Below are 72089 nucleotides of genomic sequence, written 5' to 3'. Positions count from 1 at the left end.
TGTAGGGATGTTGCAGTCAACAAAGATATGGTTATCAGGTAGATTTTCGATGAAGGATTTGGGTGAGGCATCCTACATTCTTGGGATACAGATCTATAGGGATAGATCTAAGAGAATGATAGGACTCACTCAATCAACCTACATCGATACCATATTGAAACGGTTTTCAATGGATGGGTCCAAGAGAGGACATCTACCCATGTGTCATGGAGTTTCTCTATCCAAGTCTATGTGTCCCAAGACTGATGCAGAGATAGAGAATATGACACATGTACCATATGCGTCAGCTATAGGTAGTATCATGTATGGGATGATATCTACCAGACCGGATGTAGCATTTGCTCTGAGTGTCACGAGCAGATATCAGTCTAATCCTGGTCAGATGCATTGGAAAGCCGTGAAGGACATTCTTAAGTACTTGCGAAGGACTAAGAATATGTTCATGGTTTATGGAGGACGAGAACTCAAACTGGAAGGCTATACCGACTCTAGCTTCCAAAGTGATGTGGATGACTCGAAGTCAACCTCTGGATTTGTGTTCATGCTCAATGGTGGTGCTGTCTCTTGGAAGAGTTCCAAGCAGGACACCACAGCGGATTCCACCACTGAGGCTGAATACATTGCAGCATCAGCTGCTGCTAAAGAGGCCGTTTGGATGAGGAATTTCGTCCAAGAGTTGGGCGTCATTCCTGAATTTGTTGGTCCAGTCCCGGTGTACTGCGACAACACGGGTGCCGTTGCTCAAGCAAAGGAACCAAGGTCTCATCAAAGATCCAAACACGTACTGAGGAAATACCACATAATCCGGGAGATTGTGGAAAGAGGAGACATCAGTGTCGAACGAGTGGCCTCTGCAGACAATATCGCTGATCCACTTACTAAGCCTTTGCCAGGACCATTGTTTGACAAACATCGCGAAGCAATGGGTCTACGTAGTATGACTAGTTGGCTATAGGGCAAGTGGGAGATTGTAAGAGTGGGTGCCCAGTGAGCCAACTGTGTGGCTATGGGTTTTGTTGACTCTTTGTATAAACAATCTTTTGTTTAATATTATTTACACTTTTATGGCAATGACTTTATATTACTTCATATTGTTATATTGTGATATACTATTGTTGTTTTGATAAAGACCTTGAATATACTATAGTGTATGTAAGATGTGGTAGAACATGGAGATGTCTATCATGAAATACATCTTATAGTCACTGTATATTCTAAAACCGTTCCTAGTCGATTGAGCCGTCCGATAATAAGGATAAGGATCGCTCGAGTTTGAGACTAGCATTTGCGATGCGGAGTACCACGTTTCATTGGTAGGGAACATGGAGATGTTCGAAGCATGCAAATGGATATTCATAGGATGAATAGTCGAACTACCCTATCCGGACTTTCCAAGTGGTTATCACTTATCGAGTGGAAAAAGTCCGCGGTTTTGGTTGTACACCATTAGTCCTTACGACTTGAAACATCATGGAGACTCTATATGCTAGTACTGTGCTTTGACTCGTTTACCGACTCTGAGGGGGTCATCAGGTGTTGAGATTGGGTACAGTTACGACACATATAGGAGTCAATGCATTGTTGTCAAGGATTCACCACATACTTGCGAGTGTGGATATCCTATGCGATCTGAGGAGATATTAGTGTGACAAATCTCTGGCCAGAGTACTTGATGTGATTTAAGAAATGGTTTCTTAGTAGCACATGCGATGTCACTAATTTGATCTTCAAGATGCATTGCATAGTTATCGAATCTTGAGCGACTCTCGATATACCAATGGTTGTTGATTCGATCGGGATATATGGATGAAGGGACCGTACTGTACGCTAACCAAAATCTACTGGTTCTTGTAGGCACTATCAGTGATACCTAGGGAATCATGGGGCGATGTTGCTAGGCGCTTTACCATGATTCGTTGGGCAAGTCGGAAAGTGTTGTTCCGAGTCACAAGGAGTTGTGAGCCCACGGCTAGCTGTATCCCTGAACCATTGAGGGTCACACAGTGTAATGGAGTTTTAATCCCCGTTGAGATAGTTAAATTTAAAGAGTTAAATTTAATGAACTAAGGAGTTGGACTTCTTAAATAAGAGTAAGGGAGTAGGATTTCCTAAAATGACATAGGGATGGACATTTTTGGAAACCACTGAATTCGGATTCAGGAAAATTTATTTTGACTTTAAAACGTGCAGAAATGGTTTCTGTGCACATTGGTGAAATCGTTTCATCAATCGGAGTCACGATGAATTTTATATTAATTTCTGAACGAGTGGGCTTTGCTTGTCGGGCCCCAGCTTATGACTAATGGGCCCTAAGGTGTTAGTGGCCTGCATTATAAATAAGTTATTTCAGTACAGAAATTACACACAACAGGTCATAATTTTTGAGACAGGATTTTCGAAACCCTACCCCTCTCAAAACGTTTTCGGCCGACCCCTCCCCTCTGCCCGAGAAAATTCCGGTCTGTGATTTTGAATCGCAGTAAGGAATAACGAATCAAATTCGTGTATTCTCTTCGCAGAAAACTTCTGATAGATTTTCTAGTGCAATCTATCAGAGGGATTAAACCTCTGTTCGTGGACCTGATTGAAGGCGTTCATCGGTTCCAGGGAGAGACAACAAGAGCAGAATTGTTCTGTTGGTGTCCATTAATCTCGTTGCGAGATTTGAGGTAAAATTTATTTAATTGTTATCTAAATTTTACACACACGTAATTCAATCGATGAACGGTTGATACCCATACCATGGAAACGTTCCATGAAAAATTTTTAAACTTCCGCTGCACCGGGTATCAATCGTAATTGGTCTGGGAACTCGCCAGTTTTCAAACAATTTGACGGTAAAATTAACGAGTTTGATGACTTTCTACTCATTGGGAATGATGTAAGAATGTTGCAATCAACTAAATTATGGTTAGCGAGTAAGTTCTCGATGAAAGACTTGGGTGAGCATATTTTGTATTAGGAATTCAGATCTATCGGGATAGATCGAAAATATTGCTTGGTCTCACCAGTCTACATACATTGATACCATCGTGAAGAGGTTCTTGATGAAAAAGTCCAAGAGAGGACATCTACCAATGTGTCATGGTGTGTCTCTATCCAAGTCCATGTCTCCCAAGAATGATGCAGAGATAGAGGCGATGACACGCATTCCATATGCATCTGCTATTGGTAGTATCATGTATGCGATGATATCTACACGTCCTGACGTGGCATTTACACTGAGTGTTGCAAGTAGATATCAATCGAACCCCGATCTTTCACACTGAAAATCTGTGAAAGACATTCTTAAGTACTTGAGAAGGACTAAGAATGTGTTCTTGCTCTATGGGGTTGAAGAATTGAAATTGGAAGGCTATACCTATTCTAGCTTCCAAAGCAATATCGATGATTCAAAGTCAACCTCTGGGTTTGTATTCATGCTCAATGGTGTTGCTGTCTGTTGGAAGAGTTCTAAGCAAGACAACAATACGGATTCCACCACTGAGGCTGAATACATTGTTGCATTAGATGCAGCAAAGGAGGATGTTTGGATGAGAAATTTCATCCAAGAGTTGGGAGTTATTCATAATGGAGTTGCTCCAAGTCTCATCAGATATCCAAACGTATACTGAGAAAAATACCACATGATCTGGGAATGTGGAAATAGGAGAGGTGTCATTTGGCAGAGTCGCCTTCACAGATAATGTTAATGATCCACCAGCTAAGCCTTTACTAGGACCATTATTCGAAATGCATCGCGAATCAATGAGTTTGAAGCATATGGATAGTTGGCTCTAGTGCAAGGGGGAGATTGTTAGAGTAGGTTCCCATCGAGCCAAGTGTTAGCCGATGGTCCTTGAGAGAACTCTTGTATGACAGTTTTTATTTTAATAATATTTAAATTATTTAATTTGGCACATATTTATCTGAATACCCATGCTAGCTGCATAGATAAAGAACTTGAATATACAAATAGTAGAAAGAATATGAGATGGTCATGTGATGACTATCATGAAACTCATATTTGGAATATTGTATATTCTAAACCGTTCCTAGTCGATTCAGCCGCCACAAAGAAGGATAAAGGTCGCTCGAGCTTGAGACTAATATTTGCAATGTGAGTACCACGTTTCATTGGTAGGAGACATGGTGATGTCCAGACATGCAAATAGGTGCTCCTTGTAGAGTGCACTGAACAACCCTCCCTAAAGTACTTTTCAAGTGGTTCTCGTTTATCGAGTGGAAAAGTCTTAGTTTATGGTTGTACACCATTAGTCCTTATGACCCGAGACAACATGGAGACTCTATATGCTAGCTCTTCACTTTGACTTGTTTACCGACTCAACTGGGGTCATCAGGTGGCAATGTTGGGTGTTGTGTCGAAACATATAGGAGTCAATGCATTGTAGTCGTAGATTCACCGCTTACCTTCGAGTACGGATATCCTATGTGATCTCATGCATATGTAGCTTGAAACTCTGATCAGAGTAGGTGGTAAGTCAGAAAGGAGTTTCTTGAATTACACCTTTGATGCAACTACGACATGACACATAGTTATCGATTCAATGATAGTTCTCGATAAACCAATGGTTGTTGAATCAATCGAAATATATGAGTTGAAGGGACCGTACAGTAAGCTAACCATAATTGAATGGTTCTTGTAGGAACTATCATTTGATACCTAGGGAGTCATGTAAGTGATGCGGCTAGACGTTTAACATGATTGGTTGTGTACTATCAGACTTGAGTTTTCTGACATTCTTATTATCAATGAGTTGATAAATAAGAATAGAGCTATATAAGGTATGCTCATATAAGGGACTTGTTGATCCCGAATCACATGGAGATGTGAACCCACTGCTAGTTGTATCAATGAACCATTGAGGATCACACAAGTACTAGCTTTCTAGATCCCGTTGATAAGTACATTTCGTATGCATGTTTTTGTGATATTTTAATATCTATTTGGTGTGCATTCGTATTATTTTATATGTGTTTGTGTCGTTTCGTGCATGTTGTCTTCACATAATTCCCCTTGGTTTTATTTACAGAAATAGACGGAAACTTGGTATTTTTGGAGATGAGAGCAGCGCTGTAAAATGAAGAGATGCGCGATAGAGCTTGTAGAGAGCGAAAGACATGCGCTGTTGAGGAGGAAAGAAGCGCAATCTTGCAAGGGATAAAAGAATCGCGCAAGGAAGAAGAAACATACGCGCGCGAGCAAGTTTCGTCCGGGCGCGAGCACATAAGGGAATTCCAGTAGATTCAAGGGAAGGTTGCACGCAAGCGAGTTTATTTCTCGCGTACGCGTGAGAGGAGTTCAAACACTGTGTTGAAGACTTGCGCGCTAGCGGGTTCGAAGTCAGGCGCGAGCGCGAGTTTCGGAGTCTGAAAATTTGGAAATCCCTTGTGGCGTAAGGAAACTAATTATTATGGGATCCAAACACTATAAATACAGGATTTTAATATTTTTGAAGGGTTCCATATTTTCCAGACGCAGAGGACGCGCAAGGCGGCTACTGCTTGGGAGAAGATTTCTTTCTTTTCTTTTATTTTTATTTTCAATTCATGATTAAAAACTTTGATTGTGAATTATGTTAAATTTTTAGTAGTTTTTATTTTTCGATCAAGGGCACGTGATTGGGCCAGACAAATTTTTGTAGAAAAATTGATTGTTTATTTGAGATTTTTAGATTTGATTTTATTTTATTGATTGTCAAATTTATATTTGTCTTGTGAATAATTTGGCCAGTTATTTGCTTGCTTTTTAATTGATTCCAAGTCGATAGAGGAGGTTTCAATTTTGATCACTTTGATAATCAACATATTGTAAAACCAACTAGAAATAGAATTTGGTTTCATTATGCGGTTTGGGTGTAAACTGAATTTTCACAATTCATCATGCATTCAAATTTAATTAGAATTACGAAAGATTAATCTGTCAATATTTGAATAGGTTTGATTGTGCTAGAAATAGTCATTTGAATAATTTAGGAGAATTTCCGTGAATTAAGATTAAGTCCGAGTCTTAAATAGACTGCTTGTTACATGAATTGTCTGGTACCTACGTGAGTCCTTGATCGAGCTTCTTTCCAATATTGAATTTAATCCAAAAACCTTTGCTGTGTTTTCATTGAGTTGAAGTTGAACTTTAATTGCACTTTAAGGTTTAAGTTTAAAACCTGAATTTTCATCACCCTTTTTTTATTATTCTAGATTAAGTATAAATAATCATATTCTGGTATTCATAATTATACAATCCATGTGGGTACGATATCTGATTTTATTCACTTTATTATTACTTGACCTGGTACGCTTGCCAGTAGAATTTATTCACACCGATTTAAGCTGTCAAGTTTTTGGCGCCATTGCAGGGGACTGTTTGTGATATCAAAATTTTTTTTTCTCTTGAGATTAGACTTTATTTTAATTTATCTTATTAAATTCTAAAATCTCTTCTTTTCTATGAAATTTTCAGGTACTCATCTGCTAGACGAAGAGATGTAGGACAACCGTACTGTTTGGGATCTGATTAGGCCTCCTGTTGAAGGATATGGATCTAGCATCGTTCGCCCCGCTGTTGAGGCGAACAATTTTGAGCTGAAACCCTCTACTATTCAGATGATCCAACTTCGAGCATGTTTTGGAGGAACTTTTATTGAGGATCCTTACACTCATCTAGAGCGATTCCTGTCGATCTGAGACACGTTCAAATTTAATGGGGTAACCTCTGATGTAGTGAGACTGCGGTTATTCCCATTCTCTCTACAAGATGAAGCGACTGAGTGGCTTGATGATCTACCTACAGGTTCTATCACCACCTGGACTGAGCTTGTTCAAATCTTCTTGAACAAGTACTTCCCTCCTACGAAGATTGCAAAATTGTTTTGGGATATTATATCTTTCAAGCAAAAGAAGTGTGAATATTTACATGCGGCATGGACCAGGTTTAAAAAGATGTTGAGGACGTGTCCTCGGCATAATCTCTCTCAAAGCCAGTAGACTTAGACGTTCTACAATGGAGCCGATCAGTCGGTTCGATCTATGCTGGATGTTGCTGCTAATGGATGCTTATTCAGGAAGGCGCCAGCAGACGCATGGGAAATCATTGGCAACATGGCAAAGAGTAATATAGGGTGGCTGGATGTGAAGAAAGAGAAGGTGGCTGGAGTTCTAGAGGTTGATGTTGTAATGTCCTTGAATGCAAAGATTGACGCTCTGACGCACCAAGTGGCACTTATGAAAGCAGCGCCAGTAAATCATGTACAAGGGAATCTGCAAGAAGAGCAGCAGTTGTTTGAAATTTAAACGGCTATTTTTGCAGGAAATCAAGGACGGCAGCCATACAACTCCTACAACAACAACTATAATCAGAACTGGCAGCCCAAGCAAGAGGAGAAGAAGTCGAGTTTTGAGGAGATCATGATGAAATATGTTGCTAGTACTGAGGCTCGCTTACAGAATCAGGAAGCTATGCTGCAGAAGTTGGAGATTCAAATGGGTCAGATCGCAACCCAATTGTCAACTCGCCCTACTGGAGCTTTACCGAGTAACACTGAACCAAATCCAAGAGGCGTGAATGCTATCATGGTCGTGACTCGAGCACAATCTGAAAAATCTGAGCAGAGGGACGAAGAAAAAAATCTGGATGGGACGAAAAATTCAGAAGTAAATAAGGATGCGCGTGCTGAAAATTCCTCCACGGCAGATAAGAAAGGTAAAACTTCAAAATTTGAAGTTAATAATGCTGAAAATTCCTCCACGGCAGGTAAGAAAGGTAAGACTTCAAAATTTGAAGTTAATAATGATGTTGATATTTCTACCTTACCTTTTCCCCAGCGAGCTAACCAATTACTATTTGATTCTAAATTTAAAAAGTTTCTTGAAATTTTCAAGAAACTACATATTAACATACCTTTTGCAAACGCTTTAGCTCAGATGCCGAACTATGCAAAATTTCTGAAGGACTTGCTGAAGAATAAAAAGAATCTGAATGATCTGGCGCAAGCAACAATGAATGAGGAGTGCTCGGCAGTGCTGCAGAATAGGCTCCCACCAAAATCTCAAAATCCAGGGAGTTTTTCTATACCTTGCCAAATTGAAAATTTATCGTTGAAGAATGTTTTGTTTGATTTAGGATCGAGCATAAATTTAATGTCTTATTCACTTGATCCAAAATTAGGTATAGAAAATATTGAACCTATCTCTATCTCTCTCAAATTTGCTGATGGATCTATTAAATATCCGAGAGGAATAGTGAAGAATGTCCTAGTCAAGATATATCACTTTATTTATCCAGTTGATTTTGTTATTCTTGATATGGATGAGGATTATGAGGTTCCACTGATTCTAGGGCGTCCGTTTCTTGCTCCTAGTAGGGCCTTAATTGATGTGGAAAAAGAAGAGTTGGTGTTGAGAGTGAATGATGAGCAAGTTGTGTTTAATATGTTTAAGTCGGCTAGAGATAGCCCAAATTTAAAATCTTGCTCTGATGTCAATTTTATTGATGTGATTCATGATGTTGGGGAATGCCAGCAGGTTCAGCTCTCTGAAGGCAAAGGTCCTTTGCAAAATTTCTATAGAGGTGAAGCATGCAGTTGTAGGACTGGGCTGAATTTTTCCAAGACGGTGCATAAGCCACCTTGAATGTCGCCACTCAAGAGTAGAATATAGTCGGGCTATAGACTATAAATTTAGCGCTCGCTGGGAGGCAACCTAGTGTTCTTTACTTTGCTTTTTAGTTTTTTTTTGCGTATTTTTATTTTTATCTTTATTTGATTTTTGTTTTTTTCCCATGCCAGTTTGTTATGCCTGCTAATATACCCAGTCTGCTGCTGTCGTCCCAACTGATACTGTTAAGAAGGAAGAGGATGAAGCATAAACCAGGACAGTGTTATTTTTGTTTTCATTGTGTTTTTGTTCGTCTTGCATTTGTGTGTTTGTTCATGCATTCTGTTAATTGTTTCTGAAGTATTGAGGGCAATGCTTTGGATAAGTATTGGGGGGTATACTAGTTTCTTTATTTGTTTTTTGTGTTTGTTTGCATCTAATCTGTCATTGTTGTTGTTTATTTTGTCTTGCATGAGTAGGATGAGTCATAATGGCCAATGATGATGAAGTTTATTTGAAAAAATTGGATTTTTGAAAAAATTTGCTCTTGAATTGACATGAGAAACTGTAGGTTGAACCGTAAATAATTTTAAGCACTTATGTTAGACCAGTGGACTGTAACGAAAGATTTGATGAAGTTTATGTCTATTTTACCATTGCACTGCAATAGGTGGTTTGTGGATCTTGATTGTGTTCTATGATTTTGATGAGGTTCTAGTTTACACTTATGATCTTGAGCGCACCTAGAAAAAGAAAAAAAAATTACAACTCCATCCGGGCCTTGAAAGGATTGAAGTCCTAAAAGATTAAATTCATGGCTAAGTATGCGGATTAAATGGGGTTGATGCTCCATCCGGGCTATAGACAAGGGGATTAGAAAAGAAAAAAAATTTAGTATCCTAGCCAGTTATAGCTAAGTCAGCGGGCAATTATTGGGGCTAAAGCAATACTGGGTGTAAAATCCGGAGGTGTGTAATTCATTATCTCATGGAAGGTGGGTTTTGTCTACAGGTCATTGGAAGGAATGAGCACTTGAAGAGTGAAACTTGCACTGATTTTTCATAGGTCGCTAAGCAGTTTTGAAAATAATTCTGTCTAAGTTGCATGAAACTGGAATGATATTTCACACACACACGTTCACGTTAAACCAAAGATGCATTATGAAAATTTGAGAGCGTCGGTGATTTTGTTTTGTGATTCAACTTTTTGGAGGCTGTGCACATTCATGATTCGTCCTTAATTATGTTTGTGTTTGCATGTTGTTTTTTCATGTCTTGCTCGAGGGCGAGCAAGGTTTAAGTATAGGGGTGTTGATAATTACATTTCGTATGCATGTTTTTGTGATATTTTTATATCTATTTGGTGTGCATTCGTATTATTTTATATGTGTTTGTGTCATTTCGTTCATGTTGTCTTCACATATTTTCCCTTGGTTTTATTTACAGAAATAGACGAAAACTTGGTAATTTTGGAGATGAGAGCAGCGCTGTAAAATGAAGAGATGCGCGATAGAGCTTGTAGAGAGCGCAAGACATGCTCTGTTGAGGAGAAAAGAAGCGCAATCGCGCAAGGGAGAAAAGAATCGCGCAAGGAAGAAGAAACATAAGCGCGCGAGCGAGTTTTGTCTGGGCGCGAGCGCATAAGGGAATTCCAGTAGATTCGAGGTAAGGTCGCGCGCAAGCGAGTTTATTTCTCGCGTACACGCGAGAGGAGTTCAGACACTTTTTGAAGACTTGCGCGCGAGCGGATTCTATGTCAGGCGCGAGCGCGAGTTTCAGAGTCTGAAAATTCAAAAATCCCTTGTGGCATAAGGAAACTAATTATTATGGGATCCAAACACTATAAATAGAGGATTTTAATATTTTTGAAGGGTTCCAGATTTTCCAGACACAGAGGACGCGCAAGGTGGCTACTGCTTGGGAGAAGATTTCTTTCTTTTCTTTTATTTTTATTTTCAATTCATGATTAAAAACTTTGATTGTGAATTATGTTAAATTTTGAGTAGTTTTTTCTTTTTCGATCAAGGGCACGTGATTGGGTCAGACAAATTTATGTAGAAAACTTGATTGTTTATTTGAGATTTTTAGAATTGATTTTATTTTATTGATTGTCAAATTTATATTTGTCTTGTGAATAATTTGGCCATTTATTTGTTTGCTTGTTAATTGATTCCAAGTCGACAGAGGAAGTTTCGATTTTGATCACTTTGATAATCAACATATTGTAAAACCAACTAAAATAGAATTTGGTTTCATTATGCGGTTTGGGTGTAAACTGAATTTTCACAATTCGTCATGCATTCAAATTTGATTAGAATTACGAAAGATTAATCCGTCAATATTTGAATAGGTTTGATTGTGGTAGAAATAGTCCTTTGAATAATTTAGGAGAATTTTTGTGAATTAAGATGAAGTCTGAGTCTTAAATCGACTGCTTGTTACATGAATTGTCTGGTACCTACGTGGGTAAGGATCGAGCTTCTTTCCAATATTGAATTTAATCCAAAAACCTTTGCTGCGTTTTCATTGAGTTGAAGTTGAACTTTAATTTTACTTTAAGTTTTAAGTTTAAAACCTGAATTTTCATCACCCTTTTTGATTAGTCTAGATTAAGTAGAAATAATCATATTCTGGTTTTCATAATTATACAGTCCCTATGGATACGATATCTAATTTTATTCACTTTACTATTACTTGACCTTGTACGCTTGCCAGTACACTTTATTCACACCGATTTAAGCGGTCACCCGTTGAGAATAAAATTAGTTCAATGTGTTGAACGATTTATAAAAGAGTTTATAAGTGAGATAAATTAGAAGTATGACTTCTGTAATGCCCCAAAAATTAGCCTAATCTATATTAAAGGAGATCAATATGATATTAAGAGATTATGAAATTTGAGGGTTGAATTGATATTTAATCAGGAAATGATTTGCAATTTTTCAAGAATTCAGGGACAAAAGTGCAATTCCTTTATTTTGACTTGATCTTAAATATATAAGGAGGGTGAGTAGGCGTGTGATGACTCATTTTCTCTTCTTCTTCTTCCTCCTTCACGCCATTCACCATTAAAGCGCCCCTCCAAGATTTTCTTCTCCCGGTTTTGCACTATCCGCCCGATAGAAATTCAATCCGAAGGTGTATTTGCGATCACGGCTGCGAGAGCTTCGTTGTACCGTAAGTTTTTCTTCGATCAACTATACTTCGATTTTTGGACGTCGTTGGAATTCGATTATTTTTGGATATGTTGTTTTTGAGCTAGCATAGATCGTATATTTGAAGTCGGATCGGAAAAAAAACGAAGTTCAGAATTGTTATGATTTTTGGAAGCATTATTCGAAATAGGGGTTTTTGAATTTTGTAGGTTTTGAGTTGAAATGGATGAATTGTTTTTGTTATGAGTTGTTGGGATCGATATATTTTTTTTTGTGATTTTTCGGTTGGCCGTTTTATAGCCGTTATGCAGCCGGTTTGAGTTTTGGAATACCGAATAGTTTGAATTGATTGAGTCGTGTTTTCGGTTGAGTTGTATGTTGATTTCGAGCCTATGTTACTTCATTACAGATTGGTTTGAAGGTCGTTGAGCTCGGAGTTGCAGAATTTGAATCGTTATAGAGTTGAAGCCGGTATAGTATTGATTTCTTTCTTGACGATTGATTTGGATTCGAATAAGTTTTGATATGAGATTATCATTGTTTATCCAGGTTGGAGCACCTTCGAATCGAGAAAAGGTAAAAGCTGACATTGATTGAAGAGGGATTGAACCTAAAATAGAAGATTTTTGAGTTTCTCTAAAACCAAATACTTATATGTTTAAGTGTTCTTGATTGAGAATGTGATCATATTTGTTCATATTGCATTCACAAATCTACATACCAAGATTGGATACAATTCTTGATGCCGAGTCGGATACGAACTACGAGGAGTTGGGATAATTGCACCAAGATCGGATACGAATCTTGATGGTGGGATCGGATACGAGTCTCGACAATAGAAGAAACTCATGAAACATTCATTGTATTTACAATATATCATGAATTCGATATATGATCTTTATTGCATGTTTATGTCTCTTTTATTGGGAATTATTCTCAACGGATTTATTCGGCTGTTGTCTTGTTTTCTATGTGTACTTGGCAACAGATGGGGCAGAACCGAGTCAGAGATCGCATGGCTAGATGGGAATGTGATGACAGAGTGAGGACTTGGTGTTAGAAGTCTAATTATGTTTTCAAACTTGATATTAGTTTGTATGGTAAAATTTAGAACCGATGCATGTTCTACCTATCCGAATGTTTGTTCAACTTTAGAACTATCATGTATTTGATCCTTGAAGTTGCTTAAAACTGACTTGATGTCTTTTGATCGTTCAAGACATGTTTAGTGTTTTTTTTCGGACTTGGGGACAGCAGAGGGGAGCGCCCGGGCAGCCAGATTTTGTGGCCCGAGCGCACCCGATATTGGAAATTTTTCCTTGGGCAGTAAGTAGGGGCAAGTTGGGGCGCCCGGGGGGTCAAATTTGTCGGCCCGAGCGCACCCTCCTTAGAAAAAAATTTATTTTTTTCTTCTCGGCTCTTGACTGATTATATATTGATGTATTTTAGATTAGACGATTAGAATCGAGGCCTCACATTAAGTGGTATCAGAGCGATAAGTTCTTGGTTTTGAACTAGAAGTGAGCGGGGTAGATTGAGTCCGCTTGAATTGACTTTTCGCATGTGATTGAGTTATTTAATTGATTATTTGAATTCCATGCAAGAATGCTTTATTATTTGAGAATTATTTGAATTACATGATTTTGTGATTTAAATTATAAATCATGATTCATTTGAGTTATAAACTGTATTGATTTCCGATTAGAATCTGAATTCCATCGAAATTGCATGAGTAAGCAGAACAGAGGTTGTTAGACACCAAATTGATAAGATTGAGATATTGTGTCCTAACCCTTTGAATATCAGATATGGCACCTCAACGAGTTTTGAACAGAGAACGACCGGTAGTAACTCCTAACGAATAGGCTAGCACCAAAACTGATCAGATGGATGTCACAGCGACGCCAATGGAAATCTTACTGAAGAGGTTTCAGTCTTTCAAACTGCCAATCTTGAAGGGAACCGAGAATGCAGTTGACTGTGAGATTTGGTTGGAGGACATTGATCAGTTGTTTGATTCTCTTGATTATTCAGATGACCGTCGAATCAAGTAAGTGATTCATCAGCTTCAGGGTGTTGCAAAGAGCTGGTGGATTTCGATGAAAAAGGCTCTAGAGAATCGAGGTACAGTTATCACTTGGAGTTTTTTTAAGACTGAATTCTATAAGCGTTTCTTCCCAGTGTCTTATAAAAAGGATAAAGGTGCTGAATTTGCCACTATGAAGCAAGAGAACGTGAATATTGAGGAGTATGTGGCTAAATTTGATAGTTTGCTAAAATTTGCACCGCATTTTGCCGATAATGAGGAAGCCAAAGCCGATCAGTTCATTAACGGCCTAAATCCTGATTTCTTTGTTCTGGTGAATACCGTTAGGCCTGATAATTTTGCTGACGCAATGTAGTGACCCTAACCGAGATCACCAACTAAACAGAACTTAGACATGCAATAAACTTAATCAAACAGTAAACCAGAATAAGCTGCGGATGCCCAAAAACAATAATACAATCCCAAGAAAAGGAATCTGTAAATATCCGAATAGTGTATACAACCAAATCGAAAGCTGTATCAACCTAATACAACAGAAATAAAAACCTAGACGAAGCTCCAGCTGGCTAACCACTGCCTAGCCCCTCTTGGATCCATCCGCCTCGTCCAATCGCAAACCTGCCCCAAGGAATAGGGTATCTAGAAACACAGAGTACGAGACGTGAGCATAAAATGCTCAGCACGAGAGTATGAGTATACATGCATGCAAGTGAACTCCCTAAAACTCGAGGTCAAGGATCAGATAACAAAGATAGACCGGGCCCTAGTATGTAGCACGTTGTGCCGTCGCTTCAGGAGGTGGCTCACATACCAAAAATACCAGTGGAAATACGGGACCCAAATCGATGGAAGTTCATCCACTAACAGGATAGGGTAAACCCTACTAACAGACATCTCAATAGAGATAGCTCAAGATGTAAATGTATGCAGCATATAAATCATGCAGTCACATAATACATGGATACTTAGTCAGGATATCTCGAACAGTACTTTCGTACCTCAAATACTAAGCGTGCTCTACTAGCTCTAGGTCTACGCCTATAATCCGCACTACACTACCAAATGATACTAATATCATTAAAGAGCTCTAAAAGCCTTAACTAGGCTATTGCATACTCCTAAATATTTTTAGGAAGCAAAAGCTATACCTTCGTCCGTCATTAGCCCTTTGCTGTCGATTGCCTCAAAACTAGGCCACAGCTCCGCTACGACGCCTGGATCGCTATGCCACTTCCGGATTCCCAATGGGACGCCTAGAATTCCATAGATCCGAGTTAGAAGGCTAAGGAATCGAGAGAGAAGAGGTGAATGGTGTGTTTGAAATGAATCTCGGCACCTCTATTTATAGACCACGAACGGAACGTCCGTTCCTCAACGTTGTGTCCATTCTGCCTGACGAACGTTGCATCCGTTCACCATCGTTGCTTCCGATGGTGCCAATGTCACATCAAGTTTGTAAGTAGTGACGCATTTCTGATGGCACAAACGTTGCATCCATTCCTAGAACGTTGCTTCCGTTCTGCCTGACCCTCCGGACCATTTCTAATCATTTTGGGTCTAATCCCGGGCTCCGTTAATCCATTAGAAGTCTTCTTAATCCAGTTTATCGGTTTAATTAGCAATTACTTACTAAAACTGGGTACGGGCTACTACATTCTCCCCTACTTAAGATATTTCGTCCTCGAAATAAGATCTTAAGTACTGAATATAAAACAAGGTGCAGAAACATGCTTTTATTCAAATTGCAAAATTTACAGAGTTTACAACTGAATACAATTCGAAAATGAAATCAATATAACTCAGGATGTTCTGTGCGCATCCTGCTTTCAAGTTCCCAAGTAGCTTCTTCAGTGCCTCGGCGCTGCCACTGAACTAAAACCAGAGGAATGACTTGTTGGAAAACGGTGTTCAGATCAATTAAGAGTTGATACCCGGTGCAGCGGAAGTTTAAAATTTTATTTTATTATATGGAACGTGTAAGAGTGGGTGCCCAGTGAGCCAACTGTGTGGCTATGGGCTTTGTTGACTCTTTGTATAAACAATCTTTTGTTTAATATTATTTACACTTTTATGGCAATGACTTTATATTACTTCATATTGTTATATTGTGATATACTATTGTTGTTTTGATAAAGACCTTGAATATACTATAGTGTATGTAAGATGTGGTAGAACATGGAGATGTCTATCATGAAATACGTCTTATAGTCACTGTATATTCTAAAACCGTTCCTAGTCGATTGAGCCGTCCGATAATAAGGATAAGGATCGCTCGAGTTTGAGACTAGCATTTGCGATGCGGAGTACCACGTTTCATTGGTAGGGAACATGGAGATGTTCGAAGCATGCAAATGGATATTCATAGGATGAATAGTCGAACTACCCTATCCGGACTTTCCAAGTGGTTATCACTTATCGAGTGGATAAAGTCCGCGGTTTTGGTTGTACACCATTAGTCCTTACGACTTGAAACATCATGGAGACTCTATATGCTAGTACTGTGCTTTGACTCGTTTACCGACTCTGAGGGGGTCATCAGGTGTCGAGATTGGGTACAGTTACGACACATATAGGAGTCAATGCATTGTTGTCAAGGATTCACCACATACTTGCGAGTGTGGATATCCTATGCGATCTGAGGAGATATTAGTGTGACAAATCTCTGGCCAGAGTACTTGATGTGATTTAAGAAATGGTTTCTTAGTAGCACATGCGATGTCACTAATTTGATCTTCAAGATGCATTGCATAGTTATCGAATCTTGAGCGACTCTCGATATACCAATGGTTGTTGATTCGATCGGGATATTTGGATGAAGGGACCGTACTGTACGTTAACCAAAATCTACTGGTTCTTGTAGGCACTATCAGTGATACCTAGGGAATCATGGGGCGATGTTGCTAGGCGCTTTACCATGATTCGTTGGGCAAGTCGGAAATTGTTGTTCCGAGTCACAAGGAGTTGTGAGCCCACGGCTAGCTGTATCCCTGAACCATTGAGGGTCACACAGTGTAATGGAGTTTTAATCCCCGTTGAGATAGTTAAATTTAAAGAGTTAAATTTAATGAACTAAGGAGTTGGACTTCTTAAATAAGAGTAAGGGAGTAGGATTTCCTAAAATGACATAGGGATGGACATTTTTGGAAACCACTGAATTCGGATTCAGGAAAATTTATTTTGACTTTAAAACGTGCAGAAATGGTTTCTGTGCACATTGGTGAAATCGTTTCATCAATCGGAGTCACGATGAATTTTATATTAATTTCTGAACGAGCGGGCTTTGCTTGTCGGGCCACAGCTTATGATTAATGGGCCCTAAGGTGTTAGTGGCCTGCATTATAAATAAGTTATTTCAGTACAGAAATTACACACAACAGGTCATAATTTTGAGAGCAAAAAATTCGAAAACCCTATTCTCTCTCAAAGAATTTCGGCCGCCCCCTTGCTCTGCCCGAGAAAATTCCGGTCTGTGATTTTGAATTGCAGTAAGGAATAACGAATCAAATTCGTGTATTCTCTTCGCAGAAAACTTCTGATAGATTTTCTAGTGCAATCTATCAGAGGGATTAAACCTCTGTTCGTGGACCTGATTGAAGGCGTTCATCGGTTCCAGGGAGAGACAACAAGAGCAGAATTGTTCTGTTGGTGTCCATTAATCTCGTTGCGAGATTTGAGGTAAAATTTATTTAATTGTTATTTAAATTTTACACACACGTATTCAATCGATGAACGGTTGATACCCATACCATGGAAACGTTCCATGAAAAATTTTTAAACTTCCGCTGCACCGGGTATCGATCGTAATTGGTCTGGGAACTCGCCAGTTTTCCAACAGTGGTATCAGAGCAGGTTGCTCAGATCAATCGATTGAATAATCAATTGTACAAAATTTTTGAGTCTCGGTTTATGAAACAAAATAAATATTTTTAATAAAAAAAAAAAAAATTTTTCGGGGCAAAACCCGGGCAGCGATTGGATCGCTGCCCGGTGGGGCAGCAATTGTTGCTGCCCCGGGCGGCGCACGGCGCCGCCCAAAGGGGGCGCACAGCGCCGCCCAAGGCGGCGACCGTCGCCGCCCAGGGCGGCGCACGGCGCCGCCCAGGGCAGCGCTGTGCGCTGCCCAGCGCAGCGCTGGCCGCTGCGCAGGGCAGCGCTCGGCGCTGCCCAGGGGCGGCGCTCGGCGCTGCCCAGCGCAGCGCTGGGCGCTGCGCGGGGCGGCGCCAGGCGCTGCCCTAAGGGGGCAGCCGGGCTGCCCCCGGCCCGCGCCCCGGGTGCGGGCCGACCCGGGAGTGTCCCGGGTGGCCCGCGGGAAAAATTAATTTTTAATTTTTTTATTAATTTTAATATTTAAAAAAATTTTATTTTTGGTCCGGTCAAAAATTGTTTTTGATTGGTTCACGAGATTTCGGATCGAATTGTTCGAGTCCGTAAATTTTAAAATTGATTTTGGATAAATTTGAATTTTTGGAAAATTTTAATATTTTATCCGTAAATTGAATTTTGAAATCAATTATTTTGGTACAATTGATGATAAGATATGATCTTATGATATATTAGATAAAATATGATTTTATTTGTAAAATTGGATTTTATAGATAAAATATGATTTTATTTGATATGGAGATAAAATATGATTTTATATGTGAAATGTGATTTTATATATAAAATATGATTTTATCTTGTTTAAATTTGAATTGCCACAGCATGTTATCCAATAAATTAATTTTGAATTAAATGTTATTGGATAAGGATGATCGATTGCCATGACCAATTTTGTAGGTGTATGTTAGGAATTTACATTTTGTCTTTATTGTTGTTGGTTTTATTAATGGGCCTGGTTTATGGCCCGATATGAATGTCATATGTAATAAAAGTGGGCTTGGTTTATAGCCCGTTCCCACCCCCTAAAAATGTATCCCCTACTTGTCATTGTTATTTATTGTAAATACATTAGATTTAGTGGGAGATCAAGATTTGAAGATGGTGGGCCCAGCAGACAATGAAGACTGAAGAAATGTAAATTGGAAGCATATGTAATAGGATTGCATTTGCATACTGCATATTACCTAGGATTGGACTAAGACCCGTGATTGGCAACCACGGGTCAATTAGAAATGGAATCGATCATCCTATATAATATGTGATATTATGATTGTATGCATGTTTAGACATAAATTGCGTGAATCCGGCAATGCATGCAATAAATTAAATATGATGAGACAAATATTTTTATAAATAAAATCCCTCATTTTAAATATGATTTAAAATTTATATCAAGATAAATAAAGGAAATTTAAATATTGTTTAAATGTTCCTACCTTCCATCAACGGTCAATGTATGTGATGCTACCCGCGGATACGGTCCGGCTCATATTATTGGGGGGGCCCGTCCGTCGGAAAGCTGTACATTGGATCGACAAATGTTGTAAGTTGGGTGGAACTCCCATGGGATCGGCTCATATTATTGGGGGATCCACATGGCGACCGTCCATCACAACTTAATATTGATGGGTCATCTTGACATGTCACTTTAAACGGCGTCATATTATTGGGCCCTTATTGGACATGAGGTAAATACATGGGGGTTGCTTTGGAAGCAATTGGGCTCTACCTTTTGAGAATTATGGTTGGCTGATATTATTCGGGACCATAAGTTTGTCAATTGGACTCCATGTTCTCACTAAGGAAAAAGTTTCCCGTTTTCACTAGAGGGTGGTGAAATCGTTAAAATAGTGGGAGTGAGATTCATAAAATAAAATTCGCCAATTTTATGTCTTAGTAAATTATTTAAACAATCATCGATAATTGTCTGTTTTTCTCAGTAATCCACATGTTTCTGTTCTCCAACAAAACAAACTTATTGGCGCAAACAAACACAGAATGATTCCATAAGTTAAGATTGTCCTAAGTTCGGAAAAGATTTTCTAAGTGTTAGAAAAGGCTTCTCCGAAAACAGCCCCGGCTGATGTAACTAGAGAAATGGTTGGACCATGATCTCAAGGCAAAATGTTACATACAAAATTGGACAAGTCTAAACAAGTTTGCCATCACTGCAAGAAACCCGGTTATTGGAAACGTAACTGCAAGGAATACCTCGAGCAGTTGCGAACTGCAAAGGGTATGTTATACATTAAAATAAATATTTTTAATACTACTTCTTGGGTATTGGATACCAGATGTAGATCTCATATTTGCAATGAGTTGCAAATGATGATAAGAAGTAATAGGCTAAGGATGGGTGAGACCCAGTCAAGGCTCGGGAATGGTTCCAGAGTTAAATCCATAGCTATGGGAAATATTTATTTAAATTTTGCAGAACGGTTTTAAATTATTGTTAAGAGATGTTTTATTTGTGCCAGATTTAATTAAAAACATTATTTCTATTTCTATGCTTGATAGAGATGGTTATTCTTGTAATTTTGTGAATGGGATTTGCAATATTTACAAGAATGAATGTTTAATTGGAAATGGACAACTTGAAAACGATCTATACAATCTAAAACTAAAAGACGTTCCAGTAAATTGTATTGACAAACCGGCGACAACAAACAAAAGGAAAATCGATAGTCAAAACCCGGCAAACCTTTGGCACGCTAGACTAGGTCATATTTCCTCAAGGAGGATGAACAAGCTAGTGGGAGAGGGCATGTTTGATATGTCTGATATTAACTCTCTACATACTTGTGAATCCTGCCTAAAAGGGAAAATGACTAAATCTCCTTTTAAGGGGAAGCCTGAACGTAGTCAAAATCTGTTGGATTTGATCCATACAGATGTTTGTGGTCCATTTAGAGTAGGGACTCAACATGGCCACACCTACTTCATTACCTTTACTGATGATTATTCTAGGTATGGGTATTTATATTTAATGAAATATAAGTCTGAAGCATTTGAAAAGTTCAAAGAATTCAAGGCTGAAGTAGAAAACAAGCTAGGTAAAAGTATTAAAGCACTTCGATCGGATCGAGGTGGAGAATACTTGAGTACCGAGTTTTTGGACTATCTAAAAGAGAATGGGATTCTCTCTCAGTGGACTCCTCCTATGACACCACAGCATAATGGTGTATCGGAGCGTCGTAATCGAACTTTGTTGGACATGGTTCGATCCATGATGAGCTTCACTGAGCTTCCACCTTCGTTTTGGGGCTATGCGCTTGAAACGGCGGTATTGTTGTTGAATAACGTCCACACTAAAGCAGTGGACAAAACACCATACGAGTTATGGAATGGCAAAGCTCCTAAGTATTCATACTTGAGGATTTGGGGATGTCCTGCTTACGTGAAGCGGACAGTGGGAGATAAGTTGGATAGTCGATCCAGCCTGTGTTATTTTGTGGGGTATCCGAAGAATTCAATCGGATATTATTTCTATTATCCTGCTGAAACAAAGGTGTTTGTTTCGCGGAATGCCACCTTCTTGGAGAAGGAGTTCTTATTGGATAAGAAAGGCAAGATGATGGAACTCGAAGAAGTTCGAGAAGAACCCGAAATACAAAATAACGATCCCACACCTCAGGAACCATTGCTGGACACGCCTGCACCTAGAAGATCCGAGAGGACTTCTAGACCTCCAGTTCGATATGGTCTTCTTCTTGAAGAGGGTCAAGATGAACCCGACATTGGATGTGATCCAAGAAGCTTCAAGGAAGCAATTTCTGATGCGGATTCGAATTTATGGCTTGAAGCTATGCAATCAGAATTGGATTCGATGCATACTAACCAAGTCTGGACTTTAGTGGATCCTCCCGATGGAATTGTTTCAATAGGGTGTAAATGGATCTACAAAAGAAAGCTTGGGCCTGATGGTAAGGTATTGACCTACAAGGCGCGATTGGTGGCGAAAGGTTATACTCAAAGGCAAGGAGTTGACTATGATGAAACCTTTTCACCAGTTGCTATGTTCAAGTCCATAAGAATCCTTATTGCCATAGCTGCATGGTATGACTATGAGATATGGCAAATGGATGTGAAGACTGCTTTTCTTAATGGAGACATTAAGGAAGAAATCTATATGAAGCAGCCTGAGGGGTACACATCCATGGGAAGCGAGCATAAGGTATGCAAGCTTCAGAGATCAATTTATGGTCTAAAACAAGCATCAAGAAGTTGGAACCAGAAATTTGATGAAACAATTAAAGACTTTGGTTTCATCAAGAACCCGGAGGAACCTTGCGTATACAAGAAAGTAGTTAAGGATGCGGTGACATTCTTAGTACTTTATGTTGATGACATCCTACTCATTGGGAATGATGTAGGGATGTTGCAGTCAACAAAGATATGGTTATCAGGTAGATTTTCGATGAAGGATTTGGGTGAGGCATCCTACATTCTTGGGATACAGATCTATAGGGATAGATCTAAGAGAATGATAAGACTCACTCAATCAACCTACATCGATACCATATTGAAACGGTTTTCAATGGATGGGTCCAAGAGAGGACATCTACCCATGTGTCATGGAGTTTCTCTATCCAAGTCTATGTGTCCCAAGACTGAAGCAGAGATAGAGAATATGACACATGTACCATATGCGTCAGCTATAGGTAGTATCATGTATGGGATGATATCTACCAGACCGGATGTAGCATTTGCTCTGAGTGTCACGAGCAGATATCAGTCTAATCCTGGTCAGATGCATTGGAAAGCCGTGAAGGACATTCTTAAGTACTTGCGAAGGACTAAGAATATGTTCATGGTTTATGGAGGACGAGAACTCAAACTGGAAGGCTATACCGACTCTAGCTTCCAAAGTGATGTGGATGACTCGAAGTCAACCTCTGGATTTGTGTTCATGCTCAATGGCGGTGCTGTCTCTTGGAAGTTCCAAGCAGGACACCACAGCGGATTCCACCACTGAGGCTGAATACATTGCAGCATCAGCTGCTGCTAAAGAGGCCGTTTGGATGAGGAATTTCGTCCAAGAGTTGGGCGTCATTCCTGAATTTGTTGGTCCAGTCCCGGTGTACTGCGACAACACGGGTGCCGTTGCTCAAGCAAAGGAACCAAGGTCTCATCAAAGATCCAAACACGTACTGAGGAAATACCACATAATCCGGGAGATTGTGGAAAGAGGAGACATCAGTGTCGAACGAGTGGCCTCTGCAGACAATATCGCTGATCCACTTACTAAGCCTTTGCCAGGACCATTGTTTGACAAACATCGCGAAGCAATGGGTCTACGTAGTATGACTAGTTGGCTATAGGGCAAGTGGGAGATTGTAAGAGTGGGTGCCCAGTGAGCCAACTGTGTGGCTATGGGCTTTGTTGACTCTTTGTATAAACAATCTTTTGTTTAATATTATTTACACTTTTATGGCAATGACTTTATATTACTTCATATTGTTATATTGTGATATACTATTGTTGTTTTGATAAAGACCTTGAATATACTATAGTGTATGTAAGATGTGGTAGAACATGGAGATGTCTATCATGAAATACGTCTTATAGTCACTGTATATTCTAAAACCGTTCCTAGTCGATTGAGCCGTCCGATAATAAGGATAAGGATCGCTCGAGTTTGAGACTAGCATTTGCGATGCGGAGTACCACGTTTCATTGGTAGGGAACATGGAGATGTTCGAAGCATGCAAATGGATATTCATAGGATGAATAGTCGAACTACCCTATCCGGACTTTCCAAGTGGTTATCACTTATCGAGTGGATAAAGTCCGCGGTTTTGGTTGTACACCATTAGTCCTTACGACTTGAAACATCATGGAGACTCTATATGCTAGTACTGTGCTTTGACTCGTTTACCGACTCTGAGGGGGTCATCAGGTGTCGAGATTGGGTACAGTTACGACACATATAGGAGTCAATGCATTGTTGTCAAGGATTCACCACATACTTGCGAGTGTGGATATCCTATGCGATCTGAGGAGATATTAGTGTGACAAATCTCTGGCCAGAGTACTTGATGTGATTTAAGAAATGGTTTCTTAGTAGCACATGCGATGTCACTAATTTGATCTTCAAGATGCATTGCATAGTTATCGAATCTTGAGCGACTCTCGATATACCAATGGTTGTTGATTCGATCGGGATATTTGGATGAAGGGACCGTACTGTACGTTAACCAAAATCTACTGGTTCTTGTAGGCACTATCAGTGATACCTAGGGAATCATGGGGCGATGTTGCTAGGCGCTTTACCATGATTCGTTGGGCAAGTCGGAAATTGTTGTTCCGAGTCACAAGGAGTTGTGAGCCCACGGCTAGCTGTATCCCTGAACCATTGAGGGTCACACAGTGTAATGGAGTTTTAATCCCCGTTGAGATAGTTAAATTTAAAGAGTTAAATTTAATGAACTAAGGAGTTGGACTTCTTAAATAAGAGTAAGGGAGTAGGATTTCCTAAAATGACATAGGGATGGACATTTTTGGAAACCACTGAATTCGGATTCAGGAAAATTTATTTTGACTTTAAAACGTGCAGAAATGGTTTCTGTGCACATTGGTGAAATCGTTTCATCAATCGGAGTCACGATGAATTTTATATTAATTTCTGAACGAGCGGGCTTTGCTTGTCGGGCCACAGCTTATGATTAATGGGCCCTAAGGTGTTAGTGGCCTGCATTATAAATAAGTTATTTCAGTACAGAAATTACACACAACAGGTCATAATTTTGAGAGCAAAAAATTCGAAAACCCTATTCTCTCTCAAAGAATTTCGGCCGCCCCCTTGCTCTGCCCGAGAAAATTCCGGTCTGTGATTTTGAATTGCAGTAAGGAATAACGAATCAAATTCGTGTATTCTCTTCGCAGAAAACTTCTGATAGATTTTCTAGTGCAATCTATCAGAGGGATTAAACCTCTGTTCGTGGACCTGATTGAAGGCGTTCATCGGTTCCAGGGAGAGACAACAAGAGATTGTAAGAGTGGGTGCCCAGTGAGCCAACTGTGTGGCTATGGGCTTTGTTGACTCTTTGTATAAACAATCTTTTGTTTAATATTATTTACACTTTTATGGCAATGACTTTATATTACTTCATATTGTTATATTGTGATATACTATTGTTGTTTTGATAAAGACCTTGAATATACTATAGTGTATGTAAGATGTGGTAGAACATGGAGATGTCTATCATGAAATACGTCTTATAGTCACTGTATATTCTAAAACCGTTCCTAGTCGATTGAGCCGTCCGATAATAAGGATAAGGATCGCTCGAGTTTGAGACTAGCATTTGCGATGCGGAGTACCACGTTTCATTGGTAGGGAACATGGAGATGTTCGAAGCATGCAAATGGATATTCATAGGATGAATAGTCGAACTACCCTATCCGGACTTTCCAAGTGGTTATCACTTATCGAGTGGATAAAGTCCGCGGTTTTGGTTGTACACCATTAGTCCTTACGACTTGAAACATCATGGAGACTCTATATGCTAGTACTGTGCTTTGACTCGTTTACCGACTCTGAGGGGGTCATCAGGTGTCGAGATTGGGTACAGTTACGACACATATAGGAGTCAATGCATTGTTGTCAAGGATTCACCACATACTTGCGAGTGTGGATATCCTATGCGATCTGAGGAGATATTAGTGTGACAAATCTCTGGCCAGAGTACTTGATGTGATTTAAGAAATGGTTTCTTAGTAGCACATGCGATGTCACTAATTTGATCTTCAAGATGCATTGCATAGTTATCGAATCTTGAGCGACTCTCGATATACCAATGGTTGTTGATTCGATCGGGATATTTGGATGAAGGGACCGTACTGTACGTTAACCAAAATCTACTGGTTCTTGTAGGCACTATCAGTGATACCTAGGGAATCATGGGGCGATGTTGCTAGGCGCTTTACCATGATTCGTTGGGCAAGTCGGAAATTGTTGTTCCGAGTCACAAGGAGTTGTGAGCCCACGGCTAGCTGTATCCCTGAACCATTGAGGGTCACACAGTGTAATGGAGTTTTAATCCCCGTTGAGATAGTTAAATTTAAAGAGTTAAATTTAATGAACTAAGGAGTTGGACTTCTTAAATAAGAGTAAGGGAGTAGGATTTCCTAAAATGACATAGGGATGGACATTTTTGGAAACCACTGAATTCGGATTCAGGAAAATTTATTTTGACTTTAAAACGTGCAGAAATGGTTTCTGTGCACATTGGTGAAATCGTTTCATCAATCGGAGTCACGATGAATTTTATATTAATTTCTGAACGAGCGGGCTTTGCTTGTCGGGCCACAGCTTATGATTAATGGGCCCTAAGGTGTTAGTGGCCTGCATTATAAATAAGTTATTTCAGTACAGAAATTACACACAACAGGTCATAATTTTGAGAGCAAAAAATTCGAAAACCCTATTCTCTCTCAAAGAATTTCGGCCGCCCCCTTGCTCTGCCCGAGAAAATTCCGGTCTGTGATTTTGAATTGCAGTAAGGAATAACGAATCAAATTCGTGTATTCTCTTCGCAGAAAACTTCTGATAGATTTTCTAGTGCAATCTATCAGAGGGATTAAACCTCTGTTCGTGGACCTGATTGAAGGCGTTCATCGGTTCCAGGGAGAGACAACAAGAGCAGAATTGTTCTGTTGGTGTCCATTAATCTCGTTGCGAGATTTGAGGTAAAATTTATTTAATTGTTATTTAAATTTTACACACACGTATTCAATCGATGAACGGTTGATACCCATACCATGGAAACGTTCCATGAAAAATTTTTAAACTTCCGCTGCACCGGGTATCGATCGTAATTGGTCTGGGAACTCGCCAGTTTTCCAACAGTGGTATCAGAGCAGGTTGCTCAGATCAATCGATTGAATAATCAATTGTACAAAATTTTTGAGTCTCGGTTTATGAAACAAAATAAATATTTTTAATAAAAAAAAATTTTTTCGGGGCAAAACCCGGGCAGCGATTGGATCGCTGCCCGGTGGGGCAGCAATTGTTGCTGCCCCGGGCGGCGCACGGCGCCGCCCAAAGGGGGCGCACAGCGCCGCCCAAGGCGGCGACCGTCGCCGCCCAGGGCGGCGCACGGCGCCGCCCAGGGCAGCGCTGTGCGCTGCCCAGCGCAGCGCTGGCCGCTGCGCAGGGCAGCGCTCGGCGCTGCCCAGGGGCGGCGCTCGGCGCTGCCCAGCGCAGCGCTGGGCGCTGCGCAGGGCGGCGCTCGGCGCCGCCCAGGGCAGCGCACGGCGCCGCCCAGGGGCGGCGCCAGGCGCTGCCCTAAGGGGGCAGCCGGGCTGCCCCCGGCCCGCGCCCCGGGTGCGGGCCGACCCGGGAGTGTCCCGGGTGGCCCGCGGGAAAAATTAATTTTTAATTTTTTTTATTAATTTTAATATTTAAAAAAATTTTATTTTTGGTCCGGTCAAAAATTGTTTTTGATTGGTTCACGAGATTTCGGATCGAATTGTTCGAGTCCGTAAATTTTAAAATTGATTTTGGATAAATTTGAATTTTTGGAAAATTTTAATATTTTATCCGTAAATTGAATTTTGAAATCAATTATTTTGGTACAATTGATGATAAGATATGATCTTATGATATATTAGATAAAATATGATTTTATTTGTAAAATTGGATTTTATAGATAAAATATGATTTTATTTGATATGGAGATAAAATATGATTTTATATGTGAAATGTGATTTTATATATAAAATATGATTTTATCTTGTTTAAATTTGAATTGCCACAGCATGTTATCCAATAAATTAATTTTGAATTAAATGTTATTGGATAAGGATGATCGATTGCCATGACCAATTTTGTAGGTGTATGTTAGGAATTTACATTTTGTCTTTATTGTTGTTGGTTTTATTAATGGGCCTGGTTTATGGCCCGATATGAATGTCATATGTAATAAAAGTGGGCTTGGTTTATAGCCCGTTCCCACCCCCTAAAAATGTATCCCCTACTTGTCATTGTTATTTATTGTAAATACATTAGATTTAGTGGGAGATCAAGATTTGAAGATGGTGGGCCCAGCAGACAATGAAGACTGAAGAAATGTAAATTGGAAGCATATGTAATAGGATTGCATTTGCATACTGCATATTACCTAGGATTGGACTAAGACCCGTGATTGGCAACCACGGGTCAATTAGAAATGGAATCGATCATCCTATATAATATGTGATATTATGATTGTATGCATGTTTAGACATAAATTGCGTGAATCCGGCAATGCATGCAATAAATTAAATATGATGAGACAAATATTTTTATAAATAAAATCCCTCATTTTAAATATGATTTAAAATTTATATCAAGATAAATAAAGGAAATTTAAATATTGTTTAAATGTTCCTACCTTCCATCAACGGTCAATGTATGTGATGCTACCCGCGGATACGGTCCGGCTCATATTATTGGGGGGGCCCGTCCGTCGGAAAGCTGTACATTGGATCGACAAATGTTGTAAGTTGGGTGGAACTCCCATGGGATCGGCTCATATTATTGGGGGATCCACATGGCGACCGTCCATCACAACTTAATATTGATGGGTCATCTTGACATGTCACTTTAAACGGCGTCATATTATTGGGCCCTTATTGGACATGAGGTAAATACATGGGGGTTGCTTTGGAAGCAATTGGGCTCTACCTTTTGAGAATTATGGTTGGCTGATATTATTCGGGACCATAAGTTTGTCAATTGGACTCCATGTTCTCACTAAGGAAAAAGTTTCCCGTTTTCACTAGAGGGTGGTGAAATCGTTAAAATAGTGGGAGTGAGATTCATAAAATAAAATTCGCCAATTTTATGTCTTAGTAAATTATTTAAACAATCATCGATAATTGTCTGTTTTTCTCAGTAATCCACATGTTTCTGTTCTCCAACAAAACAAACTTATTGGCGCAAACAAACACAGAATGATTCCATAAGTTAAGATTGTCCTAAGTTCGGAAAAGATTTTCTAAGTGTTAGAAAAGGCTTCTCCGAAAACAGCCCCGGCTGATGTAACTAGAGAAATGGTTGGACCATGATCTCAAGGCAAAATGTTACATACAAAATTGGACAAGTCTAAACAAGTTTGCCATCACTGCAAGAAACCCGGTTATTGGAAACGTAACTGCAAGGAATACCTCGAGCAGTTGCGAACTGCAAAGGGTATGTTATACATTAAAATAAATATTTTTAATACTACTTCTTGGGTATTGGATACCAGATGTAGATCTCATATTTGCAATGAGTTGCAAATGATGATAAGAAGTAATAGGCTAAGGATGGGTGAGACCCAGTCAAGGCTCGGGAATGGTTCCAGAGTTAAATCCATAGCTATGGGAAATATTTATTTAAATTTTGCAGAACGGTTTTAATTATTGTTAAGAGATGTTTTATTTGTGCCAGATTTAATTAAAAACATTATTTCTATTTCTATGCTTGATAGAGATGGTTATTCTTGTAATTTTGTGAATGGGATTTGCAATATTTACAAGAATGAATGTTTAATTGGAAATGGACAACTTGAAAACGATCTATACAATCTAAAACTAAAAGACGTTCCAGTAAATTGTATTGACAAACCGGCGACAACAAACAAAAGGAAAATCGATAGTCAAAACCCGGCAAACCTTTGGCACGCTAGACTAGGTCATATTTCCTCAAGGAGGATGAACAAGCTAGTGGGAGAGGGCATGTTTGATATGTCTGATATTAACTCTCTACATACTTGTGAATCCTGCCTAAAAGGGAAAATGACTAAATCTCCTTTTAAGGGGAAGCCTGAACGTAGTCAAAATCTGTTGGATTTGATCCATACAGATGTTTGTGGTCCATTTAGAGTAGGGACTCAACATGGCCACACCTACTTCATTACCTTTACTGATGATTATTCTAGGTATGGGTATTTATATTTAATGAAATATAAGTCTGAAGCATTTGAAAAGTTCAAAGAATTCAAGGCTGAAGTAGAAAACAAGCTAGGTAAAAGTATTAAAGCACTTCGATCGGATCGAGGTGGAGAATACTTGAGTACCGAGTTTTTGGACTATCTAAAAGAGAATGGGATTCTCTCTCAGTGGACTCCTCCTATGACACCACAGCTTAATGGTGTATCGGAGCGTCGTAATCGAACTTTGTTGGACATGGTTCGATCCATGATGAGCTTCACTGAGCTTCCACCTTCGTTTTGGGGCTATGCGCTTGAAACGGCGGTATTGTTGTTGAATAACGTCCACACTAAAGCAGTGGACAAAACACCATACGAGTTATGGAATGGCAAAGCTCCTAAGTATTCATACTTGAGGATTTGGGGATGTCCTGCTTACGTGAAGCGGACAGTGGGAGATAAGTTGGATAGTCGATCCAGCCTGTGTTATTTTGTGGGGTATCCGAAGAATTCAATCGGATATTATTTCTATTATCCTGCTGAAACAAAGGTGTTTGTTTCGCGGAATGCCACCTTCTTGGAGAAGGAGTTCTTATTGGATAAGAAAGGCAAGATGATGGAACTCGAAGAAGTTCGAGAAGAACCCGAAATACAAAATAACGATCCCACACCTCAGGAACCATTGCTGGACACGCCTGCACCTAGAAGATCCGAGAGGACTTCTAGACCTCCAGTTCGATATGGTCTTCTTCTTGAAGAGGGTCAAGATGAACCCGACATTGGATGTGATCCAAGAAGCTTCAAGGAAGCAATTTCTGATGCGGATTCGAATTTATGGCTTGAAGCTATGCAATCAGAATTGGATTCGATGCATACTAACCAAGTCTGGACTTTAGTGGATCCTCCCGATGGAATTGTTCCAATAGGGTGTAAATGGATCTACAAAAGAAAGCTTGGGCCTGATGGTAAGGTATTGACCTACAAGGCGCGATTGGTGGCGAAAGGTTATACTCAAAGGCAAGGAGTTGACTATGATGAAACCTTTTCACCAGTTGCTATGTTCAAGTCCATAAGAATCCTTATTGCCATAGCTGCATGGTATGACTATGAGATATGGCAAATGGATGTGAAGACTGCTTTTCTTAATGGAGACATTAAGGAAGAAATCTATATGAAGCAGCCTGAGGGGTACACATCCATGGGAAGCGAGCATAAAGTATGCAAGCTTCAGAGATCAATTTATGGTCTAAAACAAGCATCAAGAAGTTGGAACCAGAAATTTGATGAAACAATTAAAGACTTTGGTTTCATCAAGAACCCGGAGGAACCTTGCGTATACAAGAAAGTAGTTAAGGATGCGGTGACATTCTTAGTACTTTATGTTGATGACATCCTACTCATTGGGAATGATGTAGGGATGTTGCAGTCAACAAAGATATGGTTATCAGGTAGATTTTCGATGAAGGATTTGGGTGAGGCATCCTACATTCTTGGGATACAGATCTATAGGGATAGATCTAAGAGAATGATAGGACTCACTCAATCAACCTACATCGATACCATATTGAAACGGTTTTCAATGGATGGGTCCAAGAGAGGACATCTACCCATGTGTCATGGAGTTTCTCTATCCAAGTCTATGTGTCCCAAGACTGAAGCAGAGATAGAGAATATGACACATGTACCATATGCGTCAGCTATAGGTAGTATCATGTATGGGATGATATCTACCAGACCGGATGTAGCATTTGCTCTGAGTGTCACGAGCAGATATCAGTCTAATCCTGGTCAGATGCATTGGAAAGCCGTGAAGGACATTCTTAAGTACTTGCGAAGGACTAAGAATATGTTCATGGTTTATGGAGGACGAGAACTCAAACTGGAAGGCTATACCGACTCTAGCTTCCAAAGTGATGTGGATGACTCGAAGTCAACCTCTGGATTTGTGTTCATGCTCAATGGCGGTGCTGTCTCTTGGAAGAGTTCCAAGCAGGACACCACAGCGGATTCCACCACTGAGGCTGAATACATTGCAGCATCAGCTGCTGCTAAAGAGGCCGTTTGGATGAGGAATTTCGTCCAAGAGTTGGGCGTCATTCCTGAATTTGTTGGTCCAGTCCCGGTGTACTGCGACAACACGGGTGCCGTTGCTCAAGCAAAGGAACCAAGGTCTCATCAAAGATCCAAACACGTACTGAGGAAATACCACATAATCCGGGAGATTGTGGAAAGAGGAGACATCAGTGTCGAACGAGTGGCCTCTGCAGACAATATCGCTGATCCACTTACTAAGCCTTTGCCAGGACCATTGTTTGACAAACATCGCGAAGCAATGGGTCTACGTAGTATGACTAGTTGGCTATAGGGCAAGTGGGAGATTGTAAGAGTGGGTGCCCAGTGAGCCAACTGTGTGGCTATGGGCTTTGTTGACTCTTTGTATAAACAATCTTTTGTTTAATATTATTTACACTTTTATGGCAATGACTTTATATTACTTCATATTGTTATATTGTGATATACTATTGTTGTTTTGATAAAGACCTTGAATATACTATAGTGTATGTAAGATGTGGTAGAACATGGAGATGTCTATCATGAAATACGTCTTATAGTCACTGTATATTCTAAAACCGTTCCTAGTCGATTGAGCCGTCCGATAATAAGGATAAGGATCGCTCGAGTTTGAGACTAGCATTTGCGATGCGGAGTACCACGTTTCATTGGTAGGGAACATGGAGATGTTCGAAGCATGCAAATGGATATTCATAGGATGAATAGTCGAACTACCCTATCCGGACTTTCCAAGTGGTTATCACTTATCGAGTGGATAAAGTCCGCGGTTTTGGTTGTACACCATTAGTCCTTACGACTTGAAACATCATGGAGACTCTATATGCTAGTACTGTGCTTTGACTCGTTTACCGACTCTGAGGGGGTCATCAGGTGTCGAGATTGGGTACAGTTACGACACATATAGGAGTCAATGCATTGTTGTCAAGGATTCACCACATACTTGCGAGTGTGGATATCCTATGCGATCTGAGGAGATATTAGTGTGACAAATCTCTGGCCAGAGTACTTGATGTGATTTAAGAAATGGTTTCTTAGTAGCACATGCGATGTCACTAATTTGATCTTCAAGATGCATTGCATAGTTATCGAATCTTGAGCGACTCTCGATATACCAATGGTTGTTGATTCGATCGGGATATTTGGATGAAGGGACCGTACTGTACGTTAACCAAAATCTACTGGTTCTTGTAGGCACTATCAGTGATACCTAGGGAATCATGGGGCGATGTTGCTAGGCGCTTTACCATGATTCGTTGGGCAAGTCGGAAATTGTTGTTCCGAGTCACAAGGAGTTGTGAGCCCACGGCTAGCTGTATCCCTGAACCATTGAGGGTCACACAGTGTAATGGAGTTTTAATCCCCGTTGAGATAGTTAAATTTAAAGAGTTAAATTTAATGAACTAAGGAGTTGGACTTCTTAAATAAGAGTAAGGGAGTAGGATTTCCTAAAATGACATAGGGATGGACATTTTTGGAAACCACTGAATTCGGATTCAGGAAAATTTATTTTGACTTTAAAACGTGCAGAAATGGTTTCTGTGCACATTGGTGAAATCGTTTCATCAATCGGAGTCACGATGAATTTTATATTAATTTCTGAACGAGCGGGCTTTGCTTGTCGGGCCACAGCTTATGATTAATGGGCCCTAAGGTGTTAGTGGCCTGCATTATAAATAAGTTATTTCAGTACAGAAATTACACACAACAGGTCATAATTTTGAGAGCAAAAAATTCGAAAACCCTATTCTCTCTCAAAGAATTTCGGCCGCCCCCTTGCTCTGCCCGAGAAAATTCCGGTCTGTGATTTTGAATTGCAGTAAGGAATAACGAATCAAATTCGTGTATTCTCTTCGCAGAAAACTTCTGATAGATTTTCTAGTGCAATCTATCAGAGGGATTAAACCTCTGTTCGTGGACCTGATTGAAGGCGTTCATCGGTTCCAGGGAGAGACAACAAGAGCAGAATTGTTCTGTTGGTGTCCATTAATCTCGTTGCGAGATTTGAGGTAAAATTTATTTAATTGTTATTTAAATTTTACACACACGTATTCAATCGATGAACGGTTGATACCCATACCATGGAAACGTTCCATGAAAAATTTTTAAACTTCCGCTGCACCGGGTATCGATCGTAATTGGTCTGGGAACTCGCCAGTTTTCCAACAGCGTATTCAATCGATGAACGGTTGATACCCATACCATGGAAACGTTCCATGAAAAATTTTTAAACTTCCGCTGCACCGGGTATCGATCGTAATTGGTCTGGGAACTCGCCAGTTTTCCAACAGAACGATTCCATTGTTGGAGAACGCGGCGATCAGATCAATCAGAATTGATACCCGGTGCAACGGAAGTTTAAAAATTTTATATGGAACGATTCCATAATGGGTATCAAAACTTTTACGATTAAATTGTGTGTGTAAAAATTAAATAACAATTATAAATTTTTACCTCCAATCTCGAATCGAGATTATGGTCACCAACAGATTGCTCTGCTCTTGTTGTATATCCCTGGAACTGATGGACGAACTATTCTTAAATCAGGTCCACAAACGGATATTTAATCCCTCTGATAGATTGCACTAGAAAATCTATCAAAAGTTTCTACGAAGAGAATTAACGAATTTGATCCGTTAAAGCAGACTGTAATTCAAAATTCACAGGCTGGATTTTCCTGAGCAGAGGGGAGGGGGGCGACCACTGTTAGAGAAAATTACTAGGGTTTTCGAAAAATTGTGACCTGTTGTATATAATTTCTGTACTGCAATAACTTATTTATAATGTAGGCCGCTAACAGCTTAGGGCCCATTAGTCATAAGTTCAAGCCCGACAAGCAAAGCCCGCATGTTCAGAAATTAATATAAAATTCATCATGACTCCGATTGATAAACCGATTTCACCAATGTGCACAGAAACCATTTCTGCACCTTTTAAAGTCAAGATAAATTTTTCTGAATCCGAATTCAGTGATTTCCAAAAATGCCCATCCCTATGTCATTTTAGGAAATTTTACTCCTCTACTCTTAAATAAGAAGTCCAACTTCTTTGTTCATTAAATTTAACTCTTTAAATTTAACTATCTCAACGGGGATTAAAAATCCATTACTCTGTGTGACCCTCAATAGTTCAGGGATACAGCTAGCCGTGGGCTCACAACTCCTTGTGACTCGGAACAACAATTTCTGACTTGCCCATCGAATCATGGTAAGAGCGCCTAGCAACATCGCCCCATGATTCCCTAGGTATCACTGATAGTGCCTGCAAGAACCAATACATTTTGGTTAGCGTACAGTACGGTCCCTTCATCCATATATCCCGATCGAATCAACAACCATTGGTAAATCGAGAGTCGTTCGAGATTCGATAACTATGCAATACATCTTGAAGATCAAATAGTGACATCGCATGTGCTACTAAGAAACCATTTCTTAAAACACATCATGTACTCTGGCCAGAGATTCGTCACACTAATATCTCCTCAGATCGCATAGGATATCCACACTCGCAAGTATGTGGTGAATCCTTGACAACAAAGCATCGACTCCTATACGTGTTGTAACTGTACCCAATCCCGACACCTAATGACCCTAATAGAGTCGGTAAACGAGTCAAAGCACAGTACTAGCATATAGAGTCTCAATGATGTTTCAAGTAGTAAGGACTAATGGTGTACAACCAAAACCGCGGACTTTATCCACTCGATAAGTGATAACCACTTGGAAAGTCCGGATAGGGTAGTTCGATCATTCATCATATGAATATCCATTTGCATGCTTCGAACATCTCTATGTTTCCTACCAATGAAACGTGGTACTCTGCATCGCAAATGCTAGTCTCAAACTCGAGCGATCCTTATCCTTATTATCGGACGGCTCAATCGACTAGGAACAGTTTAGAATATACAGTAACTATAAGATGTGTTTCATGATAGACATCCCCATGTTCTACCACATCTTACATGCACTATAGTATATTCAAGGTCTTTATCAAAACAATAATAGTATATCACAATATAACAATATGAAGAAAGATAAAGTCATTGCCATTAATAAAAGTGTAAATTATATTAAACAAAAGATTGTTTATACAAAGAGTCATCAAAGCCCTTAGCCACAAGTTGGCTCACCGGGCACCTACTCTTTCAATCTCCCACTTGCCCTAAAGACAACTAGTCATACTACGTAGACCCATTTCTTCGCGACGTTTGTCAAATAATGGTCTTGGCAAGGGCTTAGTAAGTGGATCAGCGATATTGTCTGCAGAGGCCACTCTTTCGACAGTGATGTCTCCTCTTTCCACAATCTCCCGGATGATGTGGTATTTCCTCAGTACGTGTTTGGATCTTTGATGAGACCTTGGTTCCTTTGCCTGAGCAACGGCACCCGTGTTGTCACAGTACACCGGGACTGGACCAACAACTTCAGGAATGACGCCCAACTCTTGGACGAAATTCCTCAACCAAATGGCCTCTTTAGCAGCAGCTGATGCTGCAATGTATTCTGCCTCAGTGGTGGAATCCGCTGTGGTGTCCTGCTTGGAACTCTTCCAAGAGACAGCACCTCCATTGAGCATGAACACAAATCCAAAGGTTGACTTCGAGTCATCCACGTCACTTTGGAAGCTAGAGTCGGTATAGCCTTCCAATTTTAGTTCTCTTCCTCTATATACCATGAACATATTCTTAGTCCTTCGTAAGTACTTAAGAATGTCCTTCACGGCTTTCCAATGCATTTGACCGGGATTAGCTTGATATCTGCTCGTGACACTCAGAGCAAATGCTACATCCGGTCTGGTAGATATCATCCCATACATGATACTACCTATGGCTGACGCATATGGTACATGTGTCATTTTCTCTATCTCTTCATCAGTCTTGGAACACATAGACTTGGATAGAGAAACTCCATGACACATGGGTAGATGTCCTCTCTTGGACCCATCCATTGAAAACCGTTTCAATATGGTGTCGATGTAGGTTGATTGAGTGAGTCCTATCATTCTCTTAGATCTATCTCTATAGATCTGTATCCCTAGAATATAGGATGCCTCACCCAAATCCTTCATCGAGAATCTACCTGATAACCATATCTTTGTTGACTGCAACATCCCTACGTCATTTCCAATGAGTAGGATGTCATCAACATAAAGTACTAAGAATGTCACAGCATCCTTAACTACTTTCTTGTACACGCATGGTTCCTCCGGGTTCTTGATGAAACCAAAATCCTTTATTGTTTCATCAAATTTCTGGTTCCAACTTCTTGATGCTTGTTTTAGACCATAGATTGATCTCTGAAGCTTGCATACCTTATGCTCGCTTCCCATGGATGTGTATCCCTCAGGCTGCGTCATATAGATTTCTTCCTTAATGTCTCCATTAAGAAAAGCAGTCTTCACATCCATTTGCCATATCTCATAGTCATACCAAGCAGCTATGGCAATAAGGATTCTTATGGACTTGAACATTGCAACTGGTGAAAAGGTTTCATCATAGTCAACTCCTTGTCTTTGAGTATAACCTTTCGCCACCAATCGCGCCTTGTAGGTCAATACCTTACCATCAGGCCCAAGCTTTCTCTTGTAGATCCATTTACACCCTATTGGAACAATTCCATCGGGAGGATCTACTAAAGACCAAACTTGGTTTGTATGCATCGAATCTATTTCCGACTGCATAGCTTCAAGCCATAAATTTGAATCCGCATCAGAAATTGCTTCCTTGAAGTTTCTTGGATCAAATCCAACATCAGGTTCATCTTGATCCCCTTCAAGAAGAAGACCATATCGAATAGGAGGTCTAGAAGTCCTCTCGGATCTTCTAGGTATAGACGTGTCTATCAATGGTTCCTGAGGTGTAGGATCGTTATTTTGTATTTCGGGTTCTTCTCGAATTTCTTCGAGTTCCATCATCTCGCCTTTCTTATCCAATAAGAACTCCTTCTCCAAGAAGGTGACATTCCTTGAAACAAACACCTTTATTTCAGCAGGATGATAGAAATAATATCCGATTGAATTCTTCGGATACCCTACAAAATAACATAAGGTGGATCGACTATCCAACTTATCTCCCACTGTCTGCTTCACATAAGCAGGACATCCCCAAATCCTCAAGTACGAATACTTAGGAGCTTTGCCATTCCATAACTCGTATGGTGTTTTGTCCACTGCTTTAGTGTGGACGTTGTTCAACAACAATACCGCCGTTTCAAGCGCATAGCCCCAAAACGAAGGTGGAAGCTCAGTGAAGCTCATCATGGATTGAACCATGTCCAACAAAGTTCGATTACGACGCTCCGATACACCATTCAGCTGTGGTGTCATAGGAGGAGTCCACTGAGAGAGAATCTCATTCTCTTTTAGATAGTCCAAAAACTCGGTGCTTAAGTATTCTCCACCTCGATCCGATCGAAGTGCTTTAATACTTTTACCTAACTTGTTTTCTACTTCAGCCTTGAATTCTTTGAACTTTTCAAATGCTTCATACTTATATTTCATTAAATATAAATACCCATACCTTGAATAATCATCAGTAAAGGTAATGAAGTAGGTGTGGCCATATTGAGTACCAATTCTAAATGGACCACAAACGTCTGTATGGATCAAATCCAACAGATTTTGACTACGCTCAGGTTTTCCCTTAAAAGGAGATTTAGTCATTTTTCCTTTCAGGCAGGATTCACAAGTAGGTAAAGAGTTAATATCAGACATATCAAACATGCCCTCTCCCACTAGCTTGTTCATCCTTCTTGAGGAAATATGACCTAGCCTAGCATGCCAAAGGTTTGCCGGGTTTTGACTATCGATTTTCCTTTTGTTTGTTGTTACCGGTTTATCAACATAATTTATTGGAACGTCTTTTAATTTTAAGTTATATAGATCGTTTTCAAGTTGTCCATTTCCAATCAAACATTCATTCTTGTAAATATTGCAAATCCCATTCACAAAATTGCAAGAATAACCATCTCTATCAAGCATAGAAACATAAATAATGTTTTTAATCAAATCTGGAACAAATAAAACATCTCTCAAAAGTAACTTAAAATCGTTCTGCAAAAATAAATATTTCCCATAGCTATGGATTTAACTCTGGAACCATTCCCGAGCCTTGACTGGGTCTCACCCATCCTTAGCCTATTACTTATTGTCATCATTTGCAACTCATTGCAAATATGAGATCTACGTTTGGTATCCAATACCCAAGAAGTAGTATTAAGAAAAACATTTATTTCAATGTAAAACATACCCTTTGCAGTTCGCAACTGCTCGAGGTATTCCTTGCAGTTACGTTTCCAATGACCGGGTTTCTTGCAGTGATGGCAAACTTGTTTAGACTTGTCCAATTTTGCATGTAACATTTGGCCTTGAGATCATGGTCCAACCATTTCTCTAGTTCGGCCAACCTTTTGGCAGTTACATCACCCGGGGCTGTTTTCGGAGAAGCCTTTTCTAACACTTAGAAAATCTTTTCCGAACTTAGGACAATCTTAACTTATGGAATCATTCTTTATTGTTTGCGCCAGTAAGTTTGTTTTGTTGGAGAATTGAAACATGTGGATTACGAAGATTCATCATAATGATATACTGAGATGAAACAGACAATTATCAGTGATTGTTTAATTAATTTACTAAGACATAAAATAGGCGAAATTTATTTTATGAATCTCACTTCCACTATTTTAACGATTTCACTACCCTCTAGTGAAAACGGGAAAATGTTTTCCTTAGTGAGAACATGGAGTCCAATTGACAAACTATGGTCCCGAATAATATCAGCCAACCATAATTTTCAAAAGGTAGAGCCCAATTACTTCCAAAGCAACCTCCACGTTTTTACCTCATGTCCAATAAGGGCCCAATAATATAACGCCATTTATTGTGACATGTCAAGATGACCCATCAATATTAAGTTGTGATGGACGGTCGCCATGTGGATCCCCCAATAATATGAGCCGATCCCATGGGAGTTCCACCCAACTTACAACATGTGTCGATCCAATGTACAGCTTTCCGACGAACGGGCCCCCCCAATAATATGAGCCGAACCGTATCCGCGGATAGCATCTCATACATTGATCGTTGATGGAAGGTAGGAACATTTAAACAATTTTAAATTTCCTTTATTTATCTTGATATCAATTTTAAATCATATTTAAAATGAGGGATTTTATTTTTGAAAATTTGTCTCATCATTTTTTTTTTAAATTTTGTATGCTTGTCGGATTCACACAATTTTGTCTAAAACATGCATACAACAATAATATCATATATTATATAGGATGATCGATTCCATTTCTAATCGACCCGTGGTTGCCAATCACGAGTCTTAGTCCAATCCTAGGTAATATGCAGTATGCAATGCAATCTTATACATTGAGCTTTCAATTTACATTTCTTCTGTCTTTATTGTTTGCTGGGCCCACCTCCATCTTCAAATCTTCATCTCCCACTAAGTCTAATGTATTTACAATAAATAACAATGACAAGTAGGGGATACATTTTTAAGGGGTGGGAACGGGCCATAAACCAAGCCCACTTTTATTACATATGACAATTTATATTGGGCCATAAACCAGGCCCATTAATAAATCCAACAACAATAAAAACAAATGTAAATTCCTAACATACACCTACAAAATTGGTCATGGCAATCGATCATCCTTATCCAATAACATTTAATTCAAAATTAATTTATTGGATAACATGAAATGGCAATTTAAATTTAAAAGGATAAAATCATATTCCATATATAAAATCTTATTTTACATACAAAATCATATTTTATCTTTTTATCAAATAAAATCATATTTTATCTATAAAATCCAATTTTATACATAAAATCATATTTTACTCAATATATCCATAAGATCATATCTTATCATCAATTGTACCAAAAATAATTAATTTCATAAAATCTGATTTAACGGATAAAATATATAAATTTTCCAAAAATTCAAATTTATCCAAAAATCAATTTTAAAATTTTTGGACTCGGACAATTTGATCCGACGCCTCGTAGACTAATCAAAAACAATTTTCGATCGTACCAAAAATAGAATTTTAACATATTAAAATTTAATTTTAAAATTAAAAAAAATTAATTTTTCCGCGGGCCGCCCGGGACACTCACGGGCTGCCCTAGGGCAGCGACGATCGCTGCCCTGGGCAGCGATCACGTCGCTGCCCATGGGCAGCGCCGTGCGCCGCGCTGGGTAGCGTCGTGCGCTGCCCGGGGCAGCGACCATCGCTGCCCCCCACCCCCCCGGGCAGCGATCCAATCGCTGCCCGGGTTTTGCCCGAAAAAAAATCTTTTTATTTTAAAATTTTATTTTGTTTCAAAAACCGAGGCTTAAAAATATTTGTACAATCGATTAATTTAATCGCTTGATCTGAGCAACCTGGCTCTGATACCACTATTGGAGAACGCGGCGATCAGATCAATCAGAATTGATACCCGGTGCAGCGGAAGTTTAAAAATTTTATATGGAACGATTCCATAATGGGTATCAAAACTTTTACGATTAAATTGTGTGTGTAAAAATTAAATAACAATTATAAATTTTTACCTCCAATCTCGAATCGAGATTATGGACACCAACAGATTGCTCTGCTCTTGTTGTATATCCCTGGAACTGATGGACGAACTGTTCTTCAATCAGGTCCACGAACGGATATTTAATCCCTCTGATAGATTGCACTAGAAAATCTATCAGAAGTTTCTACGAAGAGAATTAACGAATTTGATCCGTTAAACCAGACTGTAATTCAAAATTCACAGGCTGAATTTTCCTGAGCAGAGGGGAGGGGGGCGGCCACTATTAGAGAAAATTGTTAGAACCTAATGGGGGGGATTTAGGTTCTATTGGCAACTTTAGAAATTTAAAGCGATTATGCAAGTACGCAAGCGGAAGACTTAAGCAATCAAATGATAAGTGCGGTAAATAAATGCGTAATGTAAATAAAGCAGTAAAAGGGATAAGAGATGTTTATAGAAGTTCGACGATAAATCGTCTACGTCTCCCCTTCTTGGTTAAGTCGATTAACCAAGGATCCACTAGCACTTCAAACGTCTTGGCCTTGATGGCTCCAAGGATAGCCTTACAACTTGACACGATCACCGTGCCGAAACAACTCAACACTCTTGGCCTTAAGGGCTCCAAGGATAGCCTCAACACTCGTAAAATACACTTGGCTTCACACACAAGTGTTTACAACGATAGCACAACACACTTGGCTTCACACTCAAGTGTTTACAACAATAGCACAACCAACTCACAAACTATTTTTACAAACACTCTCAAATATATCACACAAACACTTTGATAGTGAGAAATTGCTTGCAAAGGAGAGAAGAGATGAGTTGGGATGTCTCTAAATGGTCTTGGCAAGCCTCTATTTATAGTTGGCAAAGATTTGAATTTGAATTTGTGTGCTTGGAGCGTTTATTGGGAAGCCAAGGAGTAGAGACAAAGTGTAGGCGCCGCTGCCTTCTTTTTCCAGCACTGAGCAGATTTTGTGGAAAAATCATATCTCTCAATCTCACCGTTGGATTGAGCTCAAATTTGGAAAGTCGCTTGAAAACATCTCAATCTTCAATCTGAACGGTGCAGATTGAATTTAAAAGAATAAAACACGTCCAGTAAATCTCGGAAGTCGCAGAATCACGTTCTCACTTTTGTTCTGAGCATTACTTTTCAAAAATTCGAATCTCACAATCCATCCGTTGGATTGGCCTGAAATTAACACACAATATTTGTAACATCCTGATATTGATAGTGATTGGTGGAGATTGGATTTGGATCCTCCATCAATTCCAGTAGTCTTCTGAATCCGATACTTCAGCAGTTAGCTCCTTGCAGAAATAGCTACTGTTCAACATATTTTCAAAAATCATAACTCCATATCCAGCCATTGGATTGATTTGAAATTTGGATACAGACTTTAAAACATCATGGAAATCCATGTGATCGGTGGAGATCGGATTTTAATAAACGAAGCATTCCCAGTTATTTTCTGAAGTTGAGTCTTCATAGTTCATTCCTTGCAGAAGTAAGTACTGTGCAGCTTTGTTAAAAAAATCATATCTCCATATCCAGCCGTTGGATTGCTATGAAATTTGGAGAGAAGCTTGAGAACATCCTGATCTTGATTTTCACTGTTGGAGATCTGATTTGGATGACTGGAAAGTGCCCGTTGAATTTTTCAAATTTCTGCTTTATAATATTGGCTTGTCCTTGTCCATTTCTTTTACAACTTCAAAGTAACTTCCAAGAATTTGATTGTTAATATGATCTAATCTGCAAAGTCTCACTTTAAATGGTTAGTAACAATTAACCGAGTTTTGTAATCATCAAAACATAATAATATGAGATTTGTTAATGTATTAAAAACATTAATCTCATAACACGAGATTTGTATGCGTTTAAGGCGTAACAATCTCCCCCTTTTTGATGATCACAAAACTTGGTTAAATAGGGGAAATAAAAGTACAATATTAAATAAACAATTTAAATTTGCACAATATAATTGCAAGAATAAAACTATGCATAAATAAAACTCCCCCTTTTTTTATAGCATATTATTCTCCCCCTTAGTTAACCATTTATATTCTCCCCCTTTTTGTGATAATCAAAAAGGCTGAAAAATTAAATGAAAAAAAATAGAAAATATGATTTCTAAATACAACACATAAATTCACATAATTAACAAAATATGAGCGTTTAATATTGAATAAATACAATTAATTTGTATTATCCAACATTAAATTTGCTTGAATTTTATATTAAGCTCCCCCTTAATATGACATTAAATTTATTTATGTCTTCAAATGATTACAATTCAATCATTCCAAGTTCACCACGCAAACGAATAAAAGTATTTTCATCTAGTGGTTTTGTAAAAATATCGGCAATTTGATTTTTAGTGTCAACATATTGAAGTTCAACTTCATTTCGTTCGATGTGGTCACGAATAAAATGATGACGAATGTCAATATGTTTGGTGCGCAAATGTTGAATCGGATTCTTTGTAAGACATATGGCGCTAGTGTTGTCACAGAAAATAGGGATTTTTGAAAAAGAGACGCCATAGTCGAGCAATTGATGCTTCATCCAAAGAATTTGCGCACAACAACTACCGGCAGCCATATATTCGGCTTCGGTCGTTGATAACGCAACACAGTTTTGCTTTTTGGAAAACCAAGAAACCAAACAGTTTCCTAAAAAGAAACAGGTTCCACTAGTGCTTTTTCGGTCCACCTTATATCCACAAAAGTCGGCATCACAGTAAGCTTTTAAATCAAAGAAAGAATTTTTCGAATACCACAAGCCGAGATTTGGAGTATTTGAAAGATATTTAAAAATGCGTTTTAAGGCGAACAAATGTGATTCCTTTGGACATGATTGAAATCGTGAACACAGGCAAACACTAAACATAATGTCTGGCCTACTTGCAGTAGCATATAGTAAGGAGCCAATCATACTACGAAAGGAAGATTGATCTACAGGTTTACCATTTTCATCCTTGTCGAGTCTGATTGCTGTGCTCATCGGTGTGGATGATGATTTTGTGTTCTCCATCCCGAATTTCTTTAGAATCTCCTTTATGTATTTGCTTTGGTTCACAAAGAACCCATCCTTGCACTGCTTGATTTGCAATCCGAGGAAATAGTTAAGTTCCCCCATCATGCTCATCTCAAAGTGATCTTGCATAAGCTTAGAAAATTCTTGGCAAAGATCTTCGTTAGTAGAACCGAAAATGATATCGTCCACATAAATTTGCACAATAAGCAAATCATTATCTCTAGATAAAGTAAACAATGTAATATCAACAATTCCTCTAGTAAAGCCATTGGTAATAAGGAAAGAAGAGAGTTTTTCATACCAAGCTCGAGGAGCTTGTTTCAATCCATACAAAGCTTTGTTGAGTCTATATACGTGATCAGATAACAAATTATCAACAAAGCCATCAGGTTGTTCAATATAGACCTCTTCTTTCAAATCACCATTCAAGAAAGCACTTTTAACATCCATCTGAAATAATTTAAAATTTCTAGAGCATGCAAAAGCAAGTAACATACGAATGGATTCAAGACGGGCAACAGGAGCATAAGTCTCATCATAATCAATGCCTTCTTCTTGACTATATCCTTTAGCTACGAGCCTAGCCTTGTTTCTAGTGATGGTGCCATGCTCATCAAGTTTATTTCTAAACACCCATTTAGTACCTATCACAGGTCTATCATGCGGCCTAGAAACAAGATCCCAAACATTATTGCGTTTAAATTCATTTAACTCATCTTTCATAGCAATAATCCAGGAATCATCAAGTAAAGCATCATCAACACATTTTGGCTCAACATGAGAAACAAAAGCAAGATGATTACAAATATTATTGAGAGAAGAGCGAGTAGATACTCCCTTTGATGAACTTCCAATTATCAGATTTTTAGGATGATCTTTGTGATGTGTCCATTCCTTAGGAAGTGGTGTTTCCTCAACTGTAGCATCTATATCATTTAAGCTTGAGGAAACCATCTCTTCTTCAAGTATTTCTATATCATCATTGTTAGTGCGAGAAATATTTAACAAAGATTCATCAAATATAACATGCATTGATTCTTCAACAAGTAAGGTGCGCTTATTGAATACTCTATAAGCCTTACTTGTAGTAGAATACCCAAGAAAAATACCTTTATCGGATTTGGCATCAAATTTGCCAAGGTTGTCCTTACCATTGTTGTGAATGAAGCACTTAGATCCAAAAGCCCGAAAGAATGAAATGTTAGGCTTTCTCTCCCTCCATAACTCGTATGGAGTTTTCTTGAGAATTGGCCTTATTGATACGCGATTGATGATGTAACATGCAGTGTTCATTGCTTCAGCCCAAAAATATTTTGGTAGAGAATGCTCACATAACATGGTCCTTGCAATCTCTACTAGTGTCCTATTTTTCCTCTCAACGACCCCGTTTTGTTGAGGAGTCCTAGGACAAGAAAAATTGTGACCGATGCCTTTTTCTATACAAAAGTTTGAAAAATTCTCATTTTGAAATTCAGTTCCGTGGTCACTACGGATCTGTTTTATTGAAAGATTTTTCTCATTCTCAACTCGTTTAGCAAAAGTTTTAAAAAACTCAAAGGCATCATTTTTGTGAGCTAAAAACAATGTCCACGTGTAACGTGAAAAATCATCTACAATGACAAACGCATAAAGCTTTCCTCCTAAACTAGCGTTCCTCGAGGGACCACATAGATCTAGGTGGAGAAGTTCAAGGGGCATAGAAGTGGATACAAAATTTTTGCTTTTAAAAGATTCCCTTGTATGTTTGCCAAATTGACACGCATCACAAACAGAATCAAGTTTCAAATCAAGTTTTGGCATACCAACGACTAAGTCAAGTTTTAAAAGTTTTTCGATGGTACTAGGACCAACATGACCCAATCGTCTATACCAAAGAATGTTGTCATCAACATTCACGGATACAAGGATTTTTATATTTGATAAAGATAAATTATTTAAAGAGACCTTGTAAACGTTCTCACTTCTATATCCTTTGAAATTTATGGATTTGTCACTAATAAATGATACAGTGCAGTGTTGGGGAGTGAATTTGACTTCATAACCTCTATCGCACAATTGACTTATGCTTAGTAGATTATGCTTAAGTCCTTTCACTGGGAGTACATCATCAATTAGACAAGAATTAGATATACCTATTGAGCCGATGCCTTCAATTACTCCTTTGCTGTTGTCTCCAAAGGTGACAGTCCCCTTCTCCTTTGGTTTGATTGATTGAAGAAGATCCTTGTTCCCCGTCATATGTCTAGAACATCCACTGTCTAGATACCATATGCTAGGGAGAGCATTTTTTTTGTTTCCCTGAAAATAATTGATTTTGGTACCCTTTAGTTCTTTTGGGTCCACAATGTTAGAAAAGAGAGATACAAAATAGACTTCTAAGAGTTCAGTCTCTCATAGCAACATCATCGCCACTTTCCAAGAGTGCTCCCAGTAGTAGGTAGGGCATATGGCCACTTTAAAAACCTATTTCCTTGGATAGAGCAACGTTCAACAGGGAGACCAGCCGCAAGTCAAGGCATTTTTAAGCCGGTCTATATTGAACTCCCTTAGATTGTGATCTCATAATGCCGACTAATGAGTTGTTAAGTACTCTTAGGCCTCCATTTCATATAGCTCTTTTGAACATATTGATATTTCAATGATCTGCATTTATGTCTAACATGACCAGATTTGCAACAATAAGAACAAGTAGGGGGTGATCTCATTTTAGCTTTAGCTATTAGACTAGCAAAGTCTATAGACTTCTTACCATAGCCTATTCCTCCCTTATCAAAGCTACATTTCTGCATGCTAAGTAGGTTGTTCAATTTATTGCTACTCACATTGAATTTATCGAATGATTTTTCTAAGTGATCTAAGTCATCCTTAAGTCTAAGGTTATCATGCTCCTTAGTTTCTAATTACTTTTTAAGATTTCTATTCTCTTTTCTAAGAACCTTAACCATATCAAACATATCTTTATAAGCATGTAAGAGTTCATTGTAAGTAGGTACCTCGTCATCGTCGTCAGAGACGATGTCATCACTTTTAGCCATTAAGCAGAGGTTTGCTTCCTCGTCGTCGTCGTCGCTATCACTCCAGGTAGCTAGTAGGGCTTTCTTCTTTCCTTTGTCCACTTTCTTCTTGAGTGGGCATTCATTGGCGTAGTGACCTTGTTGTTGACAGTTGTAGCAGGTCACTTCTTTCTCAGGTTTCTTGTCCTTTTTGAATTTGTTTCCTCGCATGAATTTCTTGAATTTTCTTGCGAAGAGAGCCATGTCATCATCGTCATCTTCTTCGACTTGTGTAGTCAAGGCTATCCCTTTGTGCTTGACATCTTCTTTCTTTGATTCTTTTCTTGTGGACACTTCTAACTCATGGGTTTTTAGGGTCCCATGTAGTTGATCAAGATCATAGGCGGCAGTGTCCCCTTTGTTGGATTCGATGATGGCGGTTCTCTTTGCATCCCATTCTTTTGGTAGGGCACGAAGAGCTCTCCTCCAAACTTGCTTGGTAGGATATTGTTCTCCCAATTGTGCTAACTCATTGATGATTTGAGTAAGCCTTCGGAACATGGTGTCAACATCTTCGTTGGATTCCATCTCAAATGTTTCGTATTTGAGTTGGAGTAAGTCGATCTTTGTTTCTTTCACTTGGTTGGTGCCTTCGTGACATATCTCTAGCTTGTCCCATATCTATTTAGCAGATGAGCACATCGATATCCGGTTGTACTCGTTCATATCTAAGGAACAATGCAAGATATTCATAGCTTTAGCATTTTGCGAAATTAATTTCATGTCCTCTTTTGAAAAGTCATCCATTCCCTTAGGAATTTCAACCCCATCAACTATTTTCATAGGTGTATAGGGACCTTTCACCGTCACTTTCCATAGGTCATAGTCTACGGATTGGATATATAGGGACATACGATTTTTCCAATACCCGTAGTTTATGCCATTGAAAAGAGGAGGACGATTAGTAGATTGCCCTTGAGCATAATCACTTGCTAGGTTTGCCATAAAAAGGTTTTGAAAAGTATTTTCAAATGGCTCTGATACCACTTGTTAGAGTCTAATGGGGGGGGATTTAGGTTCTATTGACAACTTTAGCAATTTAAAGCGATTATGCAAGTACGCAAGCGGAAGACTTAAGCAATCAAATGATAAGTGCGGTAAATAAATGCGTAATGTAAATAAAGCAGTAAAAGGGATAAGAGATGTTTATGGAAGTTCGACGATAAATCGTCTACGTCTCCCCTTCTTGGTTAAGTCGATTAACCAAGGATCCACTAGCACTTCGAACGTCTTGGCCTTGATGGCTCCAAGGATAGCCTTACAACTTAACACGATCACCGCGCCGAAACAACTCAACACTCTTGGCCTTAAGGGCTCCAAGGATAGCCTCAACACTCGTAAAATACACTTGGCTTCACACACAAGTGTTTACAATGATAGCACAACACACTTGGCTTCACACTCAAGTGTTTACAACAATAGCACAACCAACTCACAAACTATTTTTACAAACACTCTCAAATATATCACACAAACACTTTGATAGTGAGAAATTGATTGCAAAAGAGAGAAGAGATGAGTTGGGATGTCTCTAAATGGTCTTGGCAAGCCTCTATTTATAGTTGGCAAAGATTTGAATTTGAATTTGTGTGCTTGGAGCGTTTATTGGGAAGCCAAGGAGTAGAGACAAAGTGTAGGCGTCGATGCCTTCTTTTTCCAGCACTGAGCAGATTTTGTGGCAAAATCATATCTCTCAATCTAACCGTTGGATTGAGCTCAAATTTGGACAGTCGCTTGAAAACATCTCAATCTTCACTCTGAACGGTGCAGATTGAATTTGAAAGAATAAAACACGTCCAGTAAATCTCGGAAGTCGCAAAATCATGTTCTCGCTTTTGTTCTGAGCATTACTTTTCAAAAATTCGAATCTCACAATCCATCCGTTGGATTGGCCTGAAATTAACACACAATCTTGTAACATCCTGATATTGATAGTGATTGGTGGATATTGGATTTGGATCCTCCATCGATTCCAGTAGTCTTCTGAATCCGATACTTCAGCAGTTAGCTCCTTGCAGAAATAGCTACTGTTCAACATATTTGCAAAAATCATAACTCCATATCCAGCCATTGGATTGATTTGAAATTTGGATACATACTTTAAAACATCATGAAATCCATGTGATCGGTGGAGATCGGATTTTAATAACCGAAGCATTCCCAGTTATTTTCTGAAGTTGAGTCTTCATAGTTCATTCCTTGCAGAAGTAAGTACTGTGCAGCTTTGTTAAAAAAATCATATCTCCATATCCAGCCGTTGGATTGCTATGAAATTTGGAGAGAAGCTTGAGAACATCCTGATCTTGATTTTCACTGTTGGAGATCTGATTTGGATGATTGGAAAGTGCCCGGTGAATTTTGCAAGTTTCTGCTTTATAATATTGGCTTGTCCTTGTCCATTTCTTTTACAACTTCAAAGTAACTTCCAAGAATTTGATTGTTAATATGATCTAATCTGCAAAGTCTCACTTTAAATGGTTAGTAACAATTAACCGAGTTTTGTAATCATCAAAACATAATAATATGAGATTTGTTAATGCATTAAAAACATTAATCTCATAATACGAGATTTGTATGCGTTTAAGGCGTAACAAAAATTACTAGGGTTTTCGAAAAATTGTGACCTGTTGTATATAATTTCTGTACTGCAATAACTTATTTATAATGTAGGCCGCTAACAGCTTAGGGCCCATTAGTCATAAGTTCAAGCCCGACAAGCAAAGCCCGCATGTTCAGAAATTAATATAAAATTCATCATGACTCCGATTGATAAACCGATTTCACCAATGTGCACAGAAACCATTTCTGCACCTTTTAAAGTCAAGATAAATTTTTCTGAATCCGAATTTAGTGATTTCCAAAAATGCCCATCCCTATGTCATTTTAGGAAATTTTACTCCTCTACTCTTAAATAAGAAGTCCAACTTCTTTGTTCATTAAATTTAACTCTTTAAATTTAACAATCTCAACGGGGATTAAAAATCCATTACTCTGTGTGACCCTCAATGGTTCAGGGATACAGCTAGCCGTGGGCTCACAACTCCTTGTGACTCGGAACAAAAATTTCCGACTTGCCCATCGAATCATGGTAAGAGCGCCTAGCAACATCGCCCCATGATTCCCTAGGTATAACTGATAGTGCCTGCAAGAACCAATAGATTTTGGTTAGCGTACAGTACGGTCCCTTCATCCATATATCCCGATCGAATCAACAACCATTGGTAAATCGAGAGTCGTTCGAGATTCGATAACTATGCAATACATCTTGAAGATCAAATAGTGACATCGCATGTGCTACTAAGAAACCATTTCTTAAAACACATCATGTACTCTGGCCAGAGATTCGTCACACTAATATCTCCTCAGATCGCATAGGATATCCACACTCGCAAGTATGTGGTGAATCCTTGACAACAAAGCATCGACTCCTATACGTGTTGTAACTGTACCCAATCCCGACACCTGATGACCCTAATAGAGTCGGTAAACGAGTCAAAGCACAGTACTAGCATATAGAGTCTCAATGATGTTTCAAGTAGTAAGGACTAATGGTGTACAACCAAAACCGCGGACTTTATCCACTCGATAAGTGATAACCACTTGGAAAGTCCGGATAGGGTAGTTCGATCATTCATCATATGAATATCCATTTGCATGCTTCGAACATCTCTATGTTCCCTACCAATGAAACGTGGTACTCTGCATCGCAAATGCTAGTCTCAAACTCGAGCGATCCTTATCCTTATTATCGGACGGCTCAATCGACTAGGAACAGTTTAGAATATACAGTGACTATAAGATGTGTTTCATGATAGACATCCCCATGGTCTACCACATCTTACATACACTATAGTATATTCAAGGTCTTTATCAAAACAACAATAGTATATCACAATATAACAATATGAAGAAAGATAAAGTCATTGCCATTAATAAAAGTGTAAATTATATTAAACAAAAGATTGTTTATACAAAGAGTCATCAAAGCCCTTAGCCACAAGTTGGCTCACCGGGCACCTACTCTTTCATCCATATATAGGTATCAAAACTTTTACGATTAAATTTTTTCAAGTAAAAATAAAACACAGTTAAATTTTTACCTCGTCAAGCAAAGGCTTGATCGTGGACTCCAACAGAATTTAATCTGCTCTTCTTGTAAATCCCAGGAACCGATGACAGTCACGATCTATCTCCGGAATTAGGTCCACGAATGAAAAACAGAAACCCTCTGATTGACTGCACTAAAAATCAATCAGAAGTTTTACGTAGAGAATAAATAGATATGATCTGTTAATTCGATTTGTAATTTTTTACAAAAATCACAAGTCGAATTTTCTTCAAAAAGGGATAGAGGATTTCGAAAATCCCCTTGAAAATTCTAGAGTGTATTTTCGAAAATTGCAATATACAAATGTATCTAATTTTCGAACCCAACACCTTTATTTATAGATAATTTCTAGTTATAATTGTATCAGGACTCTAACTCCTTAAAGCCCACAATCCATAACTTAAGCCAACAAGACAAGCCTGTTGTTATAGAAATTAATATAAAATTCATCGTGACTCCGATTGATAAACTGATTTCACCAATGTGCACAGAAACCATTTCTGCATCTTTTAGAGTCAAGATAATTTTTCTGAATCCGAATTCAGTGATTTCCAAAAATGTCCATCCCTATGTCATTTTAGGAAATCTCACTCCCTTTAGTTAAGAAGTCCAACTTCTCTTTCATTAAATTTAACTCTTTAAATTTAACTATCTCTACGGGGTTTTAGTAATCAATTACTTGTGTAATCCTCAATGGTTCAGGAATACAGCTAGCCGTGGGCTCACAACTCCTTGTGACTCGGAACAACAATTTCCGACTTACCCATCGAATCATGGTAAGAGCGCCTAGCAACATCGCCCCATGATTCCCTATGTATTACTGATAGTGCCTGCAAGAACCAGTAGATTTTGGTTAGCGTACAGTACGGTCCCTTCATCCATATATCCCGATCGAATCAACAACCATTGGTATATCGAGAGTCGTTCGAGATTAGATAACTATGCATTACATCTTGGAGATCAAATAATGACATCGCATGTGTTACTAGGAAAACCCATTAACCTAAAACACATCATGTACTCTGGCCAGAGATTTGTCACACTAATATCTCCTCAGATCGCATAGGATATCCACACTCGCAAGTATGTGGTGAATCCTTGACAACAAAGCATCGACTCCTATATGTGTCGTAACTGTACCCAATCCCGACACCTGATGACCCCAATAAAGTCGGTAAACGAGTCAAAGTACAGTACTAGCATATAGAGTCTCAATGATGTTTCAAGTAATAAGGACTAATGGTGTACAACCAAAACCGCGGACTTTATCCACTCGATAAATGATAACCACTTGGAAAGTCCGAATAGGGTAGTTCGATCATTCATCATATGAATATCCATTTGCATGCTTTGAACATCTCTATGTTCCATACCAATGAAACGTGGTACTCGGCATCGCAAATGCTAGTCTCAATCTCGAGCGATCCTTATCCTTATTTGCGGACGGCTCAATTGACTAGGAACAGTTTAGAATATACAGTGACTATAAGATGTGTTTCATAATAGCCATCCCCATGTGCTACCACATCTTACATACACTATAGTATATTCAAGGTCTTTATCAAAACAACAATAGTATATCATAATATAACAATATGAAGAAAGATAAAGTCAATGCCATTATAAAAGTGTAAATTATATTAAACAAAATATTGTTTTACATAGAGTCATAAAAGCTCTTAGCCACAAGTTGGCTAACCGGGCACCCACTCTTTCAATCTCCCACTTGCCCTAAAGCCAACTAGTCATACTACGTAATCCCATTGCTTCGCGATGTTTGTCAAACAATGGTCCTGGCAAGGGCTTAGTAAGCGGATCAGCGATATTGTCTGTAGAGGCCACTCTCTCGACACTGATGTCTCCTCTTTCCACGATCTCCCGGATGATGTGGTATTTCCTCAGTACGTGTTTGGACTTCTGATGAGACCTTGGTTCCTTTGCCTGAGCAACGACACCCGTGTTGTCACAGTACACCGGGATTGGACCAACAGCTTCAGGAATTACACCCAACTCTTGGATGAATTTCCTTATCCAAACCGCCTCTTTAGCAGCAGCTGATGCTGCAATGTATTCTACCTCAGTGGTGGAATCCGCTGTGGTGTCCTGCTTGAAACTCTTCCAAGAGACAGCACCGCCATTGAGCACGAATACAAATCCAGAGGTTGATTTCGAACCATCCACGTCACATTGGAAGCTAGAGTCGGTATAGCCTTCCAACTTCAATTCTCTCCCTCCATAAACCATAAATAAATTCTTAGTCCTTCGCAAGTACTTAAGAATATCCTTCACAGCTTTCCAATGCATTTGACCGGGATTGGCTTGGTATCTGCTCGTGATGCTCAGAGCATAGGCCACATCCGGTCTGGTAAATATCATCCCATACATGATACTACCTATGGCTGACGCATATGGCACGTGTGTCATCTTCTCTATCTCTTCGTCAGTCTTGGGACACATAGACTTGGATAGAGAAACTCCATGACACATAGGTAGATGTCCTCTCTTGGACTCATCCATAGAAAACCTTTTCAATATGGTGTCGATGTAGGTTGATTGAGTGAGTCCTATCATTCTTTTAGATCTATCTCTATAGATCTGAATTCCTAGAATATAGGATGCCTCACCTAAATCCTTCATCGAGAATCTACCTGATAACCATATCTTTGTTGACTGCAACATCCCTACATCATTCCCCATGAGTAGGATGTCATCAACATAAAGTACTAAGAATGTTACCGCATTCTTAACTACTTTCTTGTACACGCATGGTTCCTCCGGGTTCTTGATAAAACCAAAATCCTTTATCGTTTCATCAAATTTTTGGTTCCAACTTCTTGATGCTTGTTTGAGACCATAGATTGATCTCTGAAGCTTGCATACCTTATGCTCGCTTCCCATGGATATGTATCCCTCAGGCTGCATCATATAGATCTCTTCCTTAATGTTTCCATTAAGAAATGCAGTCTTTACATCCATTTGCCATATCTCATAGTCATACCATGTTGCTATGGCAATAAGGATTCTTATGGACTTGAACATTGCGACTGGTGAAAAGGTTTCATCATAGTCAACTCCTTGTCTTTGAGTATAACCTTTTGCCACCAATCGTGCCTTGTAGGTCAATACCTTTCCATCAGGCCCAAGCTTTCTCTTGTAGATCCATTTGCACCCAATTGGAACAATTCCATCGAGAGGATCTACTAAAGACCAAACTTGGTTAGAATGCATCGAGTCTATTTCTGATTGCATAGCTTCAAGCCATAAATTCAAATCTGCATCAGAAATTGCTTCCTTGAAGTTTCTTGGATCACATCCAATGTCGGGTTCACTTTGATCCCCTTCAAGAAGAAGACCATATCTAATAGGAGGCCTAGAAGTCCTCTCGGATCTCCTAGTAATAGGCGTGTCTTGTGATGATTCTTGAGGTGTAGGATCGCTATTTTGTATCTCGGGTTCTTCTCGAATTTCTTCGAGTTCCATCATCTTGCCTTTCTTATCCAATAAGAACTCCTTCTCCAAGAAGGTGGCATTCCTTGAAACAAACACTTTTGTTTCAGCAGGATGATAGAAATAATATCCGATTGAATTCTTTGGATACCCTACAAAATAACATAAGGTGGATCGACTATCCAACTTATCTCCCACTGTCTGCTTTACATAAGCAGGACATCCCCAAATCCTCAAGTACGAATACTTAGGAGCTTTGCCATTCCATAACTCGTATGGTGTTTTATTTACTGTTTTAGTGTGGACGTTTTTTAACAACAATACCGCCGTTTCAAGCGCGTAGCCCCAAAACGAAGGTGGGAGCTCAGTGAAGCTCATCATGGATCGAACCATGTCCAACAAAGTTCGATTGCGACGCTCCAAAACACCATTAAGCTGAGGTGTCATAGGAGGAGTCCACTGAGAGAGAATCTCATTCTCTTTTAGATAGTCCAAAAACTCGATACTTAAGTATTCTCCACCTCGTTTCGATCGAAGTGCCTTAATACTTTTACCTAGTTTGTTTTCTACTTCAGCCTTGAATTCTTTGAACCTTTCAAATGCTTCAGACTTATATTTCATTAAATATAAATACTCATACCTAGAATGAATATCAGTAAAGGTAATGAAGTAGGTGTTGCCACATTTAGTACCAATCCTAAATGGACCGCAAACATCTGTATGGATCAAATCCAACAGATTTTGACTACGCTCAGGTTTCCCTTTGAAAAGAGATTTAGTCATTTTTCCCTTTAGGCAGGACTCACAAGTAGGTAGAGAGTTAATATCAGACATATCAAACATGCCCTCTCCCACTAGCTTGTTTATCCTCCTTGAGGAAATATGACCTAGCCTAGCATGCCAAAGGTTTGCCGGGTTTTGACTATCATTTTTCCTTTTAATTGTTGTTACCGGTTTATCAACATAATTAATTGGAACGTCTTTTAATTTTAATCTATATACATCGTTTTCAAGTTGTCCATTTCCAATCAAACATTCATTCTTGTAAATATTGCAAATCTCATTCACAAAATTGCAAGAAAAACCATCTCTATCAAGCATAGAAATAGATATAATGTTTTTGACCAAATCCGGAACATATAAAACATCTCTAAAAAATAACTTAAAATTATTCTGCAAAACTAAATAAATATCTCCTATAGCTTTGGCTTCGACTCTAGAACCATTCCCGAGCCTTAGCTGGGTCTCACCCATCCTTAGCTTACGACTTCTTGTCATCACCTGCAAATCATTGCAAATGTGAGATCCACATCCGGTATCCAATACCCAAGAAGAAGTATTAAGCGAAACATTTATTTCAATGTAAAACATACCCTTTGCAGTTCGCAACTGTTCGAGGTATTCCTTGCAGTTACGTTTCCAATGACCGGGTTTCTTGCAGTAATGGCAAACGTTTTCATCTTTTATCTCAATTGAAGCCTTGGCCTTTCCCTTCTTATTTGGTACAATCTTCTTGGGCGGGGCAGAACGTTTCTTACCCTTTCCACTTGGTCCTTTCTTAGAGTTAGAAGAGGAGCCAACCAAGAGTACCGGTTTATCCTTCTTTAGTGTGGCTTCATATGTGACAAGCATATTGACCATCTCTTCAAGGGTGGCCTCTATCTTGTTCATATTGAAGTTCATCACAAAACCGTCAAACGATGAAGGAAGTGATAGAAGCAACAAGTCCGCGCTAAGTTCATGCTCCAAAGTCAAGTCGAGTGTTACCAACTTTTCAATGAGCCCAATCATGTGCACCCCATGCTCACGGCCCGAAGTCCCATCTCGCATGCGGCTCGTCATGAGCTCTCTGACAGTGGCATACCTCTACGACCTTGACTGAGCTCCAAAGAGTTCCTTGAGGTTCTTGTGAATGTCAGCAGCATTCACGGCATCCTCGAATCTCCTTTGAAGCTCATCAGACATCGAAGCCTGCATGTAGCATTTGGCCTTGATATCATGGTCCCACCATAAATCAAAATTGGCCAACTCTTCCGGACTTGTATTAGCCGGGGCTTCCTTCGGAGGCGGCTTCTCTAACACGTAGAAAGCTTTTTCCGAAGTAAGAATAATTTTCAACTTACGGAACCATTCCGTATAGTTTGCGCCAGTCAATTTGTTTTGTTCGAGAATTGAAAACAGTGGATTGCGAGAAGTCATTGTAATAGTATACTGAAAAGGAAACAGACAATAATCAATGATTTTTTATTAATTTACTAAGACATAAAATATGACAAATTTTAATTTTATGAATTACACTCCCACTATTTTAACGATTTCACTACCCTCTAGTGAAAACGGAAAACTGTTTTCCTTAGTGAGAACATGGAGTCCAATTGACAAATCATGATCCCGAATAATATCAGCCAACCATAATTTTCAAAAGGTAGAGCCCAATTACTTCCAAAGTAACCCCCATGTTTTTACCTCATGTCCAATAAGGGCCCAATAATATGACGCCGTTTATTGTGACATGTCAAGATAACCCATCAATATTAAGTTGTGATGGACGGTCGCCATGTGGATCCCCAATAATATGAGCCAATCTCATGGGAGTTCCACCCAACTTACAACATGTGTCGATCCAATGTACAGCTTTCCGACGAACGGGCCCCCCCAATAATATGAGCCGGATCGTATCCGCGGGTAGCATCTCATACATTGATCGTTGATGGAAGGTAGAAATATTTAAACAATATTTAAATTCCCTTTTTATTAATCTTGATATCAATTTTAAATCATATTTAAAATGAGGGATTTTTAATTTTGAAAATTTGTCTCATCATGCAATTTATGTATGCTTGCGGGATTCATACAATTTAGTCTAAACATGCATACATCAATAATATCATATATTATTTAAGGATGATCGATCCCATTAACTAATCGACCCGTGGTTGCCAATCACGAGTCTAAGTCCAATCCTATGTGATATGCAAGTATGCAATGCAATCCTATTACATTGTGCTTCCAATTTACATTTTTTCGATCTTCATTGTCTGCTAGGCCCACCATTTCTTCAAATCTTTGTCTCCCACTAAGTCTAATAAATTTACAATAAATTTCGATGACAAATATGGGATACATTTTAGGGGTGGGAACGGGCCATAAACCAGGCCCACTTTTATTACATATGACAATCATATTGGGCTATAAACCAAGCCCATTAATAAACACCAACAACAATAAGACAAATGTAAATCACCTAATATACACCTAAAACATTGGTCATGGCAATCGATCATCTTTTATCCATTAATTAATTCAATAATTAAATAATTGGATAAACATGCAAATGCATCATAATTTAAAAGATAAAATCATATTTTATCTTATCCATCCATAAGATCATATCTTATCATCAATTGTACCAAAATAATTAATTTTATAAAATTTAATTTAACGGATAAAATTTATAAATTTTCCAAAAATTCAAATTTATCCAAAAATCAATTTTAAAATTTTCGGACTCGAACAATTCGATCCGATGCCTCGTGAACCAATCAAAAACAATTTTCGATCGGATCAAAAACTAGAATTTCAAAAATTAAAATTTTAATTAAAAATTAAAAATAATTTTTCCGGGCTGCCCGGGACAATCTCGGGCAGCCCGTCGCTGCCCCTTGGGCAGCGACGATCGCTGCCCGATTTGCCCATTAAAATTCAATTTTAAATTTTCGTTTTGTTTCAAAAACCGAGGCTTAAAAATTTTGTACAATCGATTAATTTAATCGTTTGATCTGAGCAACCTGTCTCTGATACCACTGTTGGAAAACGGTGTTCAGATCAATTAAGAATTGATACCCGGTGCAGCGGAAGTTTAAAATTTTATTTTATTATATGGAACGATTCCATATATAGGTATCAAAACTTTTACGATTAAATTTGTTCAAGTAAAAATAAAACACAGTTAAATTTTTACCTCGTCAAGCAAAGGCTTGATCGTGGACTCCAACAGAATTTAATCTGCTCTTCTTGTAAATCCCAGGAACCGATGACAGTCACGATCTATCTCCGGAATTAGGTCCACGAATGAAAAACAGAAACCCTCTGATTGACTGCACTAGAAATCAATCAGAAGTTTTACGTAGAGAATAAATAGATATGATCTGTTAATTCGATTTGTAATTTTTCACAAAAATCACAAGTCGAATTTTCTCCAAATAGGGATAGAGGATTTCGAAAATCCCCTTGAAAATTCTAGAGTGTATTTTCGAAAATTGCAATATACAAATGTATCTAATTTTCGAACCCAACACCTTTATTTATAGATACTTTCTAGTTATAATTGTATCAGGACTCTAACTCCTTAAAGCCCACAATCCATAACTTAGGCCCAACAAGCCAAGCTTGTTGTTATAGAAATTAATATAAAATTCATCGTGACTCCGATTGATAAACTAATTTCACCAATGTGCACAGAAACCATTTCTGCATCTTTTAGAGTCAAGATAATTTTTCTGAATCCGAATTCAGTGATTTCCAAAAATGCCCATCCCTATGTCATTTTAGGAAATCTCACTCCCTTTAGTTAAGAAGTCCAACTTCTCTTTTATTAAATTTAACTCTTTAAATTTAACTATCTCTACGGGGTTTTAGTAATTCATTACTTGTGTAACCCTCAATGGTTCAGGAATACAGCTAGCCGTGGGCTCACAACTCCTTGTGACTTGGAACAACAATTTACGACTTACCCATCGAATCATGGTAAGAGCGCCTAGCAACATCGCCCCATGATTCCCTAGGTATTACTGATAGTGCCTGCAAGAACCATTAGATTTTGGTTAGCGTACAGTACGGTCCCTTCATCCATATATCCCGATCGAATCAACAACCATTGGTATATCGAGAGTCTTTCGAGATTCGATAACTATGCATTACATCTTGGAGATCAAATAGTGACATCGCATGTGTTACTAGGAAAACCCATTAACCTAAAACACATCATGTACTCTGGCCAGAGATTCGTCACACTAATATCTCCTCAGATCGCATAGGATATCCACACTCGCAAGTATGTGGTGAATCCTTGACAACAAAGCATCGACTCCTATATGTGTCGTAACTGTACCCAATCCCGACACCTGATGACCCCAATAGAGTCGGTAAACGAGTCAAAGTACAGTACTAGCATATAGAGTCTCAATGATGTTTCAAGTAATAAGGACTAATGGTGTACAACCAAAACCGCGGACTTTATCCACTCGATAAGTGATAACTACTTGGAAAGTCCGAATAGGGTAGTTCGATCATTCATCATATGAATATCCATTTTCATGCTTTGAACATCTCTATGTTCCATACCAATGAAACGTGGTACTCGGCATCGCAAATGCTAGTCTCAATCTCGAGTGATCCTTATCCTTATTTGCGGATGGCTCAATTGACTAGGAACAGTTTAGAATATACAGTGACTATAAGATGTGTTTCATGATAGTCATCCTCATGTGCTACCACATCTTACATACACTATAGTATATTCAAGGTCTTTATCAAAACAACAATAGTATATCATAATATAACAATATGAAGAAAGATAAAGTCAATGCCATTATAAAAGTGTAAATTATATTAAAAAAAAAAATTTTGTTTTACATAGAGTCATAAAAGCCCTTAGCCACAAGTTGGCTAACCGGGCACCCACTCTTTCAAGACTTTATTCCACAAGACCTTATCCTTATGATCTAGGATACGAACAGGTCTCTCAACATAGGTCAAATCCTTATCCACCTGAACCTCAGACCGCTGTAGAATATGAGACGTATCTGCCACATACTGTCGCAACAGAGATACGTGGAACACGTTGTGAATACTAGACAGATACGATGGCAAAGCCAGATGATAAGCCAAATCGCCAATGCTCTCCAAGATCTCAAACGCACCGATAAATCTGGGAGACAACTTGCCCTTAAGGCCAAATCTGAGAATCCTGCAAAAATGTGACACCCTCAGAAACACTTTCTCCCCAACATCGAACTGTAGAGGCCTACGCTTAGTGTTAGCATAGCTGGCCTGATGATCTTGTGCAGTTTTAATCCATTTCTTGATCTGATCAAAAACATCTACTGTCTGCTGGATAAACTCCGGTCCCTCAGCCTATCTCTCCCCCACTTCTTCCCAGAAGAGTGGAGTACGACAACATCGCCCGTACAACGCCTCAAAAGGTGTCATCCCAATGCTAGTATGATAGTTGTTGTTGTACGCGAACTCGATCAATGACAAATGATCCTGCCAGGCTGTACCAAAGTCCATAGTGCAAGCTCAAAGCATATCCTCCAAAGTACGGATAGTGCGTTCTGACTGACCATCTGTCTCCGGATGATAGGCAGTACTCAAGCTGAGAGTAGTGCCCATCACACGCTGAACACTCCCCAGAACCTAGAAGTGAACCTGGGGTCTCGATCACTGACAATGCTCACAGGCACTCCATGAAGTTGAACGATCTCCTGAATATACAAATGGGCCATACGATCCACGGTGTACTCTCGGCTATAGGCAATGAAATGCGCTGACTTGGTGAGTCGGTCCACCACAACCCAGATAGCATCACAATTCCTCGAGGACATCGGCAAATGGGTCACAAAATCTATCGTGATAAACTCCCATTTCCACTCCGGAATAGGCAGACTGTGAAGCAAACCTCCAGGTCATCGGTGCTCTGCCTTGACCTTCTGACACACCAAACATCTCGAAACATACTGATACACGCTGCGTTTCATCCGCTTCCACCAAAACCGAGTACGTAGATCCTTGTACATCTTGTTGCTCCCCGGATGAAAACTCAACTTGGTGCGATGTGCCTGAGACAAGATCTCCTCTTGCAACTCTTCATCATGTGGAATCACAAGTCTACCAGACAAACACAAAAAACCATCTGACTGATAGTGAAATCCAGACGTACTACCCTCGTTGGCTAGACGAGCCAAACGCTGGGTCTTTGAATCCGACATCTGATCATCCCGAATTCGCGAATACAAAGCAGGCTCAGATAATATCGCAAACATCTGGATACTCTGCATACCTTTCTTGTGCTTGAAGGTATACCCTGAAGAACAACAATCACTGATCGCACTAGACATAGAACAAGTATGAAGTGCGGACAGTGGCACCTTGCGACTCAAGGCATCAGCAGTGAGATTAGCAGTTCCCGGATGGTACTTAATCTCGCAATCATAGTCCTTAAGTAAATCCATCCAACGCCTCTGCCTCATGTTCAACTCCGCCTGAGTGAACAAATACTTGAGACTCTTGTGGTCGGTGAAGATCTCAAATTTCTCACCATACAGATAATGACGCCATATCTTCAAACCGAACACAATGGCTGCCAACTCCAAATCAGGAACTGGATAATTGTCTTCGTGCAACTTCAACTGTCTAGAAGCGTATGCGATCACATGCCCATTCTGAGTCAGGGCACAACCTAACCCCTGAAAAGAGGCATCCGTGTACACCACATACCCTCCAGATCCTGACGGTAATGCCAACACCAGCGCAGAAGTCAACCGCCGTCGAAGCTCACAAAAATTCTCCACACACTCGGAGGACAACTCGAAATCGACACCCTTGCGGGTAAGCTGCGTCAACGGTCGAGCTAGCTGAGAGAAGTTTAGAATGAAACAACGATAATAACCTGCTAGACCCAGAAAACTATGGATCTCAGCGACCGTCGTTGGACGCGACCAATTAAGCACAGCTTCAATCTTGCTCGGATCAATAGAAATCCCATCCCTGGATATGATATGACCAAGAAAAACCACTCAATCCATCCACAACTCACACTTGCTTAGTTTGGCGTACAACTTCTCATCCCGAAGAGTCTGCAGTACCACTCGCAAGTGAGAAACATGCTATTCCGCATTACGCAAATATACCAAGATGTCGTCAATGAAAACCACGACAAACTTGTCTAAATACTCCCTGAAGACATGGTTCATCAGATCCATAAATATAGCCAGCGCATAAGTCAATCCAAATGGCATCACTAGAAACTCATAATGCCCATAGCGAGTACGGAATGCAGTCTTGGCTATGTCATGATCTCGAACTCTCATCTGATGATACCCAAATCTCAGGTCAATCTTGGAGTAAACTGAAGTACCCTGCAGCTGATCAAACAAGTCATCAATACGAGGCAAAGGATACTTGTTCTTCACGGTAACTCGATTCAGCTGGCGGTAGTCAATGCACAACCGCATAGACCCATCCTTCTTCTTCACAAAGAGAACAGGAGCTCCCCAAGGAGATACACTAGGACGAATATACCCCTTGTCCAAAAGATCATGTAACTGATTATTCAACTCTCGCATATCTGACGGAGCCAGACGATACGGTGCTCGAGAAATAGGCAAAGTACCCGGTATCAACTCTATGCCAAACTCGACTTCCCTAGTAGGAGGAAAACCCGGAATCTCATCTGGAAATACATCTGGAAATTCATCCACAACAGGAATGCTCTCTATCCCAACGCTCTCAGCGGACAAATCAACTGCATAGATAAGGTAGCCTTCCCCGCCAAACTCTAGAGCTCGACATGCTCTCAAAGATGATACCAAAGGCATCGGGGGTCGCGCTCCCTCACCATAGAAAAACCAGCTATCACTCCCATCCGGATGAAAGCGTGCCAATCTCTGATAGCAGTCCACTGAAGCTCGATAGGTAGTCAGCATGTCTATCCCCAAAATACAATGGAAGTCATCCATCGTAAGAACCATGAGATTCGCTATCAAAATGTTCCCTTCGAACTCTAAAGGGCAACTCATCACTAGACGCTTAGCCAAAGCAGATTGACCCGTCGGAGTAGAAACAGAAATTACTACGTCTAGTGCAATGCATGGTAACTTATGCCTCTTAACAAAACGTGCAGAAATGAAGGAATGAGATGCACCAGTGTCAATAAGTACGATAGCAGGTATACCATAAAGTAGAAATGTACCTGCGATGACCTTCTCATTCTCCTCCACAGCCTGATCATGCCTCAAGGCAAACACCTGGCCAGAAGCCCGCGGTCTCAAATGAGAACTCCCAGCAGGCTGTCCCTACGACCTCTGCTTAACGGTGGCCTGAGAACCCGATCCCGAACTAGAACCAGAACCACCTTCCCCAGAAAATGGACAATCCCTCCGAAGATGACCAACCTCTACTCATCGGAAACAAGCTCCAGAAGCTTTGCGGCATCGGTCGGTCGGATGGTTCTTCCCACAATGATCACACTTGTCCTTCTTCCCAAAATGGACAACACCAGCAGAACCAGAGGAAGAAGAAGTAGATCTGGACTTCTTGAAAGTCTGAGCACGGGGACCCAAAGAACTCGCAGGCCTAGACTGAGATAAAGACCTGTTCCGCCGAATGTTATCCTCCGCCTGGTGACAACGGCTCATCAAACCCTCGTAGGTCATGCCATCACCAACCGCCACACGGTCATGAATTTCATGGTTAAGGCCCTGAAGGAACAGATTATACTTCATCTCAGAGCTGTCGGAAATCTCAGGGCAATAAGACAATAGATCAAAGAACTTCTGCTGATACTCGTCAATAGACATGGCTTCCTGTCGCAGACTCAGTAACTCTCCCGCCTTCAACTAACGGAGTGCAGGAGGAAAATACAGCTTCTGAAAAGCTGTGCGGAACTCGGCCCAGGTGGCCACTCCTCTCGCCGTAACAAAGGGTGCAGAAGTAAACCTCTACCACCTATGGGCTCGCCTATCCAGAAGGTAACCCAGTGTCTCCATCTTCTGCTCCTCAGTGCAGTGGAAAGTCTGAAAAGTCATCTCCATGCGTTCTAACCAGTTTTCCGCATCCTCTGGAGACTTGCCTCCAACCAAGGGCTTCGGACCCATCTGCAGGAATCGACGCACACTGAAACGATCCTCGTCACGACGACGATGATGGCGTTCCCGACGACGTTCTCGGTCGGCATCGCCCCAACGTCCATCAATACTGCCGTGACTACTCTGATCATCACGATCTTCCATCTACAAAAATTACCTCACGGTTATCTTATGCAGAATCTACATTCCCAAGAATACTATGCATGCTCTGATACCATAAATGTAGTGACCCTAACCGAGATCACCTACTAAACAGAACTTAGGCATGCAATTAACTTAATCAAAAACTAAACCAGAATAAGCTACGGATGCCCAAAAACAATAATACAATCCCAAGAAAAGGAATCTGTAAATATCCGAATAGTTTATACAACCAAATAGAAAGCTGTATCAACCTAATACAACAGAAATAAAAACCTATACAAAGCTCCAGCTGGCTAACCACTGCCTAGCCTCTCTTGGATCCACCCGCATCGTCCAATCACAAACCTGCCCCAAGAAATAGGGTATCCAGAAACACAGAGTATGAGACGTGAGCATAAAACGCTCAGCACGAGAGTATGAGTATACATGCATGCAAGTAAACTCCCTAAAACTCGAGGTCAAGGATCAGATAACAAAGACAGACTGGGCCCTGGTATGTAGCATGATGTGTCGTCGCTTCAGGAGGTGGCTCACATACCAAAAATATCAGTGGATACATGGGACCCAAATCGATGGAAGTCCATCCACTAACAGGATAGGGTAAACCCTACTAACGGACATCTCAATAGAGATAGCTCAAGATGTAAATGTATGCAGCATAAAATCATGGCATATAAATCATGCAGTCACATAATACATGCATACTCAGTCAGGATATCTCGAACAGTAGTTTTGTACCTCAAATACTAGGCGTGCTCTACCAGCTCTAGGTCTACGCCTATAATCCGCACTACACTGTCAAATGATACTAATATCATTAAAGAGCTCTAAAAGTCTTAACTAGGCTATTGCATACTCTTAAATATTTTTAGGAAGCAAAAGCTATACCTTCGTCCAACGTTAGCCCTTTGCTGCCGATTGCCTCAAAACTATGCCACAGCTCCGCTACGACGTCTGGATCGCTATGCCACTTCCGGATTCCTAATGGAACGCCTAGAATTCCCTAGATCTGAGTTAGAAGGCTAAGGAATCGAGAGAGAAGAGGTGAATGGTGTGCTTTGAAATGAATCTCGGCACCTCTATTTATAGACCATGAACGGAACGTCCGTTCCTCAACGTTGCATCCGTTCTTCCTAACCAACGTTGCATCCGTTCACCATCGTTGCTTCCGATGGTGCCAATGTCACATCAAGTTCGTAAGCAGTGACGCATTTCTGATGGCATGAACATTGCATCCGTTCCTAGAATGTTGCTTTCGTTCTGCCTGACCCTCCGGACCATTTCTAATCATTTTGGGTCTAATCCCGGGCTCCGTTAATCCATTAGAAGTCTTATTAATCCAGTTTATCGGTTTAATTAGCAATTACTTACTAAAACTGGGTACGGGCTACTACACGCAATGAATCAAGCCAGAGGAGCCGAAGCAGGGTTGATGAGACAGCGAGGATCTCAGTTTGTACCTCATCAACCGAGACAGTTTCAGAATCAACCGTCTCAATTTTAGAACCAGACTCAGAGGAATGAGTGAGGTAGCAGTTGCAGTGGCCGGAGGGATAATTTTCGACCTAAGGGAAAGCAATTTAAGAAGCAAAGGAGCAGCTCTACTAGTTCCAGTGGTTCTAAGCAGTTTGGTTCTAGACAGAGTTCTGGTTCTTCAGGTTTACTGTGCAGCAAGTGTGGAGGTCGCCATTATAGTGATCTATGTAGAGGAACTTTGGTAGTTTCCGAATTTGTCATCAGACTGGACATTTTGCCAGCATTTGTCCTCAGCGTAGTACCGAGAGATCACAGAGTGGTAGTTCCTCTCGACCTACAGATCAGCCTGAGAGTCAAGCTCCTGCAGTTCACTCTTTCCAGCCGTAGCATCAGAACCGACAGGGAGGTAACCAGAATGCAAATCAGCCTCCTAGACAGCAGGCGAGAGTTTTTGCTTTGACTGAGGAGCAGGCTCAGGCAGCACCTGAAGATGTTATAGCAGACAACTGTTTGATTTTTTGTTACTCTGCTCATGTTTTGATAGATACGGGTGCATCTCATTCAGTTATACTTGAGAAATTTTTTTTGATGCATTCTTTTCCTTCTGAGCCATTGTCTGCTATAGTTGTTGTTACTTCACCTTTGGATGGGGGAATTGTTTCTGTGAAATTGGTTCGGAACTGTGAACTTTGATTCGAATGGAATATGATTGCATTGGATTGCATTGTACTTGGGTTATCAGATTTTGACTGCATTGTTGGTATATATGCTTTAACCAAGTACAGGGCTACAGTTAATTGCTTCCAGAAAGTAGTTCGATTCAGACTTAAAATGGCAGAAGAGTGAAAATTTTTCGGTAAGGATTCTCGATCCAAGATTCGTTTGATATCTATATTTTGTCGATGACATGTTGGTTACAAAAAGTGAAGAAGAATTCTCAATATTAGCAGTTGATGTCCTGTAATTTAGCCGAATTTGGTTTATATACCAATGGTTATAGAGTTGCTGACGATGTTCCGGGTGAGATTCCCGATTTGCCTCCGATTCATGAGGATTGAATTCAGCATCGACTTAAGATCAGACATCATCAGCTGAGAGTTTGAGAAGAGAATGTTTCTAAGACCGCATTCAGAATGAGATTTTGTGTGTCGAGCAGTTATATTCTATTCTATCAAAGTGCAAAGTGTGGTGGAATCGAGTTGTCTTTTGCGATCATTTTATCTCTGGAGATGAAATTTTTGTTGATCACCGCAAGATCGAAGCTGTTTTAATTTGACCAAGACTGACATCTGTACTTGAGACTTGAGAATTTATGGATTACTATCACAGAGTATGGAGGAATTCTCTCATTTTTCGAAGTCGATTACTCAGCTAACTTCGAAGAATGCACTTTTGTCTGGACCAAATCTTATAAGATCAGTTATTATTGACATGAAGAAGAAACTGACCAGCGCTTCAGTATTCTATATTCCTTCAGATATTGATGATCTTATATTTTATTACGTTTCTTCTTATCAAAGCTTTGGAAGTGTTCTTATTCAGAGGAAGCACATGATAGCTTAGGCATCAAGGCAGCTGAAGCCGTACGAGACTCGATATCCGATTCATGATCTTGAATTGGCAGCAATATTATTGCTTTGAAGATCTGGCATCACTATCTTTATGGTGAGATTTCCGAAATATTTTATAATCTTAGAAGTTGAAGTAATTGTTTGTGCAGTCCGAAGTGGATATGATACAGAGGAGATGGTTTGATCTGCTGGAAAACTTTGACTGTGGAATATAGTTCTATTCCGGGAAATTGAATGCAGCAGCTGATGCTTTGAGCCAAAAGATATGTTTTTTATTTTATCTACGATTGATAGTTCTCTTTTGATCGATGATTATTGCACTTCTGAACTAGAGTTGAAACAGATAGGACGTCTATCAGGTTTTTTCTTTTCAAGACAAACTGGATTTGATTGTGAAGATTAAAGAAGCATGGAAATATGATTCGATTATTTAGAGTTAGATGGAGAAAAGTCAGATTAGGACAACATTCTTATTTTCAGGTCAGTGATGATGCTTTATTTGTGAATAATCGTATTGTTGTGCCCGATATTGCAGAGTTGAGATAGCGTGTTTTGCGAGAGGCACATTGCATTTGATACAGTATTTATTCCGGTGGCTGAAAGATATGTGATGATTTGAAGAGTCGATTATAGTGGGAGCAGATGATGAGCGATGTTACGAGGTATGTTTTTCGATGTTTTGATCGATCAGCAGTTGAAAGTAGAGAGAGAACGAATCGATTGTCTGTGGTACAGTTTATCTGTTCAGAGTGGAAATGGAATTACATTTCAATTGATTTCTTCACGAAGCTACCACGTTCAGTACGAGGATGTGATGCTATATGGGTAGTGATTAACATATTGACGAAATTTGTTTGCCTTGTTTAGTACAGAATGACTATCAAACATGATCAGATGACCGATATTTTGTCAAAAATGTTATCAGATTGTATGGTCTTCCAAATTCTACTGTTCAGACCAAGATCCTTGATTTATTTCTCATTCTTTGACTCCATCTTCAAGAGTTATTTGTTATTTGATTACTTCAGAGTACGTCTTTTATCTTCAAAACAATAGACAGTTAGAGCGGGCGATTCAAATTTTAGAAGATATGCTGAACTGTAGTGCTTGACTTAGGCACTAGTTGACAGGATTCATGATTCTTGTGGAGATTTCGTACAACGACCGCTATCAGACGAATATCTTGATGGAATCTTTCGAAGAGTTGTACGAGAAGAAATAAAAATCTCATTTGTATTTGGATGATTTTTCTGAGTCATCTGATTTGGGACCAGATATGATTCGAGGTATGGATGGACAGATGAAGATTTTTTTGGACGAGAATGTAGACGACTCAGGATAGACAGACAAAGTATACGAATTATTAGACGCAGACCTCTGCATTTTGATCAGGGAGACTGAGTAGTTCAGAAGAATTCTGCTTTTAGAGGCTTTGTGAGATATGAAAAGACAGAGAAGTCGTCTCCGAGATTGATCGATTCTTATTAGATTCTGGAGAAGATAGGCAATTTTGCCTACAGATTTGCACTTGTTCCGTCTTTTTCTAGTATTCACAACGTATTGTCATCTTTTTGTGGTTGAAATACCTATCTCACCCTTCTTACGTTCGTTAGCCAATGAAATCGAATTTAATGAGACGTCGAATTGCTTTGAAATGATCGATTCCGATTCTTGACCGAAAAGAGAAGTAGCTCCAAAACAAAACCGATTCAATTTGTGAAAGTGCAGTGGATTCGATACGGATGTGAAGAAGCGACTTGGGAGATAGATTCCGATATGAAACAGCAATTTCCAGAATTGATTCTGAGAGGTGAATTCTTATTGCAGTCTTTGATTCTATCTCTTATCTTATGTGATTGAACCGTATATGATTTCGAGGACTAAATCAGTTCTTAGAGGGGAATAATTGCAACGCCCCAAAAATTAGCCTAATCTAGATTATAGGAGATTAATATTTATATTCAGATATTATGAAATTCGAGGGTTGAATTGATATTTGATCATGGATTGATTTGTAATTTTTGAAGAATTCAGGGACCAAAGTGCAATTTCCTTATTTTGACTTGCTTTTAAATATATAAAGAGGGTGAGTAGGAGTGTGATGAATCATTTTCTCTTCTTCTTCTTTTTATTCCTCCTTCATTCCATTCACCATTAAAGCGCCCCTCCAAGCTTTTCTTCTCCCGGTTTTGCACGATCCGTTCGATAGAAATTCAATCCGAAGGTGTATTTGCAATCACGGATGCGAGAGCGTTGTTGTACCGTAAGTTTTTCTTCGATCAACTATACTTTGAATTTTGGACATCATTGGAATTTGATTATTTTTGGATATGTTGTTTTTGAGCTAGCATAGATCGTATATTCAAAGTCGGATCGAAAGAAGAACGAAGTTCGGAATTGTTATGATTTTTGAAAGAATTATTCGAAATAGGGGTTTTTTAATTTTGTTGGTTTTGAGTTGAAATGGATGAATTGTATTTGTTATGAGTTGTTGGGATCGATATATTGTTGTCTGTGGTTTTTTGGTTGGCCGTTTTATAATCGTTATGACGTCGGTTTGAGTTTTGGAATACCAAATAGTTTGAATTAATTGAGTCGTGTTTTCGATTGAGTTGTATGTTGATTTCAAGCCTATGTTATTTCATTACAGATTGGTTTGAAGGTCGTTGAGCTCGGAGTTGCAGAATTCAAATCGTTATAGAGTTGAAGCCGGTATAGTATTGATTTCTCTCTTGACGATTGATTGGGATTCAAATAAGTTTTGATATGAGATTATTATTTTTTATCCAGGTTGGAGCACCTTCGAATCGAGAAAAGGTAAAAACTGACATTGATTGAAAAGGTATTGAACTCGAAATAGAAGATTTTTGAGTTTTCCTAAACCACATACTTATATGTTTAAGTGTTCTTGATTGAGAATGTGATCATATGTGTTCATATTACATTCACAAATCTACATATCAATATTGGATACAATTCTTGACGTCGAGTTGGATACGAACTACGAGGAGTTGGGATAATTGCATCAAGATCGGATACGAATCTTGATGACGGGATCGGATACGAATATTGACAATAGAAAAAACTCATGAAACATTCATTGCATTTACATTATATCATGAATTCGATATATGATCTTTATTGTATGTTTATGTCTCTTTTACTGGGAATTATTCTCACCGGATTTATCCCGCTGTTGTCTTGTTTTGTATGTGTACTTGGCAACAGGTGGGGTAGGACCGAGTCAGAGATTGCATGGCTAGATGGGATGTGATGATAGAATGAGGACTTGGTGTTAGAAGTCGAATTATGTTTTTGAACTTGATATTAGTTTGTATGGTAAAATTTAGAACTGATGCATGTTCTACCTATCCGAATGTTTGTTCAACTTTAGAACTATCATGTATTTGATCCTTGATGTTGCTTAGAACTGACTTGATGTCTTTTGATCGTTCAAGACATGTTTAGTGTTTTTTTCGGACTTGGGAACAGCAGAGGGGCGCGCCCGGGAAGCCAAATTTTGTGGCCAGAGCGCACCCCCCTTAGAAAAAAAATTATTGTTTTATTCTCGGCTCTTGACTGAATATAGATTGATGTATTTTAGATAAGACGATTAGAATCGAGGTCTCACAACTTCTAACGGAGAATAAATGGGAACGTAACTTTTAATTTGTGAATGTGTTCCAAGATTAAAAGTTGACTTGAATAAATAATTAGTTTTTGAAAATTGTGATTTTCAAAACTATTATTATGAACTTAATTAAATTAATTCAAGTGTTGAATTAATTAAACATTAGTGGGTCTTGTAGAGTCCAAATAATTAAATTAATTCAAGTGTTGGATTAATTAAACACTATTGGGTCTTGTAGAGCCCAAATAAAAATAATGTTGAATAATTATTCTACTAGTGGGCTTGAGTGAGTTCAAGTTGAATTTAATTAATTGATTGAACTTAAGTGGGTTTATGTTTAATAATTAATTAAATATTAAGTTCATGGGTCATATATGTATATGTTTGATATATAAATACATACAATATATGAGAGAGAGTGAATATTAAAGGATAAAATATAAGATGCACACTTTTCTATGCATGCTTTAACTTTTTCTATGCATGCTTTATATTTTGTCATAACACATTTTTTAAGTATCAATACAAGCAATATTCCTCTTCTCATTCTTCACCATGGCCGAAACCTTC

This window comes from Henckelia pumila, chromosome 2 (genome assembly GCF_033568475.1).
Source record: "Henckelia pumila isolate YLH828 chromosome 2, ASM3356847v2, whole genome shotgun sequence".
NCBI classification, from domain to species: Eukaryota; Viridiplantae; Streptophyta; class Magnoliopsida; order Lamiales; family Gesneriaceae; genus Henckelia; species Henckelia pumila.
The sequence above is the reverse complement of the archived record's forward strand: the minus strand, read 5'-3'. Positions refer to the sequence as shown.